Source organism: Anomaloglossus baeobatrachus, chromosome 2 (genome assembly GCF_048569485.1).
Source record: "Anomaloglossus baeobatrachus isolate aAnoBae1 chromosome 2, aAnoBae1.hap1, whole genome shotgun sequence".
NCBI lineage: Eukaryota > Metazoa > Chordata > Amphibia > Anura > Aromobatidae > Anomaloglossus > Anomaloglossus baeobatrachus.
Genome location: NC_134354.1, coordinates 356176869 through 356248957, shown reverse-complemented (window position 1 = coordinate 356248957; position 72089 = coordinate 356176869). Strand labels below are relative to the sequence as shown.

The 72089-nt window shown below is 45.9% G+C and overlaps 5 non-coding genes across 5 annotated transcripts; all 5 read left to right on the top strand.

Annotated features, from left to right (window-relative positions):
* The first annotated feature begins 2882 nt into the window (after positions 1-2882).
* On the top strand, positions 2883-2955 carry TRNAV-AAC (transfer RNA valine (anticodon AAC)). Its single transcript has one exon. It is a non-coding gene; the product is annotated as a tRNA-Val (tRNA).
* Positions 2956-30961: 28006 nt separating this feature from the next.
* On the top strand, positions 30962-31034 carry TRNAV-CAC (transfer RNA valine (anticodon CAC)). The gene has a single exon. It is a non-coding gene; the product is annotated as a tRNA-Val (tRNA).
* Positions 31035-39117: 8083 nt separating this feature from the next.
* TRNAV-CAC (transfer RNA valine (anticodon CAC)) lies at positions 39118-39190 on the top strand. Its single transcript has one exon. It is a non-coding gene; the product is annotated as a tRNA-Val (tRNA).
* Positions 39191-67450: 28260 nt separating this feature from the next.
* TRNAV-CAC (transfer RNA valine (anticodon CAC)) lies at positions 67451-67523 on the top strand. The gene has a single exon. It is a non-coding gene; the product is annotated as a tRNA-Val (tRNA).
* Positions 67524-68928: 1405 nt separating this feature from the next.
* TRNAV-UAC (transfer RNA valine (anticodon UAC)) lies at positions 68929-69001 on the top strand. The gene has a single exon. It is a non-coding gene; the product is annotated as a tRNA-Val (tRNA).
* Positions 69002-72089: the final 3088 nt, after the last annotated feature.

Sequence of the window (72089 nt, the reverse complement as noted above, 5' to 3'; positions counted from 1 at the left end):
CAATCTGTTCTTGGTGTTGAAATAATACCCAATTAAACTACAATATATGAAGTTCTTGGCTTTGTTGATGAATGGTGGGATGTTTTGGCTTCCATCACCAACAGAGCTACGAATTTGTTTCTTTTTTCCCCTGGCATTCAAAACTCGTCTCTAATTGCTATTACTTTGCAGGCTTTCAAAGGTTTCATAGTGTAACTTTTATCACGTCTGCTTCACACGCAGAAGGTCCTGGGTTCAATCCCCAGTGAAACCAATCTGTTTTGGTGTTGAAGTAATTTCCTATCGACTTGTAATATGTGAAATTCTTGGTTTCGTTGCCAAATGACAATACATTTTGGCTTCCATCACAAAGAGAACTACGATTATGGGTTTCTTTTTTATTGACCATTTTAGCAGAAAACATAATCCCATATTATAAAAATCCTATTTGTTTTAAAATATATAGTTCCCATAAATACAAAAGCAAACGACTAAACTATGTAGAAAAAATAACACATTCAATGTAAACTTCAATTTAAGCAAAATCCTTTTGTAGGAATAAAACTGGTAAAATATGTAATAATAATTGTAAATGTTTCATTAACCAAAAATACTTTCCTTCAGCAATAAAAAGGCCCCGTCAGTCACAATTCTGCTCTGCTAGCCAATACACAGTAACTTTCCATCAGGTTTCATAGTGTAGTGGTCATCACGTCTGCTTAACACGCAGAAGGTCCTAGGTTGAATCCCCAGTAAAACCTATCTGTTCATGGTGTTGAAATAAAACCCTATCAACCTGCAGTATATGATGTTCTTGGCTTTGTTGCCGAATGACGGGATGTTTTAGCTTCCATCACCAACAGAGCTACAAATTTGTTTTTTTTCCCCTGGCGGTCAAAACTTGTCTCTAATTGCCATTACTTTGCAGGATTTCAAAGGTTTCATAGTGTAGTGGTCATCACGTCTGCTTCACATGCAGAAGGTCCTGGGTTCAATCCCCAGTAAAAACAAGCCGTTATCGCTGTTGAAGTAATTTGCTATCAACCTGTAATATATGAAATTCTTGGTTTTGTTGCCAACTGATAATATATTTTGGCTTCCATCACCAAGAGAACTACGATTTTGGGTTTCTTTTTTATTGACCATTTTAGCAGAAAACATAATCCCATATTATAAATATCCTGTTTGTTTCAAAATATATAGTTCCCATAAATACAAAAGCAAAAGACCAAACTATGGAGAAAAAATTAACACATTCAATATAAACCAAAATTTAAGCAAAATCCCTTTGTAGGAATAAAACTGGTAAAATAAGTAATAAAAATTGTAAATGTTTCATTAACCAAAAATACTTTCCTTCAGCAATAAAAAGGCCCCGTCAGTCACAATTCTGCTCTGCTAGCCAATACACAGTAAATTTTCGGCAGGTTTCATAGTGTAGTGGTCATCCCGTCTGCTTAACACGCAGAAGGACCTGGGTTCAATCCCCAGTGAGACCAATCTGTTCTTACTGTTGAAATAGTACGCTATCCAACTACAATATATGAAGTTCTCGGCATTGTTGCCGAATGACGGGATGTTTTGGCTTCCATCACAAACAGAACTACAAATTATAATTTTTTTCCCCCTGGCGGTCAAAACTCGTCTCTAAATGCCATTACTTTGCAGGATTTCACAGGTTTCATAGTGGAGTGGTCATCACGTCTACTTCACACGCAGAAGGTCCTGGGTTCAATCCCCAGTAAAAACAAGCCATTTCCGCTGTTGAAGTAATTTGCTATCAACCTGTAATATATGAAATTCTTGGTTTTGTTGCCAACTGATAATATATTTTGGCTTCCATCACCAAGAGAACTACGATTTTGGGTTTCTTTTTTATTGACCATTTTAGCAGAAAACATAATCCCATATTATAAAAATCCTGTTTGTTTCAAATATATAGTTTCTTTAAATACAAAAGCAAACGACTAAACTATGTAGAAAAAAGTAACACATTCAATGTAAACTTCCTTTTAAGCAAATTCCCTTTGTAGGAATAAAACTGGTAAAATATATAATAAAAATTATAAATGTTTCATTAACCAAAAATACTTTCCTTCAGCAATAAAAAGGCCCCGTCAGTCACAATTCTGCTCTGCTAGCCAATACACAGTAACTTTCCATCAGGTTTCATAGTGTAGTGGTCATCATGTCTGCTTAACACGCAGAAGGTCCTAGGTTGAATCCCCAGTAAAACCTATCTGTTCATGGTGTTGAAATAAAACCCTATCAACCTGCAGTATATGATGTTCTTGGCTTTGTTGCCGAATGATGGGATGTTTTAGCTTCCATCACCAACAGAGCTACAAATTTGTTTTTTTTCCCCTGGCGGTCAAAACTTGTCTCTAATTGCCATTACTTTGCAGGATTTCAAAGGTTTCATAGTGTAGTGGTCATCACGTCTGCTTCACATGCAGAAGGTCCTGGGTTCAATCCCCAGTAAAAACAAGCCGTTATCGCTGTTGAAGTAATTTGCTATCAACCTGTAATATATGAAATTCTTGGTTTTGTTGCCAACTGATAATATATTTTGGCTTCCATCACCAAGAGAACTACGATTTTGGGTTTCTTTTTTATTGACCATTTTAGCAGAAAACATAATCCCATATTATAAATATCCTGTTTGTTTCAAAATATATAGTTCCCATAAATACAAAAGCAAAAGACCAAACTATGGAGAAAAAATTAACACATTCAATATAAACCAAAATTTAAGCAAAATCCCTTTGTAGGAATAAAACTGGTAAAATAAGTAATAAAAATTGTAAATGTTTCATTAACCAAAAATACTTTCCTTCAGCAATAAAAAGGCCCCGTCAGTCACAATTCTGCTCTGCTAGCCAATACACAGTAAATTTTCGGCAGGTTTCATAGTGTAGTGGTCATCACGTCTGCTTAACACGCAGAAGGACCTGGGTTCAATCCCCAGTGAAACCAATCTGTTCTTACTGTTGAAATAGTACGCTATCCAACTACAATATATGAAGTTCTCGGCTTTGTTGCCGAATGACGGGATGTTTTGGCTTCCATCACAAACAGAACTACAAATTATTATTTTTTTCCCCCTGGCGGTCAAAACTCGTCTCTAAATGCCATTACTTTGCAGGATTTCACAGGTTTCATAGTGGAGTGGTCATCACGTCTACTTCACACGCAGAAGGTCCTGGGTTCAATCCCCAGTAAAAACAAGCCGTTTCCGCTGTTGAAGTAATTTGCTATCAACCTGTAATATATGAAATTCTTGGTTTTGTTGCCAACTGATAATATATTTTGGCTTCCATCACCAAGAGAACTACGATTTTGGGTTTCTTTTTTATTGACCATTTTAGCAGAAAACATAATCCCATATTATAAAAATCCTGTTTGTTTCAAATATATAGTTTCTTTAAATACAAAAGCAAACGACTAAACTATGTAGAAAAAAGTAACACATTCAATGTAAACTTCCTTTTAAGCAAATTCCCTTTGTAGGAATAAAACTGGTAAAATATATAATAAAAATTATAAATGTTTCATTAACCAAAAATACTTTCCTTCAGCAATAAAAAGGCCCCGTCAGTCACAATTCTGCTCTGCTAGCCAATACACAGTAACTTTCCATCAGGTTTCATAGTGTAGTGCTATCAACCTGCCATATATGAAGTTCTTGGCTTTGTTGTCGAATGACAGGATGTTTTGGCTTCCATCACCAACAGAGCTACGAATTTGTTTTTTTTCCCCTGGCGGTGAAAACTCGTCTCTAATTGACATTACTTTGCAGGATTTCAAAGGTTTCATAGTGTAGAGGTCATCATGTCTGCTTCATACGCAGAAGGTTTTGGGTTCAACCCCAGTGAAACCAATCTATTTTTGGTGTTGAAGTATTTTACTATCGACTTGTAATATATGAAATTCTTGGTTTCATTGCCAAATGACAATACATTTTGGCTTCCATCACCAAGAGAACTACGATTTAGGGTTTCTTTTTTATTGACCATTTTAGCAGAAAACATAATCCCATATTATAAAAATCCTATTAAACATACATTCCCCTTCTCAGATTTGCTATACGGGATCTTGCAGGGGGCTTTGGATGAAGGAATTATAACAAAGAAGGTTTTTGATGGCCTCTTTGTTGCATCTCCCAAAATCCCCACTTTTTATCTCCTGCCCATGATCCACAAGAATCCCAAACACCCTCCGGGGCGCCCTATCGTATCCGGCATAGATGGCTTATGCGACCCTGTCTGTCGCTTTATCGACTATTATTTAAAACCTCTTGTGGAAACATTGCCATCTTATGTTAAGGATATGACGGACGTCCTGAATAGGGTCGACGGGATTTTTGTGGATTCTGATACCCTTCTTGTCACGTCGGACATAGAGTCACTTTATACCAATATTAACCATGATGATGGTCTGGAGGCAGTCCGCTTCTTTCTGAGCAATACCAACCGTGATGGCCATTTGTGTGAGCTGATCCTGGAGCTGCTCCACTTTATCCTGACACACAATTTCTTCATTTTCAAAGACCGGTTTTAATTTACAGACCAGAGGCACTGCGATGGGCGCGGCCTGTGCGCCTTCGTACGCTAATATGTTCCTCGGCCATTGGGAGAGGGGCATTTTTGGTGACGAGGGCGTGCCGGCCGCTACCCATGCGCAGTGCTGGTTAAGATATATTGACGATGTTTTTGTTTTGTGGCAGGGTACCGTGGAGCAGCTCTCGGACTTTATGGGTGTTTTAAACCATAATTCATTGAACCTTAAGCTCACTTTTAGATATGATTTACAGTCTATTGATTTTTTGGATATTATGATTGGAGTTGACCGTGGTCGGCAACTACAGACGAATGTCTTTAGGAAGCCTACCTCGGTCAACTCCCTTTTACGTGCCTCATCTTCTCATCCTGTTAGTACCATCCAAGCCATCCCGGTTGGGCAATTTCTCAGAATGAGGCGGATATGCTCTACATCTGATAATTTTCAGTCCCAGGCCAATGATCTAACATCGAGATTGGTTAATAGGGGATATAGCCGTCGTGTCATAAAGAAGGGGTACAATAGGGCAAAGAATACTAATCAACAGGAGCTTCTGAAGCCATCTAGTCAGGCGAATACGGGGGCAGGAGAGGCTCGATTCATATCTGCGTGCAACCATGAATGGCATAACATGCGTGCCATATTAAACAAACACTGGCCGATACTAAAATCTGATCCTACCCTAAGGGATTTGGTCCCTGATTATCCTCTAATGACGGCACGCCGTTCCAAAAATCTACGAGATTTTCTCGTACATAGTCATTACGTTCCTGTGATTTCCCATCCCTTTGGTTCTACTAATCCTATTCGTGGGTGTTTTCCCTGCGGTCGCTGTCTTGCGTGCACCAATGTCTCTTGCAGTAAGACCTTTTCCACCGCAGATGGTAGTCGGACATTTGATATTAGGTGTTACATCTCATGCGCAACTTCCTATGTTATCTATTATGCTAAATGTAGTTGCCCTAAGATATACATAGGTTTAACTTCTAGGGAATTGCGGGTGAGAGTGCGTGAACATGTGAGAGATATTGGTGCTGCCAAGACGGTGACCGATATTTCTACTCTTAAGACCCTTCCTAGGCATTTTCGGAACCATCACGGATGTAATGCGAGATCATTGTGTGTCATAGGGATAGATGTCGTACATGGCGGCAATAGGGGCGGGAACCTTAAAAAGATCCTCGCCCAAAAAGAAACCAAATGGATCACCCTACTGGGTACTATGGCTCCGTCTGGTCTGAATGAGTCCCTTAGCTTTGCCCCCTTCCTTTAGACCCCTTTCCTCCTTCCCCCCCCTTTTTTTGCTAGATATGGTTTTTTACCACCTATGCAATTTTTTACCTCTGTTTTTATATTCTAATTTTATTGCTGCAAGTGTTTTATGCCATTTTGTGCCCTTTTCTTTGCAGCTTCCATCTTCTGCTCCCTATGGATCACTGACTCTGTTAATATGACTACCTGAATACATTGTGCATCTGGACTATGATTACAAGGTGGCTTCCCCCATGACAGCCGGGATTATATACTGCTTGGTCGAGGGCTAACTACTGTTATTCTTGTGATTCCTGCCATTTCATTATTTCTTTGCCCTCTTTCCTTGGCGTTCCTTTTCTGCTGTTTGTGTGGGAGCCCGTATATCTGTATCTTTGTATGTTCCAGTATGTGTGGTGTGCACATGCCTGGTCTTTCTTCTCTCCCTGGCATGCTTAGCGATGTCTCAAGGGCGGAGTTTTGCTCGTGGGGGGGCGTTGCCTTCGCCCTCTCCCCTGCACTCCTCGGCTTGACGTCACTCGCATCTGCTAGTGGGATTAGCAATGACCACGCATGTGCCAGCTTAAACCTGCACTGACTGGCCGGTCCGATCCATGTGATGAACCATATGGTCTATTAAAGCTTCTGGGAACAGATGAGTCACCACTAGAGTTGAGCGCGGTTCGTGGTTCGTGGTTCTCCAGTTCGCGGCTCGAGTGATTTTGGGGCATGTTCTAGATCGAACTAGAACTCGAGCTTTTTGCAAAAGCTCGATAGTTCTAGAAACGTTCGAGAACGGTTCTAGCAGCCAAAAAACAGCTAAATCCTAGCTTGGTTTCTGCTGTAATAGTGTAAGTCACTCTGTGAATCAAACTATTATCACATTTCAGTGTATAGTGTGCGTGAACAGCGCCTTCAGATCACTGCTGTTTCTATAATGGCGATCGCCATTTTTTTTTTTTTTTCTTGTCTTCCTTCCCTAAGCGCGCGCGTCTTGTGGGGCGGGCCAGCATGTCAGCCAATCACAGACACACACACACCTAAGTGGACTTTGAGCCAGAGAAGCAACGGCATGTGTGATAGGATCTGCATGTCACATGTCCCTGCATTATAAAACCGGACATTTTCTTCACGAACGCCATTATCTGCCTTCTGCGTCTTTGGTGTCAGACATCAGTGTCGCAGCTCCGTCCTCCTGAGTCCTATAGCCGATACAGCTGTATGCGCTGCATACACAGCGTTAGACAGCTTAGGGAGAGCACATTCTAGCAGTCCTTTTAAGGGCTCAAAGCGGCAGGGTCAGAGAGCCATAAGTGACAGGTCCTGCAAACAGCAACAGCGTCTGTGTAGCCCAGGTCAGGGATTTCCTCCCTGCATTTCACCATTAGGAGGGAATAGAAAGGCAGGCTTCCATTCCTCTACCCAGAGCACCACAATCCTGCCACTGTACCCTCTTGTCCTCTGCACACTCCAACTCATTCTAAGTAAGCCATTATACTAGCAAACACTCAGTGTACCTAGTGGCATCCTAAACGTGGCTAATGGACTTTGCATAGTCCCACTAGTGCAAAGACATTAGCAGAGCACATCTGCCTGCATTGCACACTCCAAGTTTTTTAAACTAAGCAATTTTACTAGCAAACACTCAGTGTACCTAGTGGCATCCTATACGTGGCTATTGGACTTTGCTATAGTCCCACTAGTGCAAAGACATTTGCAGAGCACGTCTGCCTGCATTGCACACTACAACTTTTTTAAACTAAGCAATTTTACTAGCAAACACTCAGTGTACCTAGTGGCATCCTATACGTGGCTATTGGACTTTGCTATAGTCCCACTAGTGCAAAGACATTTGCAGAGCACGTCTGCCTGCATTGCACACTACAACTTTTTTAAACTAAGCAATTTTACTAGCAAACACTCAGTGTACCTAGTGGCATCCTATACGTGGCTATTGGACTTTGCTATAGTCCCACTAGTGCCAAGACATTTGCAGAGCGCATCTGCCTGCGTTGCACACTCCAACTAATTATAACGAAGCCATTATACTAGCAAACACTCAGTGTACCTAGTGGCATCCTATACGTGGCTATTGGACTTTGCTATAGTCCCACTAGTGCAAAGACATTAGCAGAGCACATCTGCCTGCATTGCACACTCCAAGTTTTTTAAACTAAGCAATTTTACTAGCAAACACTCAGTGTACCTAGTGGCATCCTATACGTGGCTATTGGACTTTGCTATAGTCCCACTAGTGCAAAGACATTTGCAGAGCACGTCTGCCTGCATTGCACACTACAACTTTTTTAAACTAAGCAATTTTACTAGCAAACACTCAGTGTACCTAGTGGCATCCTATACGTGGCTATTGGACTTTGCTATAGTCCCACTAGTGCAAAGACATTTGCAGAGCACGTCTGCCTGCATTGCACACTACAACTTTTTTAAACTAAGCAATTTTACTAGCAAACACTCAGTGTACCTAGTGGCATCCTATACGTGGCTATTGGACTTTGCTATAGTCCCACTAGTGCAAAGACATTTGCAGAGCACGTCTGCCTGCATTGCACACTACAACTTTTTTAAACTAAGCAATTTTACTAGCAAACACTCAGTGTACCTAGTGGCATCCTATACGTGGCTATTGGACTTTGCTATAGTCCCACTAGTGCCAAGACATTTGCAGAGCGCATCTGCCTGCGTTGCACACTCCAACTAATTATAACGAAGCCATTATACTAGCAAACACTCAGTGTACCTAGTGGCATCCTATACGTGGCTATTGGACTTTTGTCAATTCACAGTATTGGAACGTTATTTGCATGACATCTGCCTGCATTGCACACTCTAACTTTTTTAAACTCAGCCATTATACTAGCAAACACTCACTGTACCTAGTTGTATCTTAAACGTGGCTATTGTACTTTTGTCAATTCACAGTATTGGAACGTTATTTGCAGGACATCTGCCTGCATTGCACACTCAAACTTTTTTAAACTCAGCCATTATACTAGCAAACACTCACTGTACCTAGTTGTATCCTAAACGTGGCTATTGTACTTTTGTCAATTCACAGTATTGGAACGTTATTTGCAGGACATCTGCCTGCCTTGCACACTCAAACTTTTTTAAACTCAGCCATTATACTAGCAAACACTCACTGTACCTAGTTGTATCCTAAACGTGGCTATTGTACTTTTGTCAATTCACAGTATTGGAACGTTATTTGCAGGACATCTGCCTGCATTGCACACTCAAACTTTTTTAAACTCAGCCATTATACTAGCAAACACTCACTGTACCTAGTTGTATCCTAAACGTGGCTATTGTACTTTTGTCAATTCACAGTATTGGAACGTTATTTGCAGGACATCTGCCTGCCTTGCACACTCAAACTTTTTTAAACTCAGCCATTATACTAGCAAACACTCACTGTACCTAGTTGTATCCTAAACGTGGCTATTGTACTTTTGTCAATTCACAGTATTGGAACGTTATTTGCAGGACGTCTGCCTGCATTGCACACTCAAACTTTTTTAAACTCAGCCATTATACTAGCAAACACTCACTGTACCTAGTTGTATCCTAAACGTGGCTATTGTACTTTTGTCAATTCACAGTATTGGAACGTTATTTGCAGGATATCTGCCTGCCTTGCACACTCAAACTTTTTTAAACTCAGCCATTATACTAGCAAACACTCACTGTACCTAGTTGTATCCTAAACGTGGCTATTGTACTTTTGTCAATTCACAGTATTGGAACGTTATTTGCAGGACATCTGCCTGCCTTGCACACTCAAACTTTTTTAAACTCAGCCATTATACTAGCAAACACTCACTGTACCTAGTTGTATCCTAAACGTGGCTATTGTACTTTTGTCAATTCACAGTATTGGAACGTTATTTGCAGGACGTCTGCCTGCATTGCACACTCAAACTTTTTTAAACTCAGCCATTATACTAGCAAACACTCACTGTACCTAGTTGTATCCTAAACGTGGCTATTGTACTTTTGTCAATTCACAGTATTGGAACGGTATTTGCAGGACATCTGCCTGCCTTGCACACTCAAACTTTTTTAAACTCAGCCATTATACTAGCAAACACTCACTGTACCTAGTTGTATCCTAAACGTGGCTATTGTACTTTTGTCAATTCACAGTATTGGAACGTTATTTGCAGGACGTCTGCCTGCATTGCACACTCAAACTTTTTTAAACTCAGCCATTATACTAGCAAACACTCACTGTACCTAGTTGTATCCTAAACGTGGCTATTGTACTTTTGTCAATTCACAGTATTGGAACATTATTTGCAGCACGTCTGCCTGCATTGCACACTCAAACTTTTTTAAACTCAGCCATTATACTAGCAAACACTCACTGTACCTAGTTGTATCCTAAACGTGGCTATTGTACTTTTGTCAATTCACAGTATTGGAACGTTATTTGCAGGACATCTGCCTGCCTTGCACACTCAAACTTTTTTAAACTCAGCCATTATACTAGCAAACACTCACTGTACCTAGTTGTATCCTAAACGTGGCTATTGTACTTTTTTCAATTCACAGTATTGGAACGTTATTTGCAGGACGTCTGCCTGCATTGCACACTCAAACTTTTTTAAACTCAGCCATTATACTAGCAAACACTCACTGTACCTAGTTGTATCCTAAACGTGGCTATAGTACTTTTGTCAATTCACAGTATTGGAACGTTATTTGCAGCACGTCTGCCTGCATTGCACACTCAAACTTTTCTAAACTCAGCCATTATACTAGCAAACACTCACTGTACCTAGTTGTATCCTAAACGTGGCTATTGTACTTTTGTCAATTCACAGTATTGGAACGTTATTTGCAGGACGTCTGCCTGCATTGCACACTCAAACTTTTTTAAACTCAGCCATTATACTAGCAAACACTCACTGTACCTAGTTGTATCCTAAACGTGGCTATTGTACTTTTGTCAATTCACAGTATTGGAACGTTATTTGCAGCACGTCTGCCTGCATTGCACACTCAAACTTTTTTAAACTCAGCCATTATACTAGCAAACACTCACTGTACCTAGTTGTATCCTAAACGTGGCTATTGTACTTTTGTCAATTCACAGTATTGGAACGTTATTTGCAGGACATCTGCCTGCATTGCACACTCAAACTTTTTTAAACTCAGCCATTATACTAGCAAACACTCACTGTACCTAGTTGTATCCTAAACGTGGCTATTGTACTTTTGTCAATTCACAGTATTGGAACGTTATTTGCAGCACGTCTGCCTGCATTGCACACTCAAACTTTTTTAAACTCAGCCATTATACTAGCAAACACTCACTGTACCTAGTTGTATCCTAAACGTGGCTATTGTACTTTTGTCAATTCACAGTATTGGAACGTTATTTGCAGCACGTCTGCCTGCATTGCACACTCAAACTTTTTTAAACTCAGCCATTATACTAGCAAACACTCACTGTACCTAGTTGTATCGTAAACGTGGCTATTGTACTTTTGTCAATTCACAGTATTGGAACGTTATTTGCAGGACATCTGCCTGCCTTGCACACTCAAATTTTTTTAAACTCAGCCATTATACTAGCAAACACTCACTGTACCTAGTTGTATCCTAAACGTGGCTATTGTACTTTTGTCAATTCACAGTATTGGAACGTTATTTGCAGGACGTCTGCCTGCATTGCACACTCAAACTTTTTTAAACTCAGCCATTATACTAGCAAACACTCACTGTACCTAGTTGTATCCTAAACGTGGCTATTGTACTTTTGTCAATTCACAGTATTGGAACGTTATTTGCAGCACGTCTGCCTGCATTGCACACTCAAACTTTTTTAAACTCAGCCATTATACTAGCAAACACTCACTGTACCTAGTTGTATCCTAAACGTGGCTATTGTACTTTTGTCAATTCACAGTATTGGAACGTTATTTGCAGGACATCTGCCTGCCTTGCACACTCAAACTTTTTTAAACTCAGCCATTATACTAGCAAACACTCACTGTACCTAGTTGTATCCTAAACGTGGCTATTGTACTTTTGTCAATTCACAGTATTGGAACGTTATTTGCAGGACGTCTGCCTGCATTGCACACTCAAACTTTTTTAAACTCAGCCATTATACTAGCAAACACTCACTGTACCTAGTTGTATCCTAAACGTGGCTATTGTACTTTTGTCAATTCACAGTATTGGAACGTTATTTGCAGCACGTCTGCCTGCATTGCACACTCAAACTTTTTTAAACTCAGCCATTATACTAGCAAACACTCACTGTACCTAGTTGTATCGTAAACGTGGCTATTGTACTTTTGTCAATTCACAGTATTGGAACGTTATTTGCAGGACATTTGCCTGCCTTGCACACTCAAACTTTTTTAAACTCAGCCATTATACTAGCAAACACTCACTGTACCTAGTTGTATCCTAAACGTGGCTATTGTACTTTTGTCAATTTACAGTATTGGAACGTTATTTGCAGGACGTCTGCCTGCATTGCACACTCAAACTTTTTTAAACTCAGCCATTATACTAGCAAACACTCACTGTACCTAGTTGTATCCTAAACGTGGCTATTGTACTTTTGTCAATTCACAGTATTGGAACGTTATTTGCAGCACGTCTGCCTGCATTGCACACTCAAACTTTTTTAAACTCAGCCATTATACTAGCAAACACTCACTGTACCTAGTTGTATCCTAAACGTGGCTATTGTACTTTTGTCAATTCACAGTATTGGAACGTTATTTGCAGGACGTCTGCCTGCATTGCACACTCAAACTTTTTTAAACTCAGCCATTATACTAGCAAACACTCACTGTACCTAGTTGTATCCTAAACGTGGCTATTGTACTTTTGTCAATTCACAGTATTGGAACGTTATTTGCAGGACGTCTGCCTGCATTGCACACTCAAACTTTTTTAAACTCAGCCATTATACTAGCAAACACTCACTGTACCTAGTTGTATCCTAAACGTGGCTATTGTACTTTTGTCAATTCACAGTATTGGAACGTTATTAGCAGCACGTCTGCCTGCATTGCACACTCAAACTTTTTTAAACTCAGCCATTATACTAGCAAACACTCACTGTACCTAGTTGTATCCTAAACGTGGCTATTGTACTTTTGTCAATTCACAGTATTGGAACGTTATTTGCAGGACATCTGCCTGCCTTGCACACTCAAACTTTTTTAAACTCAGCCATTATACTAGCAAACACTCACTGTACCTAGTTGTATCCTAAACGTGGCTATTGTACTTTTGTCAATTCACAGTATTGGAACGTTATTTGCAGCACGTCTGCCTGCATTGCACACTCAAACTTTTTTAAACTCAGCCATTATACTAGCAAACACTCACTGTACCTAGTTGTATCCTAAACGTGGCTATTGTACTTTTGTCATTTCACAGTATTGGAACGTTATTTGCAGCACGTCTGCCTGCATTGCACACTCAAACTTTTTTAAACTCAGCCATTATACTAGCAAACACTCACTGTACCTAGTTGTATCCTAAACGTGGCTATTGTACTTTTGTCAATTCACAGTATTGGAACGTTATTTGCAGGACATCTGCCTGCCTTGCACACTCAAACTTTTTTAAACTCAGCCATTATACTAGCAAACACTCACTGTACCTAGTTGTATCCTAAACGTGGCTATTGTACTTTTGTCAATTCACAGTATTGGAACGTTATTTGCAGGACATCGGCCTGCATTGCACACTCAAACTTTTTTAAACTCAGCCATTATACTAGCAAACACTCACTGTACCTAGTTGTATCCTAAACGTGGCTATTGTACTTTTGTCAATTCACACTACTGCAAATCTATGTGCAGCACCTCTGCATGACAACCTCGTGCTCTGTTTTTAATAAGCTATAATGATAGCACAAAATACTGCCATTTTGTGGCATCATAGAACTGGCTGTTGTATTCCATTAGTGCCCCACTGGTGACAAGCTATTTCTAGCACCTCTACATCACACCCTCATGCACATTTTGCTACGCTAATGTTATAGCAAACTCATGGAATTCATTGCTGCATTTCATAATTTGGAGGGATAGAAAGTCAGGCTTCCTTTAGCTTTTCCTTCTGTTCATAGACAGCATCTCCAAGACAAATTTCCCCTCCACGTCTAAGTGTGGAGAGGCAGCTAGTGCGCATGCGTGTGCCGATGTACCCCAGCTGCAGCATAATTACAGTGTTTCGCCTAGTGAGTATGCTCAGCCTGACTGTGCCATTCCTGACGCTAAGTTTTCATTTCGGGATACAGCGCATGCTCCCACACTAAGTGTGAAAAGCCTCTTTGCACAGGTGCTTGCATTCCGTGCCGGGTATAAGTCCTGTTTTGGGCATAGACACCATGCTAAAGCTGATAGTCTTTTTTCAGAGACTGTATTTCATGCTACTGAGCATGCTCAGGCACTTCCTGCATCAGAGACTAGGTCCGGTAATGAACTCTTTGGCCCTGGCCCTGATGTGGGGGTCCCATATAGACCACAGGGCATCAGGTGTCCTCCCAAATGGCTTGCAGAGGCCCACACCTATGACTTGTCACCGCATTATTGATGCTCAGACGATGACTGGTGAGGTGTTTGGGTCATGGCAGCCATGAGGTCATCATTGAAGTTGCGTTTCCAAATAGGACGCTAGTTATGCCACTCATGACGTGTCACTCTACTTTTGTCTCCAGGAGGTGCATTGTGGTTCACCCTGGTTTGGGGCGGACCCAGGTTATAAAAGGGGCTGGAGCCAACAAGGAGGTGCGCAGTCTTCTATTATGCTCCGAAAGAGCACACCTCCATGTGTTGAACCCATTGCGGCTTTAGGCCAGAGGTAGGCAGGGATCGGGTGGTGGATGCAGGCCACCACCACAGTTGGTAACGCAGAACGGTTAAGACCAGCTCCTGTCCTAACAGTCCTGCTTGTGCAGCCCAGTGGCATTAACAGGCCTGCTGCTGCTGATGCGCCTGCTGTCCACAGGTGTGGCCCCTACGCACACGGTCAGCGTACTCAATGGCCCCTGTGTTGTTAACAGGGAGTTCCTGGGCTGGGTGGGCATGTGGACCCTGTGACGCTAACAGGGCTCACTGTCTCCAGATCCGAATGGCGTCTAACTCGGTTCAGGCTACTATTAGTTTCATAGCCACACAGCTCTGTATCCTCCACCAAACCTTCAAGTTGCCAACCTCTCCTTTTCCAACTGGGAGCACGGTGGACACTGACTGCTGATGGGGATATATACCTTTCTCTTTCTTTTCTTATTAATTTTCGTTATATAGCGGTCACAGATTATATACCACTTTATCCAAATCTGCCAGTCCCACTGTAACAGATGTTGTTTCTTCAGCAAATGTTACAGTTGCTTAACCACCAAATCCACGGACCAAAACTTTTTTCCCCTTTCCAACACACCTGTTCCCCTTTCCAACAGCATCTGTCCTTTTTCAACTCATTTTGGGATATGACCAAAAGTGCAACTGTGCAGGGACACCGTACTCAACGCCATCTCAGCACAGCAGCCATCCCTCGGTCCCTCCGATGTGGACAAGTAAAAGACCATTTCCTCCTATCCATGACAAAGCGTTGAGATTCACTCTGTGCAGCACTGGTGTTTAGTGGACAAGTAGATCTAAGATTGCGTACCACATTCTGCAGATACTCCTGTATACGTGCGTCTATTTCTATGGCAGGAATTAGTTCGCCAAATTTTGTCTTGTACCGGGGATCTAACAGTGTGGCAACCCAGTATTCAGGATTAGTTCAAATTCATACAATCCGAGGGTCATGTAGGTAGTGCAGCAAGAAGGCGCTCATGTGTCTTGTGCATCCAGGAGGACCAAGTCCTTGGTGTGTTGGTGGCAGAGAGGTGAGAATCGTGCATCCTTCCTCTGCCCTCTCCCCCCAACCTCGCACAACCGAAATGTGAGCAAGCTCTCACTCATCTGCTGAGTCTTCCATGCCCATCGCCAGTTCGTCCTCCATTTCTTCATGGGCTCCTGCACTTTCATCAACACTTTTTGCTGATACTATGCGCCCTTGTTAATCCCTCTCCCTCACCATGACTGCCGCATAGGTGCCGCTGACCATCTGGACCTCGTAGATCTTGTTATCCCTTCCGCATATGACTCCTCCTGTACTTCCTCCCCTTCCTCTTGTCCCAACACCTGACTCCGAATAATAATTACAGTGTGCTCCATCATGTAGATGACCAGAATTGTCACGCTGAGAATGACATTGCCAGTGCTAAACATCTTCGTCGACATTTCAAAACTGTGTAGCAGGGTGCATAGGTCCTTGATCTGACACCACTCCAGCAGCGTGATCTGCACCACCTCTGGATCAAGTTATCCCAGGCTATATGTCTTACCGTATTTCAGCAGGGCTCTGCGGTGCTGCCACACACGCTGCAACATGTGCAGATTCCAATTCCTGCGTGTCGAAACATCGCATTTACGGCGTTTAACTGCCAGACCCTAAGACTTCCGGAGTGATGAAAGTTGTTGAGCTGCTGTGTGCGCACGATGGAAGTGAGCACATAGCGAGCGTGCCCACTGCACAAGGCCATGTAGGCCGTGATGGTGTTTTAAAAATTGCTGGCGAATTCGGTTCAACATGTGAGCCCTAAAAGGCACGTGTGTCACATTGCCCTGAGGATGGCCCGCAGCCAGGTTTGCATCATTGCCGCACACGGCTGTTAAGTCACCAACGGAGTCCGCTCCGTCAATTTGTACTCCGGTCGCCAGGTGACAACGTGTTCCTTTCATGAATAGTGCTGATGATGGGAGAGTAGTCGATGCCAGCGGCGCAGGTGGACGCAGGTTATGCTCACCCACTGGGCTGCATTACCTTGACAGATGCAGAATCTCTGGCTGAATGTAGCTGGTGGGTATCTCACAGATGAAATACCATCATTCAGCTACAACCAATGGGAAGACACCACACCCTTTTTTATGCCCATCCTGTCTGCAGACCACTGCCAGACATAGCTATGAACCTCTGGTTAATTTTACCCCCAGTTCAGTTTTATGATTTTGTGTGCTTGTTACCTGACTACTTTTCCTGCTTGCTGTTTATGTACCTTGTTGGCCGATACGCATTTCACCTCTGCTTGTTTTCTGATTCTTTCCTGGCCGTCCCATTCTGTTCCTGTTCCTCAATTAATGTTTTGACCCTGCCTGACTACTATTCTCTGTAATAGCGGTGTGACTCACATTTCCCATACATTTCAAAGTAAAACTTTGACCGCCTGATGGCATTGAGCTCTGCTGCCAGCATAGTAAGGAGGTGTGTGGTAGTCCTTGTGCGCAGTTGCAAGGAAGGGTGGCCTGACCACACAGGGTTTGCGCCAAGGTAGAGGACCCACACGAGGTTGAAGAGGCAGAAGCAGTGTATTAACTTCTACATACAGAACAAGGATTGAAACAACTCGTGGGGACGGCAAGACTTGTACAGCAGACCCTTCTCCATCTCTCACCATAGTTTGCCAGTGCCCAGTCAGTGACATGTAATGACCCTGTCTATGCTTACTGGTCCAAGTATCTGTGTTGAAATGCACCCTGTCGCACACAGATTTTCTCAAGGAAGTGGTGATGTTGTGTGCGACATGCTGGTGTAGCGCGGGCATGCTTTTCTTGGAGAAGCAGTGGTGATTGGGCATCTGGTACTGGGGCACAGCGACAGACATAAGGTCTGTAAAATCCTGTGTGTCCACTACGCGTAAAGGCAGCATTTCGGTAGCCAACAGCTTACAGAGGGATAGAGTCAACCACTTAGCTTTGTCATGGGTCGCAGTAAGTGGCCTTTTATTTGACCACATCTGAGGGATAGAGATCTGGCTGCTGTCTGTAGACGGTGTTGAGTAGGGTGTCCCTGGAAAAATGCAGGTTTGTGAGAAAAGTGCAGGCGGAGACATGATGTTGCCTTCATCTTGCCTTCAGATCTGTTCATCTTGTATCATTTTTAAAAAACACAGCAAGCAAGGGTTACTCCAAGCGGAGTCTACCTTTTTTCCCCAAATTGGGCACACAGACACCCCATCAGTGGCAGGACTTGTGCCCTAGTTGCAAACAGGATGTTTTGATTTGCATCAAGCACATTCCAAATCCACAAGCATTTACTCTCCCCAGGATGACACAGGGGTAGTAAATTCCTTCTGGATCCATGACTTGTTCATTTTGATGAACGTCAGTCTGTCCACATTGTCACTGGACAGACGCGTGCGCTTATCTGTCAGCACACACCCAGCAGCACTGAAGACACGTTCAGAGACAACGCTGGCAGCTGGACACGACAAAATCTTCAAGGCGTAACTGGAGAGCTCTTGACATTTTTCTAGATTTGAAGCACAAAAGGAGCAAGGCTCCATTTGCAAAGTCATTGCATCGATGTTCATTTGGAGATACTCCTGTATCATCCTCTCCATCCGTTGACTATGTGACACACTTGATGTCTCTGGTGGCCTTGCAAAGGAGGGTCTAAAAAAATTATGAAAAGATTCCATAAAATTGCTGTTACCAGCACCAGATACGGTCCTACTGGTACGGGTAGACTGTTGAAGATGACGAGGCCGTCCCATGTTTGTCAAGTTACAACTGGGAGAATCACTCCCTTCACCTGCACGGTTGTTTGGTGGAAAAGCCGAGCTAAGATCGAGTAACAGCTTCTGCTGATACTCCTGCATACGTGCGTCCCTTTCTATGGGTGGAATTATGTCACAAAATTTGGACTTGTCCCGGGGACCTAATAGTGTGGCAAGCCAGTAGTCATCATCACTTCTAATTTTGACAATACGAGGGTCATGTTGGAGGTAGTGCAACAAGAAGGCACTCATGTGTCTTGCGCAGCCATGCGGACCAAGTCCACGCTGTGTTTGTGGCATAGAGGTGCTAACCGTTCTTTCTTCCTCTGTCATCTCCCCCCAACCTCTTTCAACTTAAATTTGACCAAGGTCCCCCTCATCAGCTGAGTCTTCCATGTCCATGGACAGTTCGTCCTCCATATCTTCATGTCCTCCTGCACCTTCCTCAACATCTCGCCTGCTACCATGCGCCCTTGTTGATCCCTGTCCCCCATGGTCCCATGCCTGCCGCGTTGGTGATGATGAACGTCTGGACCTTGGTGATGTTGTTGTGTCTTGCGCATATGAATCCTCCTGTAGTTCCTCCCCTTCCTGTTGTCCCACCCCCTGACTCCGAATAGTGTTTAGCGTGTGCTCCAGCATGTAAATGACTGTAATCGTCATGCTGATAATGGCATGGTCAGCGCTAAACATATTCGTCGCCATGTCGAAACTGTGCAGAAGGGTGCATAGGTCCGTGATCTGAGATCACTCCATCAGGGTGATCTGCCCCACCTCTGCATCTCGTTGGCCCAGGCTATACGTCATGACGTATTGCACCAGGGCTCTGCGGTGCTGCCACAGTCGCTGTAACATGTGGAGAGTTGAATTCCAGCGTGTCGCCACATCGCATTTCAGGCGATGAACCGGCAGGCCGAAAGACTTCTGGAGCGATGCAAGTCGCTCAGCTGCGGCGCTTGAACGGCGGAAGTGAGCACTGCAGACAGTTTCCGTGCCCTGGTCAGAAGGCCATCTAGGCCGGGATAGTGTGTTAAAAATTGCTGGACAACAAGGTTCAACACGTGAGCCATACAAGGCACGTGTGTCACCTTGCCCAGGCGAAGGGCCGCACCCAGGTTTGCAGCATTGTCGCACACGGCCTTACCAGGCTGCAGGTTGAGTGGAGACAACCATTTATTAAACTCGGACCGCAGAGCTGACCACAACTCCTCAGCTGTGTGACTCTTATTCCCAAGACATGTCAAGCTAAAGACCGCCTGATGCCGTTGCGCTCTGCTGCCAGCATAGTAATGAGGGGTGCGTGATTCCTTCTGCGCAGTGAGAACGCTGGTGGCCTGACCAGGCAGGCTTGGGGCGGAGGTGGAGGACCCAGATGAGGTGGAGGATGCAGAAGCAGTGGCGGAACTTGGACAGACAGAGGATTGACAAACAAGTCGTGGGGACGGCAAGACTTGTGCAGCAGACCCTTCACCATCTATCACCATAGTTACCCAGTGCCCAGTCAGCGACATGTAACGTCCCTGTCCATGCTTACTGGTCCAAGTATCGGTGCTGAAATTCACCCGTTCACACACAGAGTTTCTCAAGGAAGCGGTGATATTGTGTGCGACATGCTGGTGTAGCGCGGGCACACCTTTCTTAGAGAAGTAGTGGCGACTAGGCATCTGGTACTGGGGCACAGCGACAGATATAAGGTCTCTAAAATCCTGTGTGTCCACTAGGCGGAAAGGCAGCATTTCTGTAGCCAACAGCTTACAGAGGGATAGAGTCAACCTCTTCGCTTTGTCATGGGTCGAAGGAAGTGGCCTTTTATTTGACCACATCTGAGGGACAGAGATCTGGCTGCTGTGTGTAGACGGTGTTGAGTAGGGTGTCCCTGGAAAAATGCAGCTTTGGGAGGAAAGTGCAGGCGGAGACATGATGTTGCCTTCATCCAAAGTTGGTGCTATCGATGTCTGAGAGAGCTGTACACACTCACTTGTTTCCCCTTCCAAACCAACTGACGACCTACCAAGCAAACTGCCTGTTGCGGTTACAGTGGTGGAAGTTGTGGGTGGAAAAACAGGTGTGACAGCTGTCCCCACAGTCCTAGAAGATGACGAGCGCGCGGATGCCCTGGAAGGGGCAGGCGGTGGATGGTTGGCTCCACTAGGCCGCATTGCAGCACGGTGAGCTTCCCACCAGGCCATATGATATTTATTCATGTGACGATTCATGGAAGAAGTTGTCAAACTGCTGAGGTTTTGACCTCTACTAAGATAACCATGGCAAATGTTACAGATCACATAATTTGGCCGATCTTTTTTTATGTCAAAAAAGGACCAGGCTAGGCAAGGCTTAGAGGCCATGCGACCTGTTGATCCACCCCGAATAATGCTCAGAGGCAGAGTGGTGGCTGAGGATGCAGTTGTAGACGTGCTACCAGTGCTCCGACTGTGTCCAGGAAGGCGCCAGGTTACTTCGACGTCGGTTGCATCCTCCTCCACCGCCTCTATTGACCTCCTCGAGTGTCTGACTGTGGGTTGACAGTAGGTGGGATCTAGAACTTCATCATCAATTGTTGTGTTTGCACTCCCCTCCCCCTCAGACCGAGTTTCTTCTTGCCCTGACCGAATATTTAAGTTGTCATCCCAATCGGGTATCTGCGTCTCATCTTCATCAGTATGTTCCTCATTGCCTATAACCACAGTTGTTGGAAAGGCAGCATTTTGGTAGCCAACAGTTTGCATTTTATGAAAGTCAACCTCCAAGCCATGTCATGCCCTTCTAAAAGCATGTATAACACAGCGAGGGGACTCCAACCACAGTCTCCCTCGTTGCCACTCACTGGGCCACACACACCCCACTTGACTGGCATCGGTTGAGCCCCCTTTTGAAAAAGAAAAAGATGCTTTGCATGAAGCACTCTCAAAAATACGCGTGCCTTTCCCGTCCCCTGGCTGACCCCGGGGAAGAAAAGTCCTCTGAGAGCCATGACTTGTTCATCTTGGTTCTTTTAGAAACACAGCGAGGGGACTCCAACCACAGTCTCCCTCGTTGCCACTCACTGGGCCACACACACCCCACTTGACTGGCATCGGTTGAGCCCCCTTTTGAAAAAGAAAAAGATGCTTTGCATGAAGCACTCTCAAAAATACGCGTGCCTTTCCCGTCCCCTGGCTGACCCCGGGGAAGAAAAGTCCTCTGAGAGCCATGACTTGTTCATCTTGGTTCTTTTAGAAACACAGCGAGGGGACTCCAACCACAGTCTCCCTCGTTGCCACTCACTGGGCCACACACACCCCACTTGACTGGCATCGGTTGAGCCCCCTTTTGAAAAAGAAAAAGATGCTTTGCATGAAGCACTCTCAAAAATACGCGTGCCTTTCCCGTCCCCTGGCTGACCCCGGGGAAGAAAAGTCCTCTGAGAGCCATGACTTGTTCATCTTGGTTCTTTTAGAAACACAGCGAGGGGACTCCAACCACAGTCTCCCTCGTTGCCACTCACTGGGCCACACACACCCCACTTGACTGGCATCGGTTGAGCCCCCTTTTGAAAAAGAAAAAGATGCTTTGCATGAAGCACTCTCAAAAATACGCGTGCCTTTCCCGTCCCCTGGCTGACCCCGGGGAAGAAAAGTCCTCTGAGAGCCATGACTTGTTCATCTTGGTTCTTTTAGAAACACAGCGAGGGGACTCCAACCACAGTCTCCCTCGTTGCCACTCACTGGGCCACACACACCCCACTTGACTGGCATCGGTTGAGCCCCCTTTTGAAAAAGAAAAAGATGCTTTGCATGAAGCACTCTCAAAAATACGCGTGCCTTTCCCGTCCCCTGGCTGACCCCGGGGAAGAAAAGTCCTCTGAGAGCCATGACTTGTTCATCTTGGTTCTTTTAGAAACACAGCGAGGGGACTCCAACCACAGTCTCCCTCGTTGCCACTCACTGGGCCACACACACCCCACTTGACTGGCATCGGTTGAGCCCCCTTTTGAAAAATAAAAAGATGCTTTGCATGAAGCACTCTCAAAAATACGCGTGCCTTTCCCGTCCCCTGGCTGACCCCGGGGAAGAAAAGTCCTCTGAGAGCCATGACTTGTTCATCTTGGTTCTTTTAGAAACACAGCGAGGGGACTCCAACCACAGTCTCCCTCGTTGCCACTCACTGGGCCACACACACCCCACTTGACTGGCATCGGTTGAGCCCCCTTTTGAAAAAGAAAAAGATGCTTTGCATGAAGCACTCTCAAAAATACGCGTGCCTTTCCCGTCCCCTGGCTGACCCCGGGGAAGAAAAGTCCTCTGAGAGCCATGACTTGTTCATCTTGGTTCTTTTAGAAACACAGCGAGGGGACTCCAACCACAGTCTCCCTCGTTGCCACTCACTGGGCCACACACACCCCACTTGACTGGCATCGGTTGAGCCCCCTTTTGAAAAAGAAAAAGATGCTTTGCATGAAGCACTCTCAAAAATACGCGTGCCTTTCCCGTCCCCTGGCTGACCCCGGGGAAGAAAAGTCCTCTGAGAGCCATGACTTGTTCATCTTGGTTCTTTTAGAAACACAGCGAGGGGACTCCAACCACAGTCTCCCTCGTTGCCACTCACTGGGCCACACACACCCCACTTGACTGGCATCGGTTGAGCCCCCTTTTGAAAAAGAAAAAGATGCTTTGCATGAAGCACTCTCAAAAATACGCGTGCCTTTCCCGTCCCCTGGCTGACCCCGGGGAAGAAAAGTCCTCTGAGAGCCATGACTTGTTCATCTTGGTTCTTTTAGAAACACAGCGAGGGGACTCCAACCACAGTCTCCCTCGTTGCCACTCACTGGGCCACACACACCCCACTTGACTGGCATCGGTTGAGCCCCCTTTTGAAAAAGAAAAAGATGCTTTGCATGAAGCACTCTCAAAAATACGCGTGCCTTTCCCGTCCCCTGGCTGACCCCGGGGAAGAAAAGTCCTCTGAGAGCCATGACTTGTTCATCTTGGTTCTTTTAGAAACACAGCGAGGGGACTCCAACCACAGTCTCCCTCGTTGCCACTCACTGGGCCACACACACCCCACTTGACTGGCATCGGTTGAGCCCCCTTTTGAAAAAGAAAAAGATGCTTTGCATGAAGCACTCTCAAAAATACGCGTGCCTTTCCCGTCCCCTGGCTGACCCCGGGGAAGAAAAGTCCTCTGAGAGCCATGACTTGTTCATCTTGGTTCTTTTAGAAACACAGCGAGGGGACTCCAACCACAGTCTCCCTCGTTGCCACTCACTGGGCCACACACACCCCACTTGACTGGCATCGGTTGAGCCCCCTTTTGAAAAAGAAAAAGTTGCTTTGCATGAAGCACTCTCAAAAATACGTGTGCCTTTCCCGTCCCCTGGCTGACCCCGGGGAAGAAAAGTCCTCTGAGAGCCATGACTTGTTCATCTTGGTTCTTTTAGAAACACAGCGAGGAGACTCCAACCACAGTCTCCCTCGTTGCCACTCACTGGGCCACACACACCCCACTTGACTGGCATCGGTTGAGCCCCCTTTTGAAAAAGAAAAAGATGCTTTGCATGAAGCACTCTCAAAAATACGCGTGCCTTTCCCGTCCCCTGGCTGACCCCGGGGAAGAAAAGTCCTCTGAGAGCCATGACTTGTTCATCTTGGTTCTTTTAGAAACACAGCGAGGGGACTCCAACCACAGTCTCCCTCGTTGCCACTCACTGGGCCACACACACCCCACTTGACTGGCATCGGTTGAGCCCCCTTTTGAAAAAGAAAAAGATGCTTTGCATGAAGCACTCTCAAAAATACGCGTGCCTTTCCCGTCCCCTGGCTGACCCCGGGGAAGAAAAGTCCTCTGAGAGCCATGACTTGTTCATCTTGGTTCTTTTAGAAACACAGCGAGGGGACTCCAACCACAGTCTCCCTCGTTGCCACTCACTGGGCCACACACACCCCACTTGACTGGCATCGGTTGAGCCCCCTTTTGAAAAAGAAAAAGATGCTTTGCATGAAGCACTCTCAAAAATACGCGTGCCTTTCCCGTCCCCTGGCTGACCCCGGGGAAGAAAAGTCCTCTGAGAGCCATGACTTGTTCATCTTGGTTCTTTTAGAAACACAGCGAGGGGACTCCAACCACAGTCTCCCTCGTTGCCACTCACTGGGCCACACACACCCCACTTGACTGGCATCGGTTGAGCCCCCTTTTGAAAAAGAAAAAGATGCTTTGCATGAAGCACTCTCAAAAATACGCGTGCCTTTCCCGTCCCCTGGCTGACCCCGGGGAAGAAAAGTCCTCTGAGAGCCATGACTTGTTCATCTTGGTTCTTTTAGAAACACAGCGAGGGGACTCCAACCACAGTCTCCCTCGTTGCCACTCACTGGGCCACACACACCCCACTTGACTGGCATCGGTTGAGCCCCCTTTTGAAAAAGAAAAAGATGCTTTGCATGAAGCACTCTCAAAAATACGCGTGCCTTTCCCGTCCCCTGGCTGACCCCGGGGAAGAAAAGTCCTTTGAGAGCCATGACTTGTTCATCTTGGTTCTTTTAGAAACACAGCGAGGGGACTCCAACCACAGTCTCCCTCGTTGCCACTCACTGGGCCACACACACCCCACTTGACTGGCATCGGTTGAGCCCCCTTTTGAAAAAGAAAAAGATGCTTTGCATGAAGCACTCTCAAAAATACGCGTGCCTTTCCCGTCCCCTGGCTGACCCCGGGGAAGAAAAGTCCTCTGAGAGCCATGACTTGTTCATCTTGGTTCTTTTAGAAACACAGCGAGGGGACTCCAACCACAGTCTCCCTCGTTGCCACTCACTGGGCCACACACACCCCACTTGACTGGCATCGGTTGAGCCCCCTTTTGAAAAAGAAAAAGATGCTTTGCATGAAGCACTCTCAAAAATACGCGTGCCTTTCCCGTCCCCTGGCTGACCCCGGGGAAGAAAAGTCCTCTGAGAGCCATGACTTGTTCATCTTGGTTCTTTTAGAAACACAGCGAGGGGACTCCAACCACAGTCTCCCTCGTTGCCACTCACTGGGCCACACACACCCCACTTGACTGGCATCGGTTGAGCCCCCTTTTGAAAAAGAAAAAGATGCTTTGCATGAAGCACTCTCAAAAATACGCGTGCCTTTCCCGTCCCCTGGCTGACCCCGGGGAAGAAAAGTCCTCTGAGAGCCATGACTTGTTCATCTTGGTTCTTTTAGAAACACAGCGAGGGGACTCCAACCACAGTCTCCCTCGTTGCCACTCACTGGGCCACACACACCCCACTTGACTGGCATCGGTTGAGCCCCCTTTTGAAAAAGAAAAAGATGCTTTGCATGAAGCACTCTCAAAAATACGCGTGCCTTTCCCGTCCCCTGGCTGACCCCGGGGAAGAAAAGTCCTCTGAGAGCCATGACTTGTTCATCTTGGTTCTTTTAGAAACACAGCGAGGGGACTCCAACCACAGTCTCCCTCGTTGCCACTCACTGGGCCACACACACCCCACTTGACTGGCATCGGTTGAGCCCCCTTTTGAAAAAGAAAAAGATGCTTTGCATGAAGCACTCTCAAAAATACGCGTGCCTTTCCCGTCCCCTGGCTGACCCCGGGGAAGAAAAGTCCTCTGAGAGCCATGACTTGTTCATCTTGGTTCTTTTAGAAACACAGCGAGGGGACTCCAACCACAGTCTCCCTCGTTGCCACTCACTGGGCCACACACACCCCACTTGACTGGCATCGGTTGAGCCCCCTTTTGAAAAAGAAAAAGATGCTTTGCATGAAGCACTCTCAAAAATACGCGTGCCTTTCCCGTCCCCTGGCTGACCCCGGGGAAGAAAAGTCCTCTGAGAGCCATGACTTGTTCATCTTGGTTCTTTTAGAAACACAGCGAGGGGACTCCAACCACAGTCTCCCTCGTTGCCACTCACTGGGCCACACACACCCCACTTGACTGGCATCGGTTGAGCCCCCTTTTGAAAAAGAAAAAGATGCTTTGCATGAAGCACTCTCAAAAATACGCGTGCCTTTCCCATCCCCTGGCTGACCCCGGGGAAGAAAAGTCCTCTGAGAGCCATGACTTGTTCATCTTGGTTCTTTTAGAAACACAGCGAGGGGACTCCAACCACAGTCTCCCTCGTTGCCACTCACTGGGCCACACACACCCCACTTGACTGGCATCGGTTGAGCCCCCTTTTGAAAAAGAAAAAGATGCTTTGCATGAAGCACTCTCAAAAATACGCGTGCCTTTCCCGTCCCCTGGCTGACCCCGGGGAAGAAAAGTCCTCTGAGAGCCATGACTTGTTCATCTTGGTTCTTTTAGAAACACAGCGAGGGGACTCCAACCACAGTCTCCCTCGTTGCCACTCACTGGGCCACACACACCCCACTTGACTGGCATCGGTTGAGCCCCCTTTTGAAAAAGAAAAAGATGCTTTGCATGAAGCACTCTCAAAAATACGCGTGCCTTTCCCGTCCCCTGGCTGACCCCGGGGAAGAAAAGTCCTTTGAGAGCCATGACTTGTTCATCTTGGTTCTTTTAGAAACACAGCGAGGGGACTCCAACCACAGTCTCCCTCGTTGCCACTCACTGGGCCACACACACCCCACTTGACTGGCATCGGTTGAGCCCCCTTTTGAAAAAGAAAAAGATGCTTTGCATGAAGCACTCTCAAAAATACGCGTGCCTTTCCCGTCCCCTGGCTGACCCCGGGGAAGAAAAGTCCTCTGAGAGCCATGACTTGTTCATCTTGGTTCTTTTAGAAACACAGCGAGGGGACTCCAACCACAGTCTCCCTCGTTGCCACTCACTGGGCCACACACACCCCACTTGACTGGCATCGGTTGAGCCCCCTTTTGAAAAAGAAAAAGATGCTTTGCATGAAGCACTCTCAAAAATACGCGTGCCTTTCCCGTCCCCTGGCTGACCCCGGGGAAGAAAAGTCCTCTGAGAGCCATGACTTGTTCATCTTGGTTCTTTTAGAAACACAGCGAGGGGACTCCAACCACAGTCTCCCTCGTTGCCACTCACTGGGCCACACACACCCCACTTGACTGGCATCGGTTGAGCCCCCTTTTGAAAAAGAAAAAGATGCTTTGCATGAAGCACTCTCAAAAATACGCGTGCCTTTCCCGTCCCCTGGCTGACCCCGGGGAAGAAAAGTCCTCTGAGAGCCATGACTTGTTCATCTTGGTTCTTTTAGAAACACAGCGAGGGGACTCCAACCACAGTCTCCCTCGTTGCCACTCACTGGGCCACACACACCCCACTTGACTGGCATCGGTTGAGCCCCCTTTTGAAAAAGAAAAAGATGCTTTGCATGAAGCACTCTCAAAAATACGCGTGCCTTTCCCGTCCCCTGGCTGACCCCGGGGAAGAAAAGTCCTCTGAGAGCCATGACTTGTTCATCTTGGTTCTTTTAGAAACACAGCGAGGGGACTCCAACCACAGTCTCCCTCGTTGCCACTCACTGGGCCACACACACCCCACTTGACTGGCATCGGTTGAGCCCCCTTTTGAAAAAGAAAAAGATGCTTTGCATGAAGCACTCTCAAAAATACGCGTGCCTTTCCCGTCCCCTGGCTGACCCCGGGGAAGAAAAGTCCTCTGAGAGCCATGACTTGTTCATCTTGGTTCTTTTAGAAACACAGCGAGGGGACTCCAACCACAGTCTCCCTCGTTGCCACTCACTGGGCCACACACACCCCACTTGACTGGCATCGGTTGAGCCCCCTTTTGAAAAAGAAAAAGATGCTTTGCATGAAGCACTCTCAAAAATACGCGTGCCTTTCCCGTCCCCTGGCTGACCCCGGGGAAGAAAAGTCCTCTGAGAGCCATGACTTGTTCATCTTGGTTCTTTTAGAAACACAGCGAGGGGACTCCAACCACAGTCTCCCTCGTTGCCACTCACTGGGCCACACACACCCCACTTGACTGGCATCGGTTGAGCCCCCTTTTGAAAAAGAAAAAGATGCTTTGCATGAAGCACTCTCAAAAATACGCGTGCCTTTCCCATCCCCTGGCTGACCCCGGGGAAGAAAAGTCCTCTGAGAGCCATGACTTGTTCATCTTGGTTCTTTTAGAAACACAGCGAGGGGACTCCAACCACAGTCTCCCTCGTTGCCACTCACTGGGCCACACACACCCCACTTGACTGGCATCGGTTGAGCCCCCTTTTGAAAAAGAAAAAGATGCTTTGCATGAAGCACTCTCAAAAATACGCGTGCCTTTCCCGTCCCCTGGCTGACCCCGGGGAAGAAAAGTCCTCTGAGAGCCATGACTTGTTCATCTTGGTTCTTTTAGAAACACAGCGAGGGGACTCCAACCACAGTCTCCCTCGTTGCCACTCACTGGGCCACACACACCCCACTTGACTGGCATCGGTTGAGCCCCCTTTTGAAAAAGAAAAAGATGCTTTGCATGAAGCACTCTCAAAAATACGCGTGCCTTTCCCGTCCCCTGGCTGACCCCGGGGAAGAAAAGTCCTCTGAGAGCCATGTCCACATTGTCAGTGGACAGACACGTGTGCTTATCTGCCAGCAGACCCACAGCAGCACTGAAGACAGGTTCCGAGAGAACGCTGGCTGCAGGACACGACAAGATCCCCAAGACGTACTTGGCGAGCTCAGGCAATTTATCAAGATTGGAAGCCAAGAATGAGCAGGGCTCAAGTTGCACAATAATGGCATGTTTCCTTGCATATACTCATATATCTGTGTGTCCTCCTCTTTTTCCTTGTCCAGCTCTTTTGTTTTCGCATGAGTATATGTCCTTGTCACTTTCCCATGTGTTGTGAGTTGTTTGTGACCTTTTGGACACCTTTGAGGGTGTTTTCTAGGTGTTTTTCTGTGTTTGTGATTGCCTGCCATTGTTTCCTATGCAGTTCGAGTTCGGTTCGTCGAACGTTCGACGAACCGAACTCGAACAGGAGGTCCGTTCGGCGAACCAACCTCGAGCCGAACCGCGACCGGTTCGCTCATCTCTAGTCACCACCCCTCCTTGGTCTGATGAAGGGTTATACTAACAAGACCTGAAAGGTGCGTTATCTTGCTTCTGAGGGGGATCTTTTGGTCTCTGGCTCCGGCACTTATCTGGCACTTTATATCATTGCTGGTGAGCGGTGTTTACATTTTTTTAGCCACTGGTATATATCATTGTTTGCATATACTGACAAACCCAGTGTGCTGTATAACTTTATCTTATCTTGCACACCAGCTATTGTTCTCTGGTATCACCTGGCATGCTGGTGAGCAGTGTTGCATATATTTAGCTACTGATATGTATCATTGCTTGCATATACTGACAAACCCAGTGTGCTGTATAACTTTATCTTATCTTGCACACCAGCTATTGTTCTCTGGTATCACCTGGCATGTAACTTTGTATTTTTTGCCATCTGTGCTGTATACTTGTTGTCTTATGTATTCTACTTGCCTTGTTAATTCTGATTAACTCTTTATGTGCCAAGGTGCCCTCTGTTGTTGCACCTATATGTATTTTTCTGTGCTACATCTAAAAACTGTTTTTTATGATGTAATAAAATTTGTCATTCTCTTTTGCATTTCAACCACATCTTCTCTCCTGTTTCTTTTGCATTATGAAAATCCTGTATGTTTCAAAATATATAGTTCCCATAAATACAAAAGCAAAAGACCAAACTATGGAGAAAAAAGTAACACATTCAATATAAACTTCAATTTAAGCAAAATCCCTTTGTAGGAATAAAACTGGTAAAATATGTAATACAAATTGTAAATGTTTCATTAACCAAAAATACTTTCCTTCAGCAATAAAAAGGCCCCGTCAGTCACAATTCTGCTCTGCTAGCCAATACACAGTAACATTTCTTCAGGTTTCACAGTGTAGTGGTCATCACGTCTGCATCACACGCAGAAGGTACTGGGTTCAATCCCCAGTAAAAACAAGCTGTTTTTGCTGTTGAAGTATTTTGCTATCAACCTGTAATATATGAAATTCTTGGTTTTGTTGCCAACTGTTAATATATTTTGGCTTCCCTCACCAAGAGAACTATGATTTTGGGTTTCTAATTTATTGACCATTTTAGCAGAAAACATAATCCCATATTATAAAAATCCTGTTTGTTTCAAAATATATAGTTCCTTTAAATACAAAAGCAAACGACTAAAAAATGTAGAAAAAAGTAACACATTCAATGTAAACTTCCATTTAAGCAAAATCTTTTTGTAGGAATAAAACTGGTAAAATATGTAATAACAATTGTAAATGTTTCATTAACCAATGGGACGTTTTGGCTTCCATCACCAACAGAGCTACGAATTTGTTTTTTTTTTCCCTGGTGGTCAAAACTCGTCTCTAATTGCCATTACTTTGCAGGATTTCAAAGGTTTCATAGTGTAGTGGTCATCACGTCTGCTTAACACGCAGAAGGTCCTGCGTTCAATCCCCAGTAAAACCAATCTGTTCTTGGTGTTGAAATAATACCCAATTAAACTACAATATATGAAGTTCTTGGCTTTGTTGCCGAATAACGGGATGTTTTAGCTTCCATCACCAACAGAGCTACGAATTTGTTTTTTTTTTCCCTGGCGGTCAAAACTCGTCTCTAATTGCCATTACTTTGCAGGATTTCAAAGGTTTCATAGTGTAGTGGTCATCACGTCTGCTTCACACGCAGAAGGTCCTGGGTTCAATCCCCAGTGAAACCAATCTGTTCTTAGTATTGAAATAATACGCTATCCAACTACAATATATGAAGTTCTCGGCTTTGTTGCCGAATGACGGGATGTTTTGGCTTCCATCACAAACAGAACTACAAATTATTTTTTTTTTTCCCCTGGCGGTCAAAACTCGTCTCTAAATGCCATTACTTTGCAGGATTTCACAGTTTTCATAGTGGAGTGGTCATACATCTACTTCACACGCAGAAGGTCCTGGGTTCAATCCCCAGTAAAAACAAGCCGTTTTCGCTGTTGAAGTAATTTGCTATCAACCTGTAATATTTGAAATTCTTGGTTTTGTTGCCAACTGATAATATATTTTGGCTTCCATCACCAAGAGAACTACGATTTTGAGTTTCTTTTTTATTGACCATTTTAGCAGAAAACATAATCCCATATTATAAAAATCCTGTTTGTTTCAAAATATATAGTTCCTTTAAATACAAAAGCAAACGACTAAACGATGTAGAAAAAAGTAACACATTCAATGTAAACTTTAGTGATGAGCGAGCATGCTTGTTACTACTCGGTATTCGCACGAGTATCACTGTACTCGGGCTACTCGGCGGGGACCGAGTAATCTCGCGATACTCGTGCTGTACTCGTGGTCTTCATCCCTGCATGTTGGCGCTCTTTTGAGAGCCAGCCCTCATGCAGGGATTGGCTGGCAGACCACTGCAATGCCACAGCCCTGTTAGTTGTGGAATTGCAGTGATTGGCCGGCCCGCACAGCGTGACCGAGCCTTTATACCGGCCGGCGCGCTGTGCTCTGCTCACAGCTATCCAGACAGTCAGTGCAGGGAGAGTGTCGCTGCTTCAGGGAAAGGTTTGCGGCCCTTTATAGTTAGTTCCGGAGCAGGGCTGCAAACAGTGTGACCAGAAGTCCTTCTCAGGACTATTCTAGTTGTATACAGGCTTTCAAGGTATAGCCAGGTCGGAGTACAGTAGCAGAGTCCTTCTCAGGACTATTGTTGCTATATACAGGCAGGGTATAGCCAGGTCGGAATACAGGCTAGTGACCAGAAGAGTCCTTGTCAGGACTATTGTAGCAGTATACAGGCAGGCAGGCAGGCAGGGTATATAGCCATTCCTAGCGGTGACCGTATACCAGCCTTCATCATATCTGGGGCTGGTGTACACAGTCTAAAACAGTCCAGATAGTGTCAGACTTCTCAGTAATTGTCGCTCCTAAAAACCTGTTAGGTTCTTATTGCGTCCATGCTTGCATTTAAAAACCGCACGTGTGTGCCTGTCGGTGGCAGCGTACAGGTGCACGTTTTGCACAAACTATTATATAACGCACAAGTCTAGTGAATAATACACGTCAGTCAGCAGTGGCTGATAGTGTCAGACTTCTCAGTAATTGTCGCTCCTAAAAACCTGTTAGGTTCTTATTGCGTCCATGCTTGCATTTAAAAACCGCACGTGTGTGCCTGTCGGTGGCAGCATACAGGTGCACGTTTTGCACAAACTATTATATAACGCACAAGTCTAGTGTATAATACACGTCAGTCAGCAGTGGCTGATAGTGTCAGACTTCTCAGTAATTGTCGCTCCTAAAAACCTGTTAGGTTCTTATTGCGTCCATGCTTGCATTTAAAAACCGCACGTGTGTGCCTGTCGGTGGCAGCGTACAGGTGCACGTTTTGCACAAACTATTATATAACGCACAAGTCTAGTGTATAATACACGTCAGTCAGCAGTGGCTGATAGTGTCAGACTTCTCAGTAATTGTCGCTCCTAAAAACCTGTTAGGTTCTTATTGCGTCCATGCTTGCATTTAAAAACCGCACGTGTGTGCCTGTCGGTGGCAGCGTACAGGTGCACGTTTTGCACAAACTATTATATAACGCACAAGTCTAGTGTATAATACACGTCAGTCAGCAGTGGCTGATAGTGTCAGACTTCTCAGTAATTGTCGCTCCTAAAAACCTGTTAGGTTCTTATTGCGTCCATGCTTGCATTTAAAAACCGCACGTGTGTGCCTGTCGGTGGCAGCGTCAGGCTCCACATTGTCCCTGGATAGAGATGTGCATAAGGGCCTCAAAACATTGTTCTCATTGCAAAGGAGCGGGTCTCCTGTCGTTGTAATGTCCATTCTGAAAGAATGGTCGAAAAAATTTACCACTGGGGGTATACCAGAAACAACGGTTTAACTATTGTAACGGTCATCATGATGGCGCATGAGGAGAAGGAGGAGCAGTCCAGCGATTAGCCAAAGTCCAGAAGTGTGTACCCATGGGTGAGTGTAGGTACATGGCAAACTTTAAATTCTGCTCTCATTTGCTGTTGGTGTGGTGAAGTCTGGCCCAATCCAACCCTTGTTCATCTTGATCAGAGTCAGCCTGTCAGCATTTACAGTTGACAGGCGGGTGTGTTTATCTGTAATGATTCCACCTGCGGCACTAAAAACACGCTCTGACAAAACGCTAGCGGCAGGGCAGGCCAGGACTTCCAAGGCGTAGAGAGCCAATTCATGCCACGTGTCCAGCTTGGATACCCATTAATTGTAAGGCACAGAGGAATGTCGGAGTACAGTTGTTTGATCTGCAAGGTACTCCTTGAGCATCTGGGCAAACTTAGGATTTTTTGTGGCACTACCCCGCACCTCAGGGGCTGTGGTATGTGAGGGCCTGAGAAAACTGTCCCACATCTTAAAGACTGTTCCCCTACCTCTGGCAGATTGGACTTTTGCCCCTCTCGGCTGTACGCCTTGGTTGTCCACTGATTCCTGACCTATGCCGCTAGCGTTTTGTGAGGGGAATGCTTTGCCTACTTCCGTGACTATGGCCTTCTGGAACTGCTGCATTTTGCCTGACCTCTTCGCCTCGGGAATAAGAGACATATTGTTCTCCTTGTAGCGTGGGTCTAACAGTGTTACCAACCAGTAATGATTGTCGGCAAAGATGTTCTTAACGCGAGGGTCACGAGACAGGCAGCTTACCATAAAGTCAGCCATGTGTGCCAGACTCTTAACAGCCATCACTTCAGTATCCTGACCAACACGATGACTGAACATGCTGTCCTCCTCCTCCTCCTCCTCCTCCTCCTCCTCATCTACCCTGTCCTCTGGCCAGCCACGCTGAACCGAGGATATGACTGCATGTCATATCCTCAATTTGGCCAGAGAGTTGCTCCATGTCTTCATCCTCCTCCTCGTCATAGTCCTCCACTGCACGTTGTGATGAGACGAGGCTGGGCTGTGTGTTATCACCCACACCCACTACTGTTTCTTGCTCAAACTCATCGCGCTCCGCCTGAAATGCATCATAGTTGTTTTTTGAGCAGAGACCATTTTAGAAGGCAGAGAAGCGGTATGGTGACGCTAATAATGTCGTCATCGCCGCTCACCATCTTGGTGGAGTCCTCAAACTTTTGGCGGATGGTACATAGGTCGGACATCCATCTCCACTCCTCAGGTGTTATGTGTGGAGTTTGACCCATTTCCTGACGGCTTAGGTGATGCAGGTACTCAACAACTGCCCTCTTCTGCTCACATATCATGACCAACATGTGCAGAGTTGAATTCCAACGCGTGGGGACATCACACACCAGTCTGTGAGCCGGAAGATGCAAATGGTGCTGAAAGCCGGCAAGGCCGGCTGAAGCAGTAGGTGACTTTCGAAAATGTACAGACAGGCGGCGAACTTTTACCAGCAGATCAGACAGCTCTGGGTATGACTTTAGAAAACGCTGAACCACGAGGTTGAGCACATGTGCCACGAATGGAACATGTGTCAGCTGGCCTCGCCTCGAAGCCGCCACCAGGTTCCGGCCATTGTCACACACAACCTTTCCTGGCTTTAGGTTCAGAGGTGTGAGCCAGTGATCTGCCTGCTGTTTCAGAGCTGTCCACACCTCTTCTGCATTGTGGGGTTTGTCACCTATGCAGATTAGCTTCAGCACAGCCTGTTGCTGCTTCGCCGAGGCAGTGCTGCAGTGCTTCTGTGTCGCCCTGGACAAGCCAGGGGCCACAGAGCATAACACTTACACACCCCACACTCCCTGCAGGCATATCATAGTCAAAACACAAAATCCTTGTTGCCTTCCCCAGGGGCTGTTGTCCACACCAGGGGGTGGAGCCAGGCGGTTGGTCTCCACCCACCAAGGAGGAGGGAAAACACAGGCAGTGAGAGTTAAGCTAAGGAAGTGGAAGGAGGAAAGTAGTAGAGAGGAGAAAAGTGACAGCAAAGAGCCTGAAGTTGGTCCGGGTGTGTGGCCCGGACAGGACAGCAAGGTTGGCAGGATGTGGTGACCGTCTGCAGTGGAGGCCGATTGGAATCTGCCGTAAGGACCGTGGACGGGTGGTGACCCGGCCGTACCGGACCGGTATACAAAGAGAAGACAGCACCATTGGCAGGGGCCTTTCGGATCCCGGCAAGGCTTGGTGTCGCCGTGAATTTGCCAAATCCGTTAGTGAAGGGGACCTCAGGGTTTCCAAACAGCCAAGTCATGATAGAAGGCAACCGTCCAACTGTGAAGGGGAGACACCGCCACCGCCAAGGGCAACCGTCTCCCAGGGCCAGCGCCTGTGGGCAAAAGGGGCTCCTCCGGCCCATATCCAGGTCGGGGAACGGGTTACCGGTGGGAAACCATCACTACCAACACTGAACTTAGGTGCAGGGAGAGACAGTCATCACTAACCTGCAGGGAGGAACAACCGCAGCCGTCCGAGGGACCCGTCCATCCAGCCACTTGTTTTACCGTGAACTGTGTCATCATCATTGGGCTGAGTGAGTACCTCCGTGCCGTGCGGCACAGCGCTGCCCCTGCGACCCTGCACCTCATCAGGCCCCGCTACCCGCCTGTCATCCATCTCTACCCCATCACCGGGCCCCGGGACAACCAACCCCCCTACCCACGGAGGGGAGAAATAACAACAAAGCTGCTCCCTGTCACAGGCTCCCGGGATCCCCGTCCAGAGCAGCGGTGGTGTCCACACAATCACCACAACCGTGGGTGGCGTCACGGACAATATCCCCAAAACCCAAACCACCCCTTTTCACTCACGGGCGAGGAGCGCCGCTCGAGCCTCCGAGATCTGGCCATCGCTCGAGCCACCGAGCAGCAGCAGCCGTAGAGCAGCGGCAGCCGGACCCGAGCAGTGGGAGAGCGCAGCGTCCCCTCCTCCGCCCGCGACAATTCCAGCTTGGGACTGGTGTGGAGGGTAAAGTGGATGAGGATGCACAGGAGGAGGAGGAGGCTGAGGAGCATGACATTCCGGAGCTGTAGAGTGTGGGTGAAACCCTGACTGAGGTAGGGCCTTCAAAACTTGGTGTGTGAAGGACGTGTTCCATCCCTCGCTCAGACTGGGTCCCAGCTTCCACAATATTAACCCAGTGTGACGTCAACGAGATGTAGCGGCCTTGCCCACATGCACTTGTCCACGTGCCTGTGGTTAGGTGGACTTTGGGTGAAACAGCGTTGTTCAGGGCACGTGTGATGTTTTGTGACACGTGGTTATGCAATGCGGGGACGGCACACCGGGAGAAGAAAAGTCCTCTGAGAGCCATGACTTGTTCATCTTGGTTCTTTTAGAAACACAGCGAGGGGACTCCAACCACAGTCTCCCTCGTTGCCACTCACTGGGCCACACACACCCCACTTGACTGGCATCGGTTGAGCCCCCTTTTGAAAAAGAAAAAGATGCTTTGCATGAAGCACTCTCAAAAATACGCGTGCCTTTCCCGTCCCCTGGCTGACCCCGGGGAAGAAAAGTCCTCTGAGAGCCATGACTTGTTCATCTTGGTTCTTTTAGAAACACAGCGAGGGGACTCCAACCACAGTCTCCCTCGTTGCCACTCACTGGGCCACACACACCCCACTTGACTGGCATCGGTTGAGCCCCCTTTTGAAAAAGAAAAAGATGCTTTGCATGAAGCACTCTCAAAAATACGCGTGCCTTTCCCGTCCCCTGGCTGACCCCGGGGAAGAAAAGTCCTCTGAGAGCCATGTCCACATTGTCAGTGGACAGACACGTGTGCTTATCTGCCAGCAGACCCACAGCAGCACTGAAGACAGGTTCCGAGAGAACGCTGGCTGCAGGACACGACAAGATCCCCAAGACGTACGTGGCGAGCTCAGGCAATTTATCAAGATTGGAAGCCAAGAATGAGCAGGGCTCAAGTTGCACAATAATGGCATGTTTCCTTGCATATACTCATATATCTGTGTGTCCTCCTCTTTTTCCTTGTCCATCTCTTTTGTTTTCGCATGAGTATATGTCCTTGTCACTTTCCCATGTATTGTGAGTTGTTTGTGACCTTTTGGACACCTTTGAGGGTGTTTTCTAGGTGTTTTTCTGTGTTTGTGATTGCCTGCCATTGTTTCCTATGCAGTTCGAGTTCGGTTCGTCGAACGTTCGACGAACTGAACTCGAACGGGAGGTCCGTTCGGCGAACCAACCTCGAGCCGAACCGCGACCGGTTCGCTCATCTCTAGTCACCACCCCTCCTTGGTCTGATGAAGGGTTATACTAACAAGACCTGAAAGGTGCGTTATCTTGCTTCTGAGGGGGATCTTTTGGTCTCTGGCTCCGGCACTTATCTGGCACTTTATATCATTGCTGGTGAGCGGTGTTTACATTTTTTTAGCCACTGGTATATATCATTGTTTGCATATACTGACAAACCCAGTGTGCTGTATAACTTTATCTTATCTTGCACACCAGCTATTGTTCTCTGGTATCACCTGGCATGCTGGTGAGCAGTGTTGCATATATTTAGCTACTGATATGTATCATTGCTTGCATATACTGACAAACCCAGTGTGCTGTATAACTTTATCTTATCTTGCACACCAGCTATTGTTCTCTGGTATCACCTGGCATGTAACTTTGTATTTTTTGCCATCTGTGCTGTATACTTGTTGTCTTATGTATTCTACTTGCCTTGTTAATTCTGATTAACTCTTTATGTGCCAAGGTGCCCTCTGTTGTTGCACCTATATGTATTTTTCTGTGCTACATCTAAAAACTGTTTTTTATGATGTAATAAAATTTGTCATTCTCTTTTGCATTTCAACCACATCTGCTCTCCTGTTTCTTTTGCATTATGAAAATCCTGTATGTTTCAAAATATATAGTTCCCATAAATACAAAAGCAAAAGACCAAACTATGGAGAAAAAATGTAACACATTCAATATAAACTTCAATTTAAGCAAAATCCCTTTGTAGGAATAAAACTGGTAAAATATGTAATACAAATTGTAAATGTTTCATTAACCAAAAATACTTTCCTTCAGCAATAAAAAGGCCCCGTCAGTCACAATTCTGCTCTGCTAGCCAATACACAGTAACATTTCTTCAGGTTTCACAGTGTAGTGGTCATCACGTCTGCATCACACGCAGAAGGTACTGGGTTCAATCCCCAGTAAAAACAAGCTGTTTTTGCTGTTGAAGTATTTTGCTATCAACCTGTAATATATGAAATTCTTGGTTTTGTTGCCAACTGTTAATATATTTTGGCTTCCCTCACCAAGAGAACTATGATTTTGGGTTTCTAATTTATTGACCATTTTAGCAGAAAACATAATCCCATATTATAAAAATCCTGTTTGTTTCAAAATATATAGTTCCTTTAAATACAAAAGCAAACGACTAAAAAATGTAGAAAAAAGTAACACATTCAATGTAAACTTCCATTTAAGCAAAATCTTTTTGTAGGAATAAAACTGGTAAAATATGTAATAACAATTGTAAATGTTTCATTAACCAATGGGACGTTTTGGCTTCCATCACCAACAGAGCTACGAATTTGTTTTTTTTTTCCCTGGTGGTCAAAACTCGTCTCTAATTGCCATTACTTTGCAGGATTTCAAAGGTTTCATAGTGTAGTGGTCATCACGTCTGCTTAACACGCAGAAGGTCCTGCGTTCAATCCCCAGTAAAACCAATCTGTTCTTGGTGTTGAAATAATACCCAATTAAACTACAATATATGAAGTTCTTGGCTTTGTTGCCGAATAACGGGATGTTTTAGCTTCCATCACCAACAGAGCTACGAATTTGTTTTTTTTTTTCCCTGGCGGTCAAAACTCGTCTCTAATTGCCATTACTTTGCAGGATTTCAAAGGTTTCATAGTGTAGTGGTCATCACGTCTGCTTCACACGCAGAAGGTCCTGGGTTCAATCCCCAGTGAAACCAATCTGTTCTTAGTGTTGAAATAATACGCTATCCAACTACAATATATGAAGTTCTCGGCTTTGATGCCGAATGACGGGATGTTTTGGCTTCCATCACAAACAGAACTACAAATTATTTTTTTTTTTCCCCTGGCGGTCAAAACTCGTCTCTAAATGCCATTACTTTGCAGGATTTCACAGTTTTCATAGTGGAGTGGTCATCACGTCTACTTCACACGCAGAAGGTCCTGGGTTCAATCCCCAGTAAAAACAAGCCGTTTTCGCTGTTGAAGTAATTTGCTATCAACCTGTAATATTTGAAATTCTTGGTTTTGTTGCCAACTGATAATATATTTTGGCTTCCATCACCAAGAGAACTACGATTTTGGGTTTCTTTTTTATTGACCATTTTAGCAGAAAACATAATCCCATATTATAAAAATCCTGTTTGTTTCAAAATATATAGTTCCTTTAAATACAAAAGCAAACGACTAAACGATGTAGAAAAAAGTAACACATTCAATGTAAACTTTAGTGATGAGCGAGCATGCTTGTTACTACTCGGTACTCGCACGAGTATCACTATACTCGGGCTACTCGGCGGGGACCGAGTAATCTCGCGATACTCGTGCTGTACTCGTGGTCTTCATCCCTGCATGTTGGCGCTCTTTTGAGAGCCAGCCCTCATGCAGGGATTGGCTGGCAGACCACTGCAATGCCACAGCCCTGTTAGTTGTGGAATGGCAGTGATTGGCCGGCCCGCACAGCGTGACCGAGCCTTTATACCGGCCGGCGCGCTGTGCTCTGCTCACAGCTATCCAGACAGTCAGTGCAGGGAGAGTGTCGCTGCTTCAGGGAAAGGTTTGCGGCCCTTTATAGTTAGTTCCGGAGCAGGGCTGCAAACAGTGTGACCAGAAGTCCTTCTCAGGACTATTCTAGTTGTATACAGGCTTTCAAGGTATAGCCAGGTCGGAGTACAGTAGCAGAGTCCTTCTCAGGACTATTGTTGCTATATACAGGCAGGGTATAGCCAGGTCGGAATACAGGCTAGTGACCAGAAGAGTCCTTGTCAGGACTATTGTAGCAGTATACAGGCAGGCAGGCAGGCAGGGTATATAGCCATTCCTAGCGGTGACCGTATACCAGCCTTCATCATATCTGGGGCTGGTGTACACAGTCTAAAACAGTCCAGATAGTGTCAGACTTCTCAGTAATTGTCGCTCCTAAAAACCTGTTAGGTTCTTATTGCGTCCATGCTTGCATTTAAAAACCGCACGTGTGTGCCTGTCGGTGGCAGCGTACAGGTGCACGTTTTGCACAAACTATTATATAACGCACAAGTCTAGTGAATAATACACGTCAGTCAGCAGTGGCTGATAGTGTCAGACTTCTCAGTAATTGTCGCTCCTAAAAACCTGTTAGGTTCTTATTGCGTCCATGCTTGCATTTAAAAACCGCACGTGTGTGCCTGTCGGTGGCAGCGTACAGGTGCACGTTTTGCACAAACTATTATATAACGCACAAGTCTAGTGTATAATACACGTCAGTCAGCAGTGGCTGATAGTGTCAGACTTCTCAGTAATTGTCGCTCCTAAAAACCTGTTAGGTTCTTATTGCGTCCATGCTTGCATTTAAAAACCGCACGTGTGTGCCTGTCGGTGGCAGCGTACAGGTGCACGTTTTGCACAAACTATTATATAACGCACAAGTCTAGTGTATAATACACGTCAGTCAGCAGTGGCTGATAGTGTCAGACTTCTAAGTAATTGTCGCTCCTAAAAACCTTTTAGGTTCTTATTGCGTCCATGCTTGCATTTAAAAAACACACGTGTGTGCCTGTCGGTGGCAGCGTACAGGTGCACGTTTTGCACAAACTATTATATAACGCACAAGTCTAGTGTATAATACACGTCAGTCAGCAGTGGCTGATAGTGTCAGACTTCTCAGTAATTGTCGCTCCTAAAAACCTGTTAGGTTCTTATTGCGTCCATGCTTGCATTTAAAAACCGCACGTGTGTGCCTGTCGGTGGCAGCGTACAGGTGCACGTTTTGCACAAACTATTATATAACGCACAAGTCTAGTGTATAATACACGTCAGTCAGCAGTGGCTGATAGTGTCAGACTTCTCAGTAATTGTCGCTCCTAAAAACCTGTTAGGTTCTTATTGCGTCCATGCTTGCATTTAAAAACCGCACGTGTGTGCCTGTCGGTGGCAGCGTCAGGCTCCACATTGTCCCTGGATAGAGATGTGCATAAGGGCCTCAAAACATTGTTCTCATTGCAAAGGAGCGGGTCTCCTGTCGTTGTAATGTCCATTCTGAAAGAATGGTCGAAAAAATTTACCACTGGGGGTATACCAGAAACAACGGTTTAACTATTGTAACGGTCATCATGATGGCGCATGAGGAGAAGGAGGAGCAGTCCAGCGATTAGCCAAAGTCCAGAAGTGTGTACCCATGGGTGAGTGTAGGTACATGGCAAACTTTAAATTCTGCTCTCATTTGCTGTTGGTGTGGTGAAGTCTGGCCCAATCCAACCCTTGTTCATCTTGATCAGAGTCAGCCTGTCAGCATTTACAGTTGACAGGCGGGTGCGTTTATCTGTAATGATTCCACCTGCGGCACTAAAAACACGCTCTGACAAAACGCTAGCGGCAGGGCAGGCCAGGACTTCCAAGGCGTAGAGAGCCAATTCATGCCACGTGTCCAGCTTGGATACCCATTAATTGTAAGGCACAGAGGAATGTCGGAGTACAGTTGTTTGATCTGCAAGGTACTCCTTGAGCATCTGGGCAAACTTAGGATTTTTTGTGGCACTACCCCGCACCTCAGGGGCTGTGGTATGTGAGGGCCTGAGAAAACTGTCCCACATCTTAAAGACTGTTCCCCTACCTCTGGCAGATTGGACTTTTGCCCCTCTCGGCTGTACGCCTTGGTTGTCCACTGATTCCTGACCTATGCCGCTAGCGTTTTGTGAGGGGAATGCTTTGCCTACTTCCGTGACTATGGCCTTCTGGAACTGCTGCATTTTGCCTGACCTCTTCGCCTCGGGAATAAGAGACATAAAGTTCTCCTTGTAGCGTGGGTCTAACAGTGTTACCAACCAGTAATGATTGTCGGCAAAGATGTTCTTAACGCGAGGGTCACGAGACAGGCAGCTTACCATAAAGTCAGCCATGTGTGCCAGACTCTTAACAGCCATCACTTCAGTATCCTGACCAACACGATGACTGAACATGCTGTCCTCCTCCTCCTCCTCCTCCTCATCTACCCTGTCCTCTGGCCAGCCACGCTGAACCGAGGATATGACTGCATGTCATATCCTCAATTTGGCCAGAGAGTTGCTCCATGTCTTCATCCTCCTCCTCGTCATAGTCCTCCACTGCACGTTGTGATGAGACGAGGCTGTGCTGTGTGTTATCACCCACACCCACTACTGTTTCTTGCTCAAACTCATCGCGCTCCGCCTGAAATGCATCATAGTTGTTTTTTGAGCAGAGACCATTTTAGAAGGCAGAGAAGCGGTATGGTGACGCTAATAATGTCGTCATCGCCGCTCACCATCTTGGTGGAGTCCTCAAACTTTTGGCGGATGGTACATAGGTCGGACATCCATCTCCACTCCTCAGGTGTTATGTGTGGAGTTTGACCCATTTCCTGACGGCTTAGGTGATGCAGGTACTCAACAACTGCCCTCTTCTGCTCACATATCATGACCAACATGTGCAGAGTTGAATTCCAACGCGTGGGGACATCACACACCAGTCTGTGAGCCGGAAGATGCAAATGGTGCTGAAAGCCGGCAAGGCCGGCTGAAGCAGTAGGTGACTTTCGAAAATGTACAGACAGGCGGCGAACTTTTACCAGCAGATCAGACAGCTCTGGGTATGACTTTAGAAAACGCTGAACCACAAGGTTGAGCACATGGGCCACGAATGGAACATGTGTCAGCTGGCCTCGCCTCAAAGCCGCCACCAGGTTCCGGCCATTGTCACACACAACCTTTCCTGGCTTTAGGTTCAGAGGTGTGAGCCAGTGATCTGCCTGCTGTTTCAGAGCTGTCCACACCTCTTCTGCATTGTGGGGTTTGTCACCTATGCAGATTAGCTTCAGCACAGCCTGTTGCTGCTTCGCCGAGGCAGTGCTGCAGTGCTTCTGTGTCGCCCTGGACAAGCCAGGGGCCACAGAGCACAACACTTACACACCCCACACTCCCTGCAGGCATATCATAGTCAAAACACAAAATCCTTGTTGCCTTCCCCAGGGGCTGTTGTCCACACCAGGGGGTGGAGCCAGGCGGTTGGTCTCCACCCACCAAGGAGGAGGGAAAACACAGGCAGTGAGAGTTAAGCTAAGGAAGTGGAAGGAGGAAAGTAGTAGAGAGGAGAAAAGTGACAGCAAAGAGCCTGAAGTTGGTCCGGGTGTGTGGCCCGGACAGGACAGCAAGGTTGGCAGGATGTGGTGACCGTCTGCAGTGGAGGCCGATTGGAATCTGCCGTAAGGACCGTGGACGGGTGGTGACCCGGCCGTACCGGACCGGTATACAAAGAGAAGACAGCACCATTGGCAGGGGCCTTTCGGATCCCGGCAAGGCTTGGTGTCGCCGTGAATTTGCCAAATCCGTTAGTGAAGGGGACCTCAGGGTTTCCAAACAGCCAAGTCATGATAGAAGGCAACCGTCCAACTGTGAAGGGGAGACACCGCCACCGCCAAGGGCAACCGTCTCCCAGGGCCAGCGCCTGTGGGCAAAAGGGGCTCCTCCGGCCCATATCCAGGTCGGGGAACGGGTTACCGGTGGGAAACCATCACTACCAACACTGAACTTAGGTGCAGGGAGAGACAGTCATCACTAACCTGCAGGGAGGAACAACCGCAGCCGTCCGAGGGACCCGTCCATCCAGCCACTTGTTTTACCGTGAACTGTGTCATCATCATTGGGCTGAGTGAGTACCTCCGTGCCGTGCGGCACAGCGCTGCCCCTGCGACCCTGCACCTCATCAGGCCCCGCTACCCGCCTGTCATCCATCTCTACCCCATCACCGGGCCCCGGGACAACCAACCCCCCTACCCACGGAGGGGAGAAATAACAACAAAGCTGCTCCCTGTCACAGGCTCCCGGGATCCCCGTCCAGAGCAGCGGTGGTGTCCACACAATCACCACAACCGTGGGTGGCGTCACGGACAATATCCCCAAAACCCAAACCACCCCTTTTCACTCACGGGCGAGGAGCGCCGCTCGAGCCTCCAGGATCCGGCCATCGCTCGAGCCACCGAGCAGCAGCAGCCGTAGAGCAGCGGCAGCCGGACCCGAGCAGTGGGAGAGCGCAGCGTCCCCTCCTCCGCCCGCGACAATTCCAGCTTGGGACTGGTGTGGAGGGTAAAGTGGATGAGGATGCACAGGAGGAGGAGGAGGCTGAGGAGCATGACATTCCGGAGCTGTAGAGTGTGGGTGAAACCCTGACTGAGGTAGGGCCTGCAAAACTTGGTGTGTGAAGGACGTGTTCCGTCCCTCGCTCAGACTGGGTCCCAGCTTCCACAATATTAACCCAGTGTGACGTCAACGAGATGTAGCGGCCTTGCCCACATGCACTTGTCCACGTGCCTGTGGTTAGGTGGACTTTGGGTGAAACAGCGTTGTTCAGGGCACGTGTGATGTTTTGTGACACGTGGTTATGCAATGCGGGGACGGCACACCGGGAGAAATAGTGGCGGCTGGGGACCAAGTAACGTGGGACAGCTGCCACCATCAGGTCGCGGAATGCTTCTGTCTCAACCAGCCTAAAAGGCAACATTTCCAGCGCAAGCAGTCGCGAAATGTTAGCATTTAGAAGTGTGGCATGTGGGGCGTTGGCAGTGTATTTGCGCCTGCGTTCAAAGGTTTGCTGAATGGATAACTGAACGCTGCGCTGGGACAAGGACGTGCTTGATGATGGTGTTATTTCTGCGTGGGCAACTGCAGGTGCAGGGCCGGAGGAGGCTTGTTCGCGGGCAGCATGGACAGGGGATTGGCTCGCATGCACAACAAGCGAAGATGTAGCAGTGACATCAGCAAGCACTGCTCCTCGACTCTGTTGTACATCCCACAAAGTCGGGTGCTTGGCTGACATGTGCCTGATCATTCTGGTGGTGGTCAGGCTGCTAGTTTTGGTACACTTGCTGATGCTGGCACGGCAGGTGTTGCAAATGGCCTTTTTAGAATCATCTGGAGCCAACTTAAAAAACTGCCAGACTCGGGAAGACCTAACATTTGTACAGGCACCTTGTGTCGTGTTGTTCCGGGGAACAGTTGCCTGACGTCTGCCTGGGGCCACCACCCTGCTTCTTACTGCCTGTTGGGATGCTACGCCTCCCTCCCCCTGTGCACTGCTGTCCTCGCTCTGCATATCCTCCTGCCAGGTTGGGTCAGTTACTGGATCATCCACCACGTCGTCTTCCTCTTCCGCACCCTGCTCCTCCTGACTTCCTGACAATTGTGTCTCATCATCTTCCACCCCTTGTTGAGACACGTTGCCAACTTCGTGAGAACGTGGCTGCTCAAATATTTGGGCATCTGTACATACAATCTCGTCATGGCCCACTTCAACAGGAGCTGGCGAGAGGCCAGAATGTGTGAATGGAAACGTGAACGAACAGCTCTTCCGAGTGTCCAAGTGTGGGATCAGTAATGTCCGTGGACGTGTACTCGGCCTGGTGGTAGGAAGGAGGATCAGGTTCTAAAATGTGCGGTGCAGTATCACGGCTACTGACACTTGACCGTGTGGAAGACAGAGTGTTTGTGGTGGTGCCAATCTGACTGGAAGCATTATTCGCTATCCAACTAACAACCTGTTGACACTGGTCTTGGTTCAAGAGCGGTGTACTGCTGCGGTCCCCAAGAATTTGGGACAGGACGTGCGAGCGAGTAGATGTGGCCCTTTGTTGTGGCGAAATTAGAGCTTGCACACGACCTCGGTTTCTGCCTGCACCACCATCACGTCCACTTCCTTGTTCGTTGCCAACGCCCTTGCGCATTTTGCAATGCTGTGCTGATGTGTATTCACTAGACTTGTGCGTTATATCCAAGTTTTTGCAAAACGCACACAAGTGCAGCGGAAAGCTGCCACCAACAGGCACACACGTGCGGTTTTTAAATGCAAGCACGGAGGCACTAAGAACCTAACAGGTCTCTATCCAGGGACAACGTGGAGCCTCCCAATTTTTGGCTGCCCTGCCTAAGGGCTATACTACAATAGACCCACTTCCTTACAATGGGCACTTCATGTTTACAGGCCCTCATGCACGTCTCTATCCAGGGACAACGTGGAGCCTCCCAATTTTTGGCTGCCCTGCCAAAGGGCTATACTACAATAGACCCACTTCCTTACAATGGGCACTTCAGGTTTACAGGCCCTCATGCACGTCTCTATGCAGGGGCATTGGTGAACCTCACAATTTTGGACTGCCCTGGCAAAGGAAAATACTACAAAGACTCACTTCCTCAAAATGGGCACATTAGACTCAAGAGGCCTTCATGTACGTCTCTTCTCAGGGACATCGGAGTGCCACACAATGTTTTACGTAAAATCTTTCATGTATTAATCTCAAAAAGTAACATACACCAGCTCTATCTCACTATTGGGTATGTGCCCTTAACATTTCTGCCATGAAAAATCATTTTGGGGTCATTTTGGAAGGTTTTCTGATGAGTCCGTAAAAATGGCGTAAAACGCGGACAAAATTGTTCACAGCTGTGACTTTTGAGTGATAAATGCTTCAAGATGTCTTCCCCATGCTGTTGCCATGTCATTTGAGCACTCTTCTGAGACGTTTGTGACATTTTTAGGGTTTCTCCATGCTGCCGGGGGTCATTTCACAAAAATACTCGGGTCTCCCATAGGATAACATTGGGCTCGGTGCTCGGGCCGAGTACAAGAGTATCTTGGGATGCTCGGCCCGAGCCTCGAGCACCCGAGCTTTTTAGTACTCGCTCATCACTAGAGTTGAGCGCGGTTCGTGGTTCGTGGTTCTCCAGTTCTAGGCTCGAGTGATTTTGGGGCCTGTTCTAGATCGAACTAGAACTCGAGCTTTTTGCAAAAGCTCGATAGTTCTAGAAACGTTCGAGAACGGTTCTAGCAGCAAAAAAACAGCTAAATCCTAGCTTGGTTTCTGCTGTAATAGTGTAAGTCACTCTGTGAATCACACTATTATGACATTTCAGTGTATAGTGTGCGTGAACAGCGCCTTCAGATCACTGCTGTTTCTATAATGGCGATCGCCATTTTTTTTTTTTTTTTTTTCTTGTCTTCCTTCCCTAAGCGCGCGCGTCTTGTGGGGCGGGCCAGCATGTCAGCCAATCCCAGACACACACACAGCTAAGTGGACTTTGAGCCAGAGAAGCAACGGCATGTGTGATAGGATGTCCATGTCACATGTCCCTGCATTATAAAACCGGACATTTTCTTCCAGGACGCCATTATCTGCCTTCTGCATCTTTGGTGTCAGACATCACTGTCGCAGCTCCGTCCTCCTGAGTCCTATCGCCGATACAGCTGTATGCGCTGCATACACAGCGTTAGACAGCTTAGGGAGAGCACTTTATAGCAGTCCTTTTAAGGGCTCAAACCGGCAGGGTCAGAGAGCCATAGGTGACAGGTCCCGAAAACAGCGCCAGCGTCTGTGTAGCCAAGGTCAGGGATTTCCTCCCTGCATTTCACCATTAGGAGGGAATAGAAAGGCAGGCTTCCATTCCTCTACTCAGAGCACCACAATCCTGCCACTGTACCCTCCTGTCCTCTGCACACTCCAACTCATTATAACTAAGCCATTATACTAGCAAACACTCAGTGTACCTAGTGGCATCCTAAACGTGGCTATTGGACTTTGCTATCGTCCCACTAGTGCAAAGATATTTGCAGAGCACGTCTGCCTGCATTGCACACTCCAACTTTTTTAAACTAAGCAATTTTATTAGCAAACACTCAGTGTACCTAGTGGCATCCTATACGTGGCTATTGGACTTTGCTATAGTCCCACTAGTGCAAAGACATTTGCAGAGCACGTCTGCCTGCATTGCACACTCCAACTTTTTTAAACTAAGCCATTATACTAGCAAACACTCAGTGTACCTAGTGGCATCCTAAACGTGGCTATTGGACTTTGCTATAGTCCCACTAGTGCAAAGACATTTGCAGAGCACGTCTGCCTGCATTGCAGACTCCAACTCTTTTTAACTAAGCCATTATACTAGCAAACAGTCAGTGTACCTAGTGGCATCCTAAACGTGGCTATTGGACTTTGCTATAGTCCCACTAGTGCAAAGACATTTGCAGAGCACGTCTGCCTGCATTGCAGACTCCAACTCTTTTTAACTAAGCCATTATACTAGCAAACAGTCAGTGTACCTAGTGGCATCCTAAACGTGGCTATTGTACTTTTGTCTATTCACACTATTGGAACGATATTTGCAGCACGTCTGCCTGCATTGCACACTCAAACTTTTTTAAACTCAGCCATTATACTAGCAAACACTCAGTGTACCTACTGGCATCCTAAACGTGGCTATTGTACTTTTGTCTATTCACACTATTGGAACGATATTTGCAGCACGTCTGCCTGCATTGCACACTCAAACTTTTTTAAACTCAGCCATTATACTAGCAAACACTCAGTGTACCTAGTGGCATCCTAAACGTGGCTATTGTACTTTTGTCTATTCACACTATTGGAACGATATTTGCAGCACGTCTGCCTGCATTGCACACTCAAACTTTTTTAAACTCAGCCATTATACTAGCAAACACTCAGTGTACCTACTGGCATCCTAAACGTGGCTATTGTACTTTTGTCTATTCACACTATTGGAACGATATTTGCAGCACGTCTGCCTGCATTGCACACTCAAACTTTTTTAAACTCAGCCATTATACTAGCAAACACTCAGTGTACCTAGTGGCATCCTAAACGTGGCTATTGTACTTTTGTCTATTCACACTATTGGAACGATATTTGCAGCACGTCTGCCTGCATTGCACACTCAAACTTTTTTAAATTCAGCCATTATACTAGCAAACACTCAGTGTACCTACTGGCATCCTAAACGTGGCTATTGGACTTTTGTCTATTCACACTACTGCAAATCTATGTGCAGCACCTCTGCATGACAACCTCCTGCTCTGTTTTTAATAAGCTATAATGATAGCACAAAATACTGCCATTTAGTGGCATCATAGAACTGGCTGTTTTATTCCATTAGTGCCCCACTGGTGACAAGCTATTTCTAGCACCTCTACATCACACCCTCATGCACATTTTGCTACGCTAATGTTATAGCAAACTCATGGAATTCATTGCTGCATTTCATAATTCGGAGGGATAGAAAGTCAGGCTTCCTTTAGCTTTTCCTTCTGTTCATAGACAGCATCTCCAAGAGCAATTTCCCCTCCACGTCTAAGTGTGGAGAGGCAGCTAGTGTGCATGCGTGTGCCGATGTACCCCAGCTGCAGCATAATTACAGTGTTTTGCGTAGTGAGTATGCTCAGCCTGACTGTGTTATTCCTGACGCTAAGTCTTCTTTTCGGGATACAGCGCATGCTCCCACACTAAGTGTGAAAAGCCTCTTTGCACAGGTGCTTGCATTCCGTGCCGGGTCTAAGTCCTGTTTTGTGCCTAGACACCATGCTAAAGCTGATAGTCTTTTTTCAGAGACTGTATTTCATGCTACTGAGCATGCTCAGGCACTTCCTGCATCAGAGACTAGGTCCGGTAATGAACTCTTTGGCCCTGGCCCTGATGTGGGGGTCCCATATAGACCACAGGGCATCAGGTGTCCTCCCAAATGGCTTGCAGAGGCCCACACCTATGACTTGTCACCGCATTATTGATGGTCAGACGATGACTGGTGAGGTGTTTGGGTCATGGCAGCCATGAGGTCATCATTGAAGTTGCGTTTCCAAATAGGACGCTAGTTATGCCACTCATGACGTGTCACTCTACTTTTGTCTCCAGGAGGTGCATTGTGGTTCACCCTGGTTTGGGGCGGACCCAGGTTATAAAAGGGGCTGGAGCCAACAAGGAGGTGCGCAGTCTTCTATTATGCTCCGAAAGAGCACACCTCCATGTGTTGAACCCATTGCGGCTTTAGGCCAGAGGTAGGCAGGGATAGGGTGGTGGATGCAGGCCACCACCACAGTTGGTAACGCAGAACGGTTAAGACCAGCTCCTGTCCTACCAGTCCTGCTTGTGCAGCCCAGTGGCATTAACAGGCCTGCTGCTGCTGATGCGCCTGCTGTCCACAGGTGTGGCCCCTACGCACACGGTCAGCGTACTCAATGGCCCCTGTGTTGTTAACAGGGAGTTCCTGGGCTGGGTGGGCATGTGGACCCTGTGACGCTAACAGGGCTCACAGTCTCCAGATCCGAATGGCGTCTAACTCGTTTCAGGCTACTATTAGTTTCATAGCCACACAGCTCTGTATCCTCCACCAAACCTTCCAGTTGCCAACCTCTCCTTTTCCAACTGGGAGCACGGTGGACACTGACTGCTGATGGGGATATATACCTTTCTCTTTCTTTTCTTATTAATTTTCGTTATATAGCGGTCACAGATTAAATACCACTTTATCCAAATCTGCCAGTCCCACTGTAACAGATGGTGTTTCTTCAGCAAATGTTACTGTTGCTTAACCACCAAATCCACGGACCAAAACTTTTTTCCCCTTTCCAACACACCTGTTCCCCTTTCCAACAGCATCTGTCCTTTTTAAACTCATTTTGGGATATGACCAAAAGTGCAACTGTGCAGGGACACCGTACTCAACGCCATCTCAGCACAGCAGCCATCCCTCGGTCCCTTCGATGTGGACAAGTAAAAGACCATTTCCTCCTATCCATGACAAAGCGTTGAGATTCACTCTGTGCAGCACTGGTGTTTAGTGGAAAAGTAGATCTAAGATTGCGTACCACATTCTGCAGATACTCCTGTATACGTGCGTCCATTTCTATGGCAGGAATTAGTTCGCCAAATTTTGTCTTGTACCGGGGATCTAACAGTGTGGCAACCCAGTATTCAGGATTACTTCAAATTCATACAATCCGAGGGTCATGTAGGTAGTGCAGCAAGAAGGCGCTCATGTGTCTTGTGCATCCAGGAGGACCAAGTCCTTAGTGTGTTGGTGGCAGAGATTTGAGAATCGTGCATCCTTCCTCTGCCCTCTCCCCACAACCTCGCACAACCGAAATGTGAGCAAGCTCTCACTCATCTGCTGAGTCTTCCATGCCCATCGCCAGTTCGTCCTCCATTTCTTCATGGGCTCCTGCACTTTCATCAACACTTTTTGCTGATACTATGCGCCCTTGTTAATCCCTCTCCCTCACCATGACTGCCGCATAGGTGCCGCTGACCTTCTGGACCTCGTAGATCTTGTTATCCCTTCCGCATATGACTCCTCCTGTACTTCCTCCCCTTCCTCTTGTCCCAACACCTGACTCCGAATAATAATTACAGTGTGCTCCATCATGTAGATGACCAGAATTGTCACGCTGAGAATGACATTGCCAGTGCAAAACATCTTCGTCGACATTTGTGAACTGTGTAGCAGGGTGCATAGGTCCTTGATCTGACACCACTCCAGCAGCGTGATCTGCACCACCTCTTGATCAAGTTATCCCAGGATATATGTCATACCGTATTTCAGCAGGGCTCTGCGGTGCTGCCACACATGCTGCAACATGTGCAGATTCCAATTCCTGCGTGTCGGAACATCGCATTTCCGGCGTTTAACTGCCAGACCCTAAGACTTCCGGAGTGATGAAAGTTGTTGAGCTGCTATGTGCGCACGATGGAAGTGAGCACATAGCGAGCGTGCCCGCTGCACAAGGCCATGTAGGCCGTGATGGTGTTTTAAAAATTGCTGGAGAATTCGGTTCAACACATGAGCCATACAAGGCACGTGTGTCACATTGCCCTGAGGATGGCCCGCAGCCAGGTTTGCATCATTGCCGCACACGGCTGTTAAGTCACCAACGGAGTCCGCTCCGTCAATTTGTACTCCGGTCGCCAGGTGACAACGTGTTCCTTTCATGAATAGTGCTGATGATGGGAGAGGAGTCGATGCCAGCGGCGCAGGTGGACGCAGGTTATGCTCACCCACTGGGCTGCATTACCTTGACAGATGCAGAATCTCTGGCTGAATGTAGCTGGTGGGTATCTCACAGATGAAATACCATCATTCAGCTACAACCAATGGGAAGACACCACACCCTTTTTTATGCCCATCCTGTCTGCAGACCACTGCCAGACATAGCTATGAACCTCTGGTTAATTTTACCCCCAGTTCAGTTTTAGGATTTTGTGTGCTTGTTACCTGACTACTTTTCCTGCTTGCTGTTTATGTACCTTGTTGGCCGATCCGCATTTCACCTCTGCTTGTTTTCTGATTAAGTCCTGGCCGTCCCATTGTGTTCCTGTTCCTCAATTAATGTTTTGACCCTGCCTGACTACTATTCTCTGGAATAGCGGTGTGACTCACATTTCCCATACATTTCAAAGTAAAACTTTGACCGCCTGATGGCATTGAGCTCTGCTGCCAGCATAGTAAGGAGGTGTGTGGTAGTCCTTGTGCGCAGTTGCAAGGAAGGGTGGCCTGACCACACAGGGTTTGCGCCAAGGTGGAGGACTCACATGAGGTTGAAGAGGCTGAAGCAGTGTATTAACTTCTACATACAGAAGAAGGATTGAAACAACTCGTGGGGACGGCAAGACTTGTACAGCAGACCCTTCTCCATCTCTCACCATAGTTTGCCAGTGCCCAGTCAGTGACATGTAATGACCCTGTCTATGCTTACTTGTCCAAGTATCTGTGTTGAAATGCACCCTGTCGCACACAGAGTTTCTCAAGGAAGTGGTGATGTTGTGTGCGACATGCTGGTGTAGCGCGGGCATGCTTTTCTTGGAGAAGCAGTGGTGATTGGGCATCTGGTACTGGGGCACAGCGACAGACATAAGGTCTGTAAAATCCTGTGTGTCCACTAGGCGTAAAGGCAGCATTTCGGTAGCCAACAGCTTACAGAGGGATAGAGTCAACCACTTAGCTTTGTCATGGGTCGCAGTAAGTGGCCTTTTATTTGACCACATCTGAGGGACAGAGATCTGGCTGCTGTCTGTAGACGGTGTTGAGTAGGGTGTCCCTGGAAAAATGCAGGTTTGTGAGGAAAGTGCAGGCGGAGACATGATGTTGCCTTCATCTTGCCTTCAGATCTGTTCATCTTGTATCATTTTTAAAAAACACAGCAAGCAAGGGTTACTCCAAGCGGAGTCTACCTTTTTTCCAAAAATTGGGCACACAGACACCCCATCAGTGGCAGCACTTGTGCCCTAGTTGCAAACAGGATGTTTTGATTTGCATCAAGCACATTCAAAAATACGCCATAATTAACCATCCCCAGCATGACACCGGGGTAGGTAGATAAAGTCTTTGCTGAACCATGACTTGGTCATCTTGGCTCCTTTTAAAAACAATGTAAGCAAGGGTTACTCAAAGCGGAGCCTCCCTTTTTTCCAAAAATTGTGCCCCACACCACACACCCACCCATTCAGTGGCAGCAGTTGTGCCATAGTTGTACACTTCACAGCTAGATTTGCATCAAGCACATTCCAAATCCACAAGCATTTACTCTCCCCAGGATGACACAGGGGTTGTAAATTCCTTCTGGATCCATGACTTGTTAATTTGGATGAACGTCAGTCTGTCCACATTGTCACTGGACAGACGCGTGCGCTTATCTGTCAGCACACACCCAGCAGCACCGAAGACACGTTCAGAGACAACGCTGGCAGCTGGACACGACAAAATCTCCAAGGCGTAACTGAATAGCTCTGGCCATTTTTCTAGATTTGAAGCCCAAAATGAGCAAGGCTCTATTTGCAAAGTCATGGCATCGATGTTCATTTGTAGATACTCCTGTATCATCCTCTCCAGCCGTTGACTATGTGTCAGACTTGTTGTCTCTGGTGGCCTTGCAAAGGAGGGTCTAAAAAAATTATGAAAAGATTCCATTAAATTGCTGTTACCAGCACCAGATACGGTCCTACTGGTACGTGTAGACTGTTGAAGCTGACGAGACCGTCCCATGTTTGTCAAGTTACAACTGGGAGATTCCCTCCCTGCACCTGCACGGTTGTTTGGTGGAAAAGCGGATCTAAGATCGAGTAACAGCTTCTGCTGATACTCCTGCATAAGTGCGTACCTTTCTATGGCTGGAATTATGTCACAAAATTTGGACTTGTACCGGGGATCTAATAGTGTGGCAAGCCAGTAGTCATCATCACTTCTAATTTTGACAATATGAGGGTCATGTTGGAGGTAGTGCAACAAGAAGGCACTCATGTGTCTTGCGCAGCCATGCGGACCAAGTCCACGCTGTGTTTGTGGCATAGAGGTGCTACCCGTTCTTTCTTCCTCTGACATCTCCCCCCAACCTCTTTCAACTGAAATTTGACCAAGGTCTCCCTCATCTGCTGAGTCTTCCATGTCCATGGACAGTTCATCCTCCATATCTTCATGTCCTCCTGCACCTTCCTCAACATCTCGCCTGCTACCATGCGCCCTTGTTGATCCCTGTCCCCCATGGTCCCATGCCTGCCGCGTTGGTGATGATGAACGTCTGGACCTTGGTGATGTTGTTGTATCTTGCGCATATGAATCCTCCTGTAGTTCCTCCCCTTCCTGTTGTCCCACCCCCTGACTCCGAATAGTGTTTAGCGTGTGCTCCAGCATGTAAATGACTGGAATCGTCATGCTGATAATGGCATTGTCAGCGCTAAACATATTCGTCGCCATGTCGAAACTGTGCAGAAGGGTGCATAGGTCCTTGATCTGAGACCACTCCATCAGGGTGATCTGCCCCACCTCTGCATCTCGTTGGCCCAGGCTATACGTCATGACGTATTGCACCAGGGCTCTGCGGTGCTGCCACAGTCGCTGTAACATGTGGAGAGTTGAATTCCAGCGTGTCGCCACATCGCATTTCAGGCGATGAACCGGCAGGCCGAAAGACTTCTGGAGCGATGCAAGTCGCTCAGCTGCGGCGCTTGAACGGCGGAAGTGAGCAGACAGTTTTCGTGCCCTGTTCAGAAGGCCATCTAGGCCGGGATAGTGTGTTAAAAATTGCTGGACGACAAGGTTCAACACGTGAGCCATACAAGGTACGTGTGTCACCTTGCCCAGGGGAAGGGCCGCACCCAGGTTTGCAGCATTGTCGCACACGGCCTTACCAGGCTGCAGGTTGAGTGGAGACAACCATTTATTAAACTCGGACCGCAGAGCTGACCACAACTCCTCAGCTGTGTGACTCTTATTCCCAAGACATGTCAAGCTAAAGACCGCCTGATGCCGTTGCGCTCTGCTGCCAGCATAGTAATGAGGGGTGCGTGATTCCTTCTGCGCAGTGAGAACGCTGGTGGCCTGACCAGGCAGGCTTGGGGCGGAGGTGGAGGACCCAGATGAGGTGGAGGATGCAGAAGCAGTGGCGGAACTTGGACAGACAGAGGATTGACACACAAGTCGTGGGGACGGCAAGACTTGTGCAGCAGACCCTTCACCATCTATCACCATAGTTACCCAGTGCCCAGTCAGCGACATGTAACGTCCCTGTCCATGCTTACTGGTCCAAGTATCGGTGGTGAAATGCACCCGTTCACACACAGAGTTTCTCAAGGAAGCGGTGATGTTGTGTGCGACATGCTGGTGTAGCGCGGGCACACCTTTCTTAGAGAAGTAGTGGCGACTAGGCATCTGGTACTGGGGCACAGCGACAGACATAAGGTCTCTAAAATCCTGTGTGTCCACTAGGCGGAAAGGCAGCATTTCGGTAGCCAACAGCTTACAGAGGGATAGAGTCAACCTCTTAGCTTTGTCATGGGTCGCAGGAAGTGGCCTTTTATTTGACCACATCTGAGGGACAGAGATCTGGCTGCTGTGTGTAGACGGTGTTGAGTAGGGTGTCCCTGGAAAAATGCAGGTTTGTGAGGAAAGTGCAGGCGGAGACATGATGTTGCCTTCATCCAACGTTGGTGCTATCGATGTTTGAGAGAGCTGTACACAATCACTTGTTTCCCCTTCCAAACCAACTGACGATCTACCAAGCAAACTGCCTGTTGCGGTTACAGTGGTGGAAGTTGTGGGTGGAAAAACAGGTGTGACAGCTGTCCCCACAGTCCTAGAAGATGACGAGCGCGCGGATGCACTGGAAGGGGCAGGCGGTGGATGGTTGGCTCCGCTAGGCCGCATTGCAGCACGGTGAGCTTCCCACCAGGCCATATGATATTTATTCATGTGACGATTCATGGAAGAAGTTGTCAAACTGCTGAGGTTTTGACCTCTAGTAAGATAACCATGCCAAATGTTACAGATCACATAATTTGGGCGATCTTTTTTTATGTCAAAAAAGGACCAGGCTAAGCAAGGCTTAGAGGCCATGCGACCTGTTGATCCACCCCGAATAATGCTCAGAGGCAGAGTGGTGGCTGAGGATGCAGTTGTAGACGTGCTACCAGTGCTCCGACTGTGTCCAGGAAGGCGCAAGGTTACTTCGACGTCGGTTGCATCCTCCTCCACCGCCTCTGTTGACCTCCTCGAGTGTCTGACTGTGGGTTGACAGTAGGTGGGATCTAGAACTTAATCATCAATTGTTGTGTTTGCACTCCCCTCCCCCTCAGACCGAGCATCTTCTTGCCCTGACCGAATATTTAAGTTGTCATCCCAATCGGGTATCTGTGTCTCATCTTCATCAGTATGTTCCTCATTGTCTATAACCACAGTTGTTGGAAAGGCAGCATTTTGGTAGCCAACAGTTTGCAGATGATGAAAGTCAACCTCCAAGCCATGTCATGACCTTCTAAAAGCATGTAAAACACAGAGAGGGGACTCCAACCACAGTCTCCCTCGTTTCCACTAACTGGGCCACACACACCCCACTTGACTGGCATCGGTTGACCCCCCCTTTTGAAAAAGAAAAAGATGCTTTGCATGAAGCACTCTCAAAAATACGCGTGCCTTTCCCGTCCCCTGGCTGACCCAGGGGAAGAAAAGTCCTCTGAGAGCCATGACTTGTTCATCTTGGTTCTTTTAGAGACACAGCAAGGGGACTCCAACCACAGTCTCCCTCGTTTCCACTAACTGGGCCACACACACCCCACTTGACTGGCATCGGTTGACCCCCCCTTTTGAAAAAGAAAAAGATGCTTTGCATGAAGCACTCTCAAAAATACGCGTGCCTTTCCCGTCCCCTGGCTGACCCAGGGGAAGAAAAGTCCTCTGAGAGCCATGACTTGTTCATCTTGGTTCTTTTAGAGACACAGCAAGGGGACTCCAACCACAGTCTCCCTCGTTTCCACTAACTGGGCCACACACACCCCACTTGACTGGCATCGGTTGACCCCCCCTTTTGAAAAAGAAAAAGATGCTTTGCATGAGCACTCTCAAAAATACGCGTGCCTTTCCCGTCCCCTGGCTGACCCAGGGGAAGAAAAGTCCTCTGAGAGCCATGACTTGTTCATCTTGGTTCTTTTAGAGACACAGCGAGGGGACTCCAACCACAGTCTCCCTCGTTTCCACTAACTGGGCCACACACACCCCACTTGACTGGCATCGGTTGACCCCCCCTTTTGAAAAAGAAAAAGATGCTTTGCATGAAGCACTCTCAAAAATACGCGTGCCTTTCCCGTCCCCTGGCTGACCCAGGGGAAGAAAAGTCATCTGAGAGCCATGACTTGTTCATCTTGGTTCTTTTAGAGACACAGCAAGGGGACTCCAACCACAGTCTCCCTCGTTTCCAATAACTGGGCCACACACACCCCACTTGACTGGCATCGGTTGACCCCCCCTTTTGAAAAAGAAAAAGATGCTTTGCATGAAGCACTCTCAAAAATACGCGTGCCTTTCCCGTCCCCTGGCTGACCCAGGGGAAGAAAAGTCCTCTGAGAGCCATGACTTGTTCATCTTGGTTCTTTTAGAGACACAGCGAGGGGACTCCAACCACAGTCTCCCTCGTTTCCACTAACTGGGCCACACACACCCCACTTGACTGGCATCGGTTGAGCCCCCTTTTGAAAAAGAAAAAGATGCTTTGCATGAAGCACTCTCAAAAATACGCGTGCCTTTCCTGTCCCCTGGCTGACCCAGGGGAAGAAAAGTCCTCTGAGAGCCATGACTTGTTCATCTTGGTTCTTTTAGAGACACAGCGAGGGGACTCCAACCACAGTCTCCCTCGTTTCCACTAATTGGGCCACACACCCCCCACTTGACTGGCATCAGTTGATCCCCTATAGAATGTAAGCCCGCAAGGGTAGGGCCCTCTTCCCTCTGTACTAGTCTGTCTACTGTAACTTGTATATGTATTTTGTATGTAACCCCCTTCGCATGTACAGCACCATGGAATTAATGGTGCTCTATAAATAAATAATCCCCCTTTTCAAAATGAAAAAGATGCTTTGCATGAAGCACTCTCAAAAATACGCGTGCCTTTCCCGTCCCCTGGCTGACCCAGGGGAAGAAAAGTCCTCTGAGAGCCATGTCCACATTGTCAGTGGACAGACATGTGTGCTTATCTGCCAGCAGACCCCCAGCAGCACTGAAGACAGGTTCCGAGAGAACGCTGGCTGCAGGACACAACAAGATCCCCAAGGCGTACGTGGCGAGCTCAGGCAATTTATCAAGATTGGAAGCCTAAAATGAGCAGGGCTCAAGTTGCACAATAATGGAATCGATGTTTCCTTGCATATACTCATATATCTGTGTGTCCTCCTCTTTTTCCTTGTCCTGCTCTTTTGTTTTCACATGAGTATATGTCCTTGTCACTTTCCCATGTGTTGTGAGTTGTTTGTCACCTTTTGGACACCTTTGAGGGTGTTTTCTAGGTGTTTTTCTGTGTTTGTGATTGCCTGCCATTGTTTCCTATGCAGTTCGAGTTCGGTTCGTCAAACGTTCGACGAACCGAACTTGAACGGGACCTCCGTTCGGCGAACCGACCTCGAGCCGAACCGGGACCGGTTCGCTCAGGTCTAGTCCTGGGTTCAATCCCCAGTGAAACCCATGTGTTCTTGGTGTTGAAATAATCCCCTATCAACCTGCAGTATATAAAGTTCTTGTCTTTGTTGCCGAATAACGGGATGTTTTAGCTTCCATCACCAACAGAGCTACGAATTTGTTTTTTTTCCCCTAGCGGTCAAATCTCGTCTCTAATTGCCATTACTTTGCAGGATTTCAAAGGTTTCATAGTGTAGTGGATTTAAGCTAAATACCTTTGTAGGAATAAAACTGGTAAAATATGTAATAACTAGAGATGAGCGAACTGGTCCCGGTTCGGCTCGAGGCGGTTCGCCGAACGGAGGTCCCGTTCGAGTTCAGTTCGTCGAACGTTCGACGAACCGAACTCGAACGTATAGGCTATAATGGGAGGCAATCACAAACATATAAAAATGCATGATAAATGTACACAAACAGTTAATAAACATTGCCATAACACTTACCGGTCCCCGCGATCCCTTCTGCACTCTGTCTCCTGCCGCTATTCCATCCGATGATCGCTGAATCCTCCCGGCGACCGGCACTGCCAGCAGAGATGCAGGACCTATCGTGACGTCAAAATAGCCATGTGACCAGTCACGTGGCTATTATCTCATTGGCTACAGACTGGTCACATGACTATGACACGTCATGTAGGACCTGCGAGTGCATCTCTCCGGTACACGGTGCACAAATGTGTATCGCCGTGTACCGGCGACATGCTCTACCACACGGTCGACTCCCCGTTCCGTTAGGGACCGGCTGACACAGCCGGTCATTAACGGAGATCACCGTTGCCATAGCAACGCAGTTAGCGGTGACGTCACCGCTAACCGCGGCTCCGAGAGCACCATTGCTATGGTAACGCGTCTGTCAGCGGTACCGCTGTTACCGCTGACAGCCAGCACTGATCACTCACGGAGTGAAGGCTGCACGATTGTAGTGAGCATTGTAGTGAGGATGAGGTTCCCCAGCCCCAAGTGATGAGCTGGTGCACATCATCCTTCCTCACTACAATCGTCACTACTACTACACTAGAAAGAAGACAGAAGAGCAGGATCGTGGAGGGCTGACAGGGGGTAATAAAGATGGAGTCTCTAATGTGTCTGTGTATTTATTTCTATTAAAGTATTTTTTCTCAGTGTGGTGTTTTTTTTTAACCCTTTATTGGAGATTCTTAATGACCGGGTCAAACGTGCCTGACATTAAGAATCTCTGGCTTAATACTGGCTAGTAAAACAAAGCCAGTATTAACTCATGATTACCCAACAAGCCACCCAGCTCCAGGGCTGTTGGAAGAGTTGGATACAGCGCCAGATGATGGCGCTTCTATGAGAGCGCCATTTTCTGGGACGGCTGCGGACTGAAATCCGCAGCAGAGGCGCCCAGAAACCTCGGGTTAGCCTGTGCTGCGGATTCCAATCCCCAGCTGCCTAGTTGTACCCGGCTGGACACAAAAATGGGGCGAAGTCCACGTCATTTGTTTTTTAATTATTTCATGAAATAAGTGAAATAATTAAAAAAAAACGGGTTTCCCTATATTTTTGGTTCCCAGCCGGGTACAAATAGGCAACTGGGGGTTGGAGGCAGCCCGTGGCTGCCTGCTGTACCTGGCAAGCATACAAAAATATGGCGAAGCCCACGTCATTTTTTTGGTGGGCAAAAAATTCTGCATACAGTCCTGGATGGAGTATGCAGAAGTTTTTTGCCCCCTGAAAAAATTATGTGGGCTTCGCCATATTTTTGTATGCTAGCCAGGTACAGCAGGCAGGTACGGCTGCCCCCAACCCCCAGTTGCCTATTTGTACCCGGCTGGGAACCAAAAATAAAGGGAAGCCCTTTTTTTATTATTTCATGAATTTCACAACTAGGCAGCTGGGGATTGGAATCCGCAGCACAGGTTGGCCTGAGCTTTCTGGGCCCCACTGCTGCGAATTGCAGTCTGCAGCCGCCTCAGAAAATGGCATTTTCATAAAAGCGCCATCTTCTGGCGCTGTATCCAACTCTTCCAGCACCTGCCTGCTATACCTGGCTAGCATACAAAAATATGGCGAAGCTCACGTCCTTTTTTTGTAGTTTTTTGGCAAAAAAAATAAAAAATGCTTCCCTGGATTTTCCAATGCCATTGAAGGTAACATCAAGCAGTGGGGGTTAGCAGCCAGTAGCTGCTTGGATTACCCTTAGCTAGCAATACAAAAAATGCAGCAGGAGCCCATATATATTTTTTTTAATTATTTATTTAAATAACTAAAAACAAAATGGGCTTCCCTGTATTTTGATTGCTGGACATCACAGTGCTGTAAAAATAAATATTTAAAAAAATGACGTAGCGCTCCGCGGTATTTTTGATTCTCAGCGCAGATAAAGCAGACAGCTATGGGTTGCCACCCCCATCTGCCTGCCGTTACCTTGTTTGGCAATCAAAATACAGGGAAGCACATTAATTTTTTCTATTTAAAAAATAGTTAAAAAAAAAATGACGTTGGGTCCCCCCATTTTTGATAGCCAGCTAGGGTAAAGCAGACGGCTGTAGCCTGAAAACCACAGCTGGCAGCTTTACCGTGGTTGGGGATCCAATGTGGAGGTCCCCTCCGGCTCTTTTTTATAATTATTTTATAAATATTAATAATTACACAATAAAAGTAGGGTCCCCCCCAAATTGGATCACCAGCCAAGGTAAAGCGGACAGCTGTGGTCTGGTATTCTCAGGGTGGGAAGGTCCATAGTTATTGGGCCTTCACAGCCTAAAAATAGCAGGCCGCAGGCACCCCAGACGTGGCGCATCCACTAGATGCGCCAATCCTGGCGCTTCACCCCAGCTCATCCCGTGCCCTGGTGCAGTGGCAAACGGGGTAATAAATCGGGTTGATACTAGCTGTAAAGTCACCTGAGATCAAGCCCAGCAGTTTGTGATGTCATGGCGTCTATTAGATACCCAACATCATAAACTGTCAGTACTAACAAAAAAAAAAAATCGACAAAAGAAATTTATTTGAAAAAACAGTCCCCAAAACATTTCCTCTTTCACCAATTTATTGTAAGAAAAAAAATAAAGGGGTCCCACGACGACTCTGGACCGTCTAGAATATGGGGGGGAGACACTCAGGGAACGTATCCCCCATTTTCTAGGAGTGCGGACCCTTCATGTGAGGAGTGTGGGTGCAATGAATCTGCACTCACTCTTCTCGGGTCCACAGCAGCAGAGTCCATGTCGTAATGGTTGCTACCAAAGCTGCAATGCCCTGCTCATGAGGTAAGGGCATGCTTAATCAGTAGAACTACTGTAGAGGAAGCTCTGCTCACTGGTATATAGGTGCTCAGAGGTAATAATAGATAAAATTAGTGCGTAACCTCGGCACTCTAAATCTCCCAGACTAAGTCAGTAAGTCACAACGGATAGTAATGCAAAATCACTCTTTATTGGTCCGTATTAAGAAAAACATTTTTTTTCATAAGCATATATGTTTTTGTCCAAAACAAGTTACAAATGACGTTTCGGCCTGAGCCTTCGTCAGATTGGACTTATCTGCATGTAATCATGAAAAATGACAATATTCAGTATCACATAAGAGTGAGAGAACAATAACATAAACTCGAACAATGTAGAGGTACAATTGGGATGCAGCAAAAAAATTGCAACACAGCAAGAAATGAAACACATGATACAAATGTCATAATACAGTACAAGGACAATATAGTAATGACAAATATGGGGTCAGAGTAGGCTTAGACAGCTCTGGTACGAAAGAGATGTCAATCATAAAGTAACATGTGCAGTAGGTGTAGAGCTACAGTATGCGCGGCAGAGCTAATGGGTAGACCGACCATAGAAAAAGTAGAGAAAAAGTGGAGAAAAAATGTAGAAAAAGTGGAGAAAAAGTGGAGAAAAAGTGGAAAAAACAATGGAGAAAACAATGGAGAAAAAGTGGAGAAAACAATGGAGAAAAAAGTGGAGAAAAAAGTGGAGAAAAAAGTGGAGAAAAAGTGGAGCACCCTTTGGTGCCTTTCATGTGGCACTAAGGGGTGCTTAGCTTTGTATTTAGCCAAAAAAATGAAAACAAAAATGACGTAGGATTCCCCCTAGTTTTGTAGCCAGCTAGGGTAAAGCAGACGGCTGCAGACCACAGCTGGCAACCTCACCTTGGCTGGTAATCCAAAACTGAGGGCACCCCACGCTGTTATTTTAAATTAAATAAATAATTTAAAAAAAAAAACACGTAGGGGTCCCCCCAAAATTGGATCACCAGCCAAGGTAAAGCAGACAGCTGGGGCCTGATATTCTCAGACTAGGGAGGTCCATGGTTATTGGACTCTCCCCAGCCTAAAAATAGCAGGCCGCAGCCGCCCCAGAAGTGGCGCATCCATTAGATGCGCCAATCCTGGTGCTTCGCCCCAGCTCATCCCGCGCCCTGGTGCGGTGGCAAACGGGGTAATATATGGGGTTAATACCAGATGTGTAAGTCACCTGGCATCAAGCCCTGGGGTTGGTGAGGTCAGGCGTCTATCAGATACCCGACATCACCAACCCAGTCAGTAATAAAAAAAAATAGACGACAAACACATTTTTATTTGAAAAAACACTCCCCAAAACATTCCCTCTTTAACCAATTTATTAGAATGAAAAACAAATCCAGGTCTGCTGTAATCCAAGGGGTTGCCATGACGATCCACACTGTCCCAGTCAATGAAGAGCAGGATGTTCCCCATTGGCTGGGAGAGCAATGCAGTGACCTGAGCTAACATCAATGGGTCAGCCCAGGTCACTGCAGGGGATGACAAGTGCTGCTGTCAGCGAGGTACATTACCTGCACTGATCTCCAGCACACTGACAGCCCCTGTCACTGAGTTCAATGACCGGCGCCTTCACAGCAAGTCTCGCGAGAGGTCCGTGACGTCACCGCTAGTCAGTCTCGGGTCGGAAGCGAGAGGTGATGTGACAAGCGGCGGCCATGGAGGACAGTGACAGCGCTGAGGTCGGGATGGCGGGACTTCATCACCGCAGGTAAGCCGAGCGGGACCGTGTGTGTGTGTGTATGTGTTTGTGTACGTGTGTGTGTATGTGAGTGTGTGTATGTGAGTGTGTACATGCCGCGGGCAGGAGGGGGCGGAGCGAGCTGAGCGGGGAAGTGTGGGCTTCCTGCACGTAACTAGGATAAATATCGGGTTACTAACCAAAGCGCTTTGCTTGGATACCCGATGTTTATCTTGGTTACCAGCTTCTGGCAGGCTGCCAGCGATGGCTCCTGCACACTGTAGCTGTAAAAAGCCCTGCTTTTTGCTGCTAGAACCGTTCTCAAACGTTTCTAGAACTACCGAGCTTTTGCAAAAAAGCTCGAGTTCTAGTTCGATCTAGAACACCCCCAAAAATCACTCGAGCCCCGAACTGGAGAACCTCGAACCACGAACCGCGCTCAACTCTAGTAATAACAAATGTAAATGTGTCATTAACCAAAAATACTTTCCTTCAGCAATAAAGAGGCCCCGTCAGTCACAATTCTGCTCTGCTAGCCAATACACAGTAACTTTCCATCAGGTTTCATAGAGTAGTGGTCATCACGTCTGTTTAACACGCAGAAGGTCCTGCGTTCAATCCCCAGTAAAACCAATCTGTTCTTGGTGTTGAAATAATACCCAATTAAACTACAATATATGAAGTTCTTGGCTTTGTTGCCGAATGATGGGATGTTTTGGCTTCCATCACCAACAGAGCTACGAATTTCTTTTTTTTTTCCCTGGCGGTCAAAACTCGTCTCTAATTGCCATTACTTTGCAGGCTTTCAAAGGTTTCATAGTGTAGTGGAAATCACGTCTGCTTTACGCGCAGAAGGCCTAGGTTCAATCCCCAGTGAAACCCATGTGTTCTTGGTGTTGAAATAATATCCCATCAACCTGCAATCTATAAAGTTCTTGGCTTTGTTGCTGAATAACAGGATGTTTTAGCTTTAATCAACAACAGAGCTACGAATTTGTTTTGTTTCCCCTGGCGGTCAAAACTCGTCTATAATTGCCATTACTGTGCAGGATTTCAAAGGTTTCATAGTGTAGTTTTCATCACGTCTGCTTCACACGCAGAAGGTCCTGGGTTCAATCCCCAGTAAAAACAAGCCGTTTTCGCTGTTGAATTAATATGCTATACACCTGTAATATATGAAATTCTTGGTTTTGTTGCCACTGATAATATATTTTGGCTTCCATCACCAAAAGAACTACGATTTTGGGTTTCTTTTTTATTGACCATTTTAGCAGAAAACATAATCCCATATTATAAAAATCCTGTTTGTTTCAAAATATATAGTTCCTTTAAATACAAAAGCAAACGACTAAACTATGTAAAAAAAAGTAACACATTCAATGTAAACTTCCATTTAAGCAAAATCCCTTTGTAGGAATAAAACTGGTAAAATATGTAATAAAAATTGTAAATATTTCATTAACCAAAAATACTTTCCTTCAGCAATAAAAAGGCCCCGTCAGTCACAATTCTGCTCTGCTAGCCAATACACAGTAACTTTCCATCAGGTTTCATAGAGTAGTGGTCATCACGTCTGCTTAACACGCAGAAGGTCCTGCGTTCAATCCCCAGTAAAACCAATCTGTTCTTGGTGTTGAAATAATACCCAATTAAACTACAATATATAAAGTTCTTGGCTTTGTTGCCGAATAACGGGATGTTTTAGCTTCCATCACCAACAGAGGTACGAATTTGCTTTTTTTCCCCTGGCGGTCAAAACTCGTCTCTAATTGCCATTACTTTGTAGGATTTCAAAGGTTTCATAGTGTAGTTTTCATCACGTCTGCTTCACACGCAGAAGGTCCTGGGTTCAATCCCCAGTAAAAACAAGCCGTTTTCGCTGTTGAATTAATATGCTATACACCTGTAATATATGAAATTCTTGGTTTTGTTGCCACTGATAATATATTTTGGCTTCCATCATCAAAAGAACTACGATTTTGGGTTTCTTTTTTATTGACCATTTTAGCAGAAAACATAATCCCATATTATAAAAATCCTGTTTGTTTCAAAATATATAATTCCTTTAAATACAAAAGCAAACGACTAAACTATGTAAAAAAAAAGTAACACATTCAATGTAAAATTCCATTTAAGCAAAATCCCTTTGAAGGAATAAAACTGGTAAAATATGTAATAAAAATTGTAAATATTTCATTAACCAAAAATACTTTCCTTCAGCAATAAAAAGGCCCCGTCAGTCACAATTCTGCTCTGCTAGCCAATACACAGTAACTTTCCATCAAGTTTCATAGAGTAGTGGTCATCACGTCTGCTTAACACGCAGAAGGTCCTGCGTTCAATCCCCAGTAAAACCAATCTGTTCTTGGTGTTGAAATAATACCCAATTAAACTACAATATATAAAGTTCTTGGCTTTGTTGCCGAATAACGGGATGTTTTAGCTTCCATCACCAACAGAGGTACGAATTTGCTTTTTTTCCCCTGGCGGTCAAAACTCGTCTCTAATTGCCATAACTTTGCAGGATTTCAAAAATTTCATAGTGTAGTGGTCATCACGTCTGCTTCACACGCAGAAGGTCCTGGGTTCAATCCCCAGTGAAACCAATCTGTTTTTGGTGTTGAAGTAATTTCCTATCGACTTGTAATATGTGAAATTCTTGGTTTCATTGCCAAATGACAATACATTTTGGCTTCCATCACAAAGAGAACTACGATTTTGGGTTTCTTTTTTATTGACCATTTTAGCAGAAAACATAATCCCATATTATAAAATTCCTGTTTGTTTCAAAATATATAGTTCCTTTAAATACAAAAGCAAACAAGTAAACTATGGAGAAAAAAGTAACACATTCAATATAAACTTCAATTTAAGCAAAATCCCTTTCTAGGAATAAAACTGGTAAAATATGTAATAATAATTGTAAATGTTTCATTAACCAAAAATACTTTCCTTCATCAATAAAATGGCCCCGTCAGTCACAATTCTGCTCTGCTAGCCAATACACAGTAACTTTTCGTCAGGTTTCATAGTGTAGTGGTCATCACGTCTGCTTAACATGCAGAAGGTCCTGGGCTCAATCCCCAGTGAAACCAATCTGTTCTTAGTGTTGAAATAATATGCTATCCAACTACAATATATGAAGTTCTCGGCTTTGTTGCCGAATGACGGTATGTTTTGGCTTCCATCACCAACAGAGCTACGAATTTGTTTTTTTTTCCCCTGGCGGTCAAAACTCGTCTCTAATTGCCATAACTTTGCAGGATTTCAAAGGTTTCATAGTGTAGTGGTCATCACGTCTGCTTCACACGCAGAAGGTCCTGGGTTCAATCCCCAGTGAAACCAATCTGTTTTTGGTGTTGAAGTAATTTCCTATCGACTTGTAATATGTGAAATTCTTGGTTTCATTGCCAAATGACAATACATTTTGGCTTCCATCACAAAGAGAACTACGATTTTGGGTTTCTTTTTTATTGACCATTTTAGCAGAAAACATAATCCCATATTATAAAAATCCTGTTTGTTTCAAAATATATAGTTCCTTTAAATACAAAAGCAAACAACTAAACTATGTGGAAAAAAGTAACACATTCAATGTAAACTTCCTTTTAAGCAAAATCCCTTTGTAGGAATAAAACTGGTAAAATATGTAATAAAAATTGTAAATGTTTCATTCACCAAAAATACTTTCCTTCAGCAATAAAAAGGCCCCGTCAGTCACAATTCTGCTCTGCTAGCCAATACACAGTAACTTTTCATCATGTTTTATAGTGTAGTGGTCATCACGTCTGCTTAACACATAGAAGGTCCTGGGTTCAAGACCCAGTGAAACCAATCTGTTCTTAGTGTTGAAATAATACGCTATCCAACTCCAATATATTAAGTTCTCGGCTTTGTTGCCGAATAACGGGATGTTTTGGCTTCCATCACAAACAGAACTACAAATTATTTTTTTTTTCCCCTGGCGGTCAAAACTCGTCTCTAAATGCCATTACTTTGCAGGATTTCACAGGTTTCATAGTAGAGTCGTCATCACGTCTACTTCACACGCAGGAGGTCCTGGGTTCAATCCCCAGTAAAATCAAGCTGTTTTAACTGTTGAAGTAATTTGCTATCAACCTGTAACATATGAAATTCTTTGTTTTGTTGCCAACTGATAATATATTTTGGCTTCCATCACCAAGAGAACTACGATTTTGGGTTTCTTTTTTATTGACCATTTTAGCAGAAAACATAATCCCATATTAATAAAATCCTGTTTGTTTCAAAATATATAGTTCCTTTAAATACAAAAGCAAACAACTAAACTATGTGGAAAAAAGTAACACATTCAATGTAAACTTCCTTTTAAGCAAAATCCCTTTGTAGGAATAAAACTGGTAAAATATGTAATAAAAATTGTAAATGTTTCATTAACCAAAAATACTTTCCTTCAGCAATAAAAAGGCCCCGTCAGTCACAATTCTGCTCTGCTAGCCAATACACAGTAACTTTCCATCAGGTTTCATAGAGTAGTGGTCATCACGTCTGCTTAACACGCAGAAGGTCCTGCGTTCAATCCCCAGTAAAACCAATCTGTTCTTGGTGTTGAAATAATACTCAAATAAACTGCAATATATGAAGTTCTTGGCTTTGTTGCTGAATGATGGGATGTTTTGGCTTCCATCCCCAACAGAGCTACGAATTTGTTTTTTTTTTCCCTGGCGGTCAAAACTCGTCTCTAATTGCCATTACTTTGCAGGCTTTCAAAGGTTTCATAGTGTAGTGGAAATCACGTCTGCTTTACACGCAGACGGTCCTGGGTTCAATCCCCAGTGAAACCCATGTGTTCTTGGTGTTGAAATAATCCCCTATCAACCTGCAGTATATAAAGTTCTTGGCTTTGTTGCCGAATAACGGGATGTTTTAGCTTCCATCACCAACAGAGTTACGAATTTGTATTTTTTTCCCTGGTGGTCAAAACTCGTCTCTAATTGCCATTACTTTGCAGAATTTCAAAGGTTTCATAGTGTAGTGGTCATCACGTCTGCTTCACAAGCAGGAGTTCCTGGGTTCAATCCCCAGTGAAACCAATCTGTTTTTGGTGTTGAAGTAATTTCCTATCGACTTGTAATATGTGAAATTCTTGGTTTCGTTGCCAAATGACAATACATTTTGGCTTCCATCACAAAGAGAACTACGATTTTGGGTTTCTTTTTTATTGACCATTTTAGCAGAAAACATAATCCCATATTATAAAAATCCTATTTGTTTCAAAATATATAGTTCCCATAAATACAAAAGCAAAAGACCAAACTATGGAGAAAAAAGTAACACATTCAATATAAACTTCAATTTAAGCAAAATCCCTTTGTAGGAATAAAACTGGTAAAATATGTAATAATAATTGTAAATGTTTCATTAACCAAAAGTACTTTCCTTCAGCAATAAAAAGGCCCCGTCAGTCACAATTCTGCTCTGCTAGCCAATACACAGTAACTTATCGTCAGGTTTTATAGTGTAGTGGTCATCACGTCTGCTTAACACGCAGAAGGTCCTGGGTTCAATCGCCAGTGAAACCAATCTGTTCTTAGTGTTGAAATAACACGCTATCCAACTACAATATATGAAGTTCTCGGCTTTGTTGCCGTATGACGGGATGTTTTGGCTTCCATCACAAACAGAACTACAAATTATTATTTTTTTTTCCCCTGGCGGTCAAAACTCGTCTCTAAATGCCATTACATTTCACAGGTTTCATAGTGGAGTCGTCATCACGTCTCCTTCACACGCAGAAGGTCCTGGGTTCAGTCCCCAGTAAAAACAAGCCATTTTTGCTGTTGAAGTAATTTGCTATCAACCTGTAATATATGAAATTCTTGGTTTTGTTGCCAACTGATAATATATTTTGGCTTCCCTCACCAAGAGAACTACGATTTTGGGTTTCTTTTTTATTGACCATTTTAGCAGAAAACATAATCCCATATTATAAAAATCCTGTTTGTTTCAAAATATATAGTTCCTTTAAATACAAAAGCAAACAACTAAACTATGTGGAAAAAAGTAACACATTCAATGTAAACTTCCTTTTAAGCAAAATCCCTTTGTAGGAATAAAACTGGTAAAATATGTAATAAAAATTGTAAATGTTTCATTAACCAAAAATAACCTCCTTCAGCAATAAAAAGGCCCCGTCAGTCACAAGTCTGCTCTGCTAGCCAATACACAGTAACTTTCCATCAAGTTTCATAGAGTAGTGGTCATCACGTCTGCTTAACACGCAGAAAGTCCTGCGTTCAATCCCCAGTCAAACCAATCTGTTCTTGGTGTTGAAATAATACTCAATTAAACTACATTATATGAAGTTCTTGGCTTTGTTGCCGAATGAAGGGATGTTTTGGCTTCCATCCCCAACAGAGCTAGGAATTTTTTTTTTTTTTCCCTGGCGGTCAAAACTCGTCTCTAATTGCCATTACTTTGCAGGCTTTCAAAGGTTTCATAGTGTAGTGGAAATCACGTCTACTTTACACGCAGAAGGTCCTGAATTCAATCCCCAGTAAAAACCCATGTGTTCTTGGTGTTGAAATAATCCCCTATCAACCTGCAGTATATAAAGTTCTTGGCTTTGTTGCCGAATAACGGGATGTTTTAGCTTCCATCACCAACAGAGCTACGAATTTGTTTTTTTTCCACTGGCGGTCAAAACTCGACTCTAATTGCCATTACTTTGCAGAATTTCAAAGGTTTCATAGTGTAGTGGTCATCACGTCTGCTTCACACGCAGACGGTCCTGGATTCAATCCCCAGTAAAACCAATCTGTTCTTAGTGTTGAAATAATACACTATCCAACTACAATATATGAAGTTCTCGGCTTTGTTGCCGTATGACGGGATTTTTTGGCTTCCATCACAAACAGAACTACAAATTATTATTTTTTTTTCCCCTGGCGGTCAAAACTCGTCTCTAAATGCCATTACTTTGCAGGATTTCACAGGTTTCATAGTGTAGTCGTCATCACGTCTACTTCACACGCAGAAGGTCCTGGGTTCAATCCCCAGTAAAAACAAGCCGTTTTCGCTGTTGAAGTAATTTGCTATCAACCTGTAACATATGAAATTCTTTGTTTTGTTGCCAACTGATAATATATTCTGGCTTTTATCACCAAGAGAACTACGATTTTGGGTTTCTTTTTTATTGACCATTTTAGCAGAAAACATAATCCCATATTATAAAAATCCTGTTTGTTTCAAAATATATAGTTCCTTTAAATACAAAAGCAAACAATCAAACTATGTGGAAAAAAGTAACACATTCAATGTAAACTTCCTTTTAAGCAAAAACCCTTTGTAGGAATAAAACTGGTAAAATATGTAATAAAAATTGTAAATGTTTCATTAACAAAAAATACTTTCATTCAGCAATAAAAAGGCCCCGTCAGTCACAATTCTGCTCTGCTAGCCAATACACAGTAACTTTCCATCAGATTTCATAGAGTAGTGGTCATCACGTCTGCTTAACACGCATATGGTCCTGCGTTCAATCCCCAGTAAAACCAATCTGTTCTTGTTGGTGAATTAATACTCAATTAAACTACAATATTTGAAGCTCTTGGCTTTGTTGCCGAATGATGGGAGGTAATTTGCTATCAACCTGTAACATATGAAATTCTTTCTTTTTTGCCAACTGATAATATATTTTGGCTTCCATCACCAAGAGAACTACGATTTTGGGTTTCTTTTTTATTGACCATTTTAGCAGAAAACATAATCCCATATTATAAAAATCCTGTTTGTTTCAAAATATATAGTTCCTTTAAATACAAAAGCAAACAACTAAACTATGTGGAAAAAAGTAACACATTCAATGTAAACTTCCTTTTAAGCAAAATCCCTTTGTAGGAATAAAACTGGTAAAATATGTAATAAAAATTG